We start from the raw sequence: 72089 nt of genomic DNA, 5'->3' as shown, positions 1-72089 counted from the left end.
TTGTTGAAGGTTTGGTACTCCACAACTATATTGAAGACTACTTTTGGTGAAGTTTGATGCATGCATGTTTTGTCTGAGCCAAGTTTCACTGAAACGTTTACGAGGCTTTCCAATTATTTTAATGGACATTTGGAAACCACTTTGTATGTAGTATAACAAAAGACCTATTGACAGGTATTTAACAGTTAGGAGCACAAGCTCTGAGAAGCAATTTTCCATCCAGCACATCATCTCAGTGTTGTCATAGGGATTCTAGAACAACATTAAACTGAAACCAGTACACTTGCTGTGTTCTGAAATTCTCTTGGAAAAGGTTAATGGGTAGTAGTAACTCCACCTGACCAAGCTTTCCCCCATCTATCTTTCTGTTCACATTTATGCTAAGCTCATCACTGCCACAGAAAGGGCATAATGAAAAAGTTCAGATTTCTGAATCTCAGTGACTCAGCTATTGATCAAACCACCTGGCAACTGAATTAAGTGTCATAAATGTACACAGACATTCAAGTTTATAGAAAACTCCAGGAGTTTCCAATCTACTTTAAGGGAGTAGTTAAGTTAAAGGCTTTTGCAATACAGTGTTTATCAAAGATACTTTTGGCAGCAGCAGCTTAAAGTAATTTTTCAACAGTTTATGTGTACGTCAAAACTATCCAGTCTACCGTTTTCCCTGAAGACTTTAGGCTTTAGGTTAGTTCTACAAGGTAGCTTAATCAATCAACTTCTCCTCCCCACAATGGTATGCTTGAGTTCAATTGTTCCCTTCTGCAAAGAGGATGTCCTGCACTTTCTTATTTCTCAGACTATATGTAGGTCAAAACAGGTTTGATACCAAAGATCTAACCAGCTTGATTAATTTGGGATAGGGCACAATAGAAAATAGGATATTCATATTTTTGACTGAAGTAACACATTTCTTATAGTTATAAACTCTTCTTAAAGCTAATCACATTTTCAAGATCACCTTTAGCTTGATTGAGGCCCCACTATACCCACTTTTGGGAATGTTTTTCATTCTTAATGACCAGAGAAATATCCTCCCATTCTTTTTTATCCACTCCTTTGTAAATGATCACTTATAAAACTTGTATTTTTTTTCTGATAAAAAAATCCCTTGAAAACCACTAATTAATTTCAATAACAATATGTACACATAGATAACACAGAATTGTTATAATAATATTTTCTACTGTTGATAACAATAGAATCATTGACTGGTTCGGGTTGGAAGGAACATTAAAGATCATCTAACTTCAACCCCGCTTCCATGGACAAGGAAACCTCACATTAGACCAGGCTGCTCAAAACACCATCCAGCTTGGCCTTGAACATTTCCAGGGATAGGACATCCACAACGTCTCTGGGCAACCTCACCACCCTCGTAGTAAATAATTTCTATCTTATATGTAATTGAAATCTACCCTCTTTAGTTTAAAGCCACTTCTCCTTGTCTTAACACTATGCTCCCTGACAAAGAGTCCCTCCCCAGCTTTCCTGTAGGCCCCCTTTAGGTACTGAAAGGTCACTCTAAGGTCTCCCCAGAGCCTTCTCTTCTCCAGACTGAACAACCCCAACCCTCTCAGCCTGTCTTCATAGGAGAGATACTCCAGCCCTGTGATCCTCTTTGTGGCCTTCCTCTGGACTCATTCTAATACTTCCATGTCCTTCTTGTGCTGGGGGCCCCAGAGCTGAACACAGTACTACAGTACAAAATAAAGCTTTATTACCTTGTATACAATACAACTTTATTAACTGTAAATTTACAATCTCTCTGGTTGATGGACCATGATGTTTTCTTTCAGAAACCCAATTAACTGGAAAAAATATATATGATTATTCATTTCTCCATAGCTTTGTATGAGGCCTTTAAAAACTATTACTATTCATATACCACTATAAATGACATTTATAATATGTTGTAAAAGACAGACATATAGGTAAATGGTCAGACCTAGTCAGTCATATTATACTTTTATATCTTTTTTCATGCTTTCCATTTAATCCAATAATTTTTGCCTCAGAGACTTCATAGAAAATAGGAAATAGGTTTTCAATTGCATGTTATCACAATTGTATATCATACAACAATTATTTTAATAATTGCTTCTTGAGGTATTGTCAGAACTCTTTTGTAAATTATTGGAAAAGAATGAATCAAATATAGTATTGTTAAGGTTGATATCTCAGGCTAGAGATCAGCACTAGGCTAATTCTTAAAGAACCCTAAACTCCAAATCTACTCCTAAGTTCCTGTTTAATATTACCGTTTCTTAAAAAGACTTAAGTCATAGTAAAATAACAGAGAAAGGACATGCAACTGTCAACACCTCCACTCATACTCTGGTTACACTGATTAAGCCCTACTAACACAATTGTAATTCATTGCTACAAACTCTAGTTAACTATTCCAGGTAACACATGAATGAAACCCAGGACTAAATTTAAGTGAAGCTGAGTTTCTATAGGAAGAAATGAGAAGAGGTGAGACAATAAAAGATTGAATATTTTATTTTTCCCCTAGTATTACTATTATTATCATCATCATCATCATCATCATCATCATCATCATCATCATCATCATCATCATCATCATTATGACATTTTTGTAGGCTTTCCTTGTGAAAAAGGACCAAAAGAGCCAACTCAATTTTCTTCTTTCAGGCACATACAGACATCCAGGCCAGAAACAGGACACAAGACCTCGTTGTGGTACAATCTAATACTACAACTCCTTAATCATCAGTGGGAGATTAATCTCAATGTATTTCATAGAATCATAGAGTGTTTTGGATTGGAAGGGACCTTAAAAATCATCTAATTTCAACCTCCTGTCCCCCTGCCATTTGCAGGGATGCCACTCACTAGATCAGTTTGCTCAGGGTCTCATCCAACCTGGTCTTGAACACCTTCAGGGACTGGGACATCCACAACTTCTCTGGAAAACCTGTTCCAGTGCCTCACTACCCTTACAATGAAGAATTTCCTCCTAACCTCTGATCTAAAACTCCCCTCTTAGTTTAAAACCATTCCCCCTTCTCCTGACTGAGCAAAACGTTGCTCTCCATCTTTTTTATAAGTCCCCTTTAAGTACTGAAAGGTTGCAGTGAGGTCTCCCTGGAGCCTTCTCTTTAGGCTGTACACTCCCACCCTTCTGACCATTTTTGTGGCCCTCCTCTGGACCTGTTCTAACAGATCCAGATCTTTCTTGTGCTGGGGGCCCCAAACCTGGAAACAATACTCCAAGTGGGGCCTCATAAGGGCAGAGTAGAGGGGGACAATCATCTCCCTTGACCTGTTCGTCAAACCTCTGTTGATGCAGCCCAGGATGCAGTTGGCCTTCTGGGCTTCAAGCACACAATGCTGACTCATGTTGAACTTTTTGTCTACCAGAACCCCCAAGTACCTCTCCGCAGGGCTGCTCTCAATGAGTTCCTCTCCCAGTCTGTATTCCAGTCCGGGATTGCCCTGACCCAGTCAGTGCTTCAGGACAGATTCCAACACAAGAAAAATTCAGATGCTCTACAAAGTCAGCATCTGCAAACATACGTAAGGTTTCCATAGGGAAGACACAGTCCCTTGCACTCTACAGACAATTAACATAATTTAGAGCTACTCTGAACTGTTCTAATACACAATATTAAAGAACTATTACAGTTTTATTTTTTTCCTTCTTTGTGGATTAATGGTGTTGTCTTTGATAGGGATAGTGATCATCTGTATGAGAGGCACTCTTTGAAATGCAAAAAAATTCCTATTATTCACCTTCTTATTTCTGCTCTCCTTGGAAGTCCTACAGTCAGTCCTCTCCCACAGAACTGATAGAAAATGGAAAGAAGATTATGGATTAAGATAACAATAAGGAAAGCAAAAAAATGCCTTGCAAGAAAGGCAAAAAGAGGAAGTCATTCATTACTTCACATGGCCAGGCAGATTTCCAGCCGCTAGAACACAGACCAGAAGAAATAGTTATGAAATCTGAATCTTTCATAAGGCAAGCAGGGGAATAACTTCCACAATGTCTCATCACAGCACAAGACAAGACATGTTGTATCTTTATCTCCACAATGTTTTCTTCTACAAAAGCTATAATATTCATGCCAATGATGATCTTTACATTATCATGGCGAAATTAAAATACTATGACCATAATTTGATCATATTGCGTGCTATTGTAAGATTTAACTAGATCTTCAATATGTAATTTGGAAAGCACAAACCCAGGGCAGTAATCTTAGTAATCTTACCATGTATATTTTCACTTACCTGTGTGATATTTTTGTGGTATGTTTGTTATTGACATTTATACATCTGATGCATTTCTTCAAGTTTTTATGATATGATATACAATCATGCACAAAAAATACTAATCAATTTCTGTTGCTTTATACAGGCATAAATCTATTGATGCACTTACTATATTTGTTGCTATTTAAAAAATAATAACTATTTATGCAGTGCTAAAACTTGGGGTACTTGGAGTTTAAATAGAAATAAGCCTATAATACTTAAGAAATAATCACAACAGGGGCAAATGGGGAAAAGAAGGACAAATGTTAAGTAAGTTAACTAATACTACCAAATGAAAATTCTATCTTTGAAAAAGATAATAGTCTGGGCCAGAAGGGGCCCTATAAACATACATACTTATATAGAACATATATACATATATAGAACTTGTGAGAAGACAGTAAAATAATTGCAACTGGAATAGTGCTAGGGAATAAGCTACCCATTCAGCCAACCATGGTTACCTCTCAGTGAATTTCTCTTTCAAATGAACCTTTGTATTGGCTTTATGAGGCAAGGTTTTGGTAGTGAGTGGCCTCTGTGGGAAAAGTCTAGAAGCTGCCCCATGTTAGAGAAGAGCCATTTTCAGACAGCTCCAAAAGGGACCTACAATTGGCCAGAGCTGAGGCAATAAAAACATTGGTTGGGCCTCTGTGAGAGCAGATTCAAGAAAAGGAAAAAAAAAAAAACAAAAAAAAAAACCCTGCTGCACAATAGCAGCTTGGAGAGAGGAATGAGAAACAGCCCTGCAAATTCCAAGGTCTGGAAAAAGGAGGGCAAAAGGTTCTCCAGGCCCCAAAGCTGCCTGTGGAGAAACCCCTAGTGGAGCAGGCTGTCCCCCATGGGTCCCACATGGAGCTAATCTCCATGCTGCAGCCTGTGGAGTAGGTGGATGTGGCCTGGAGGAGGCTGCTGCCCATGGAGAGCCCCCAGGCCGGAGCTGCAGCCCATGGAGAGGAGCCCACACAGGAGCAGGTGGTCTGGGGGGAGCTGCCACCCGTGGGGGACCCGTGCTGGAGCAGTTTGCTCCTGGGGGATGGACCCTGTGCTACGGACCCATGTTGGAGCAGTTCTTGAAGAGCTGCTGTATGTGGGAAGCCCACAGAGGATCAGTTTGGGAAGGACAGCCTCCCGTGGGAGGAACCCGAGGTGGAGCAGGGGCAGGGAGTGGCCGTGAAGTAGCGGCGGAGATGGAGCATTGGGGTCTAACCACAGCCCCCATTCCTTGTTCCTCTGCACTGCTCTGGGGGAGGAGGTGGAAGAGGATTGATGGAGGGAAGGTGTCATTAGTTGTTTTGTTGTTGTTGTTGTTGTTGTTGTTGTTTCTTACTTGTCTAGCTTTTTAGCAATATGTAATAAATTACATAAATCTCTCTATGCTGTGTCTGTTTTGCTCATTATGATAATTGGCGAGTGATCTCCCTGTCCGTATCTTGGCCCTTGAGCACTCTTCCTTGTATCTTGTCCCCCTTTTCCATTGAGGAGGTGGAGTGAGAGTGCAGTTGTGGTGGAGCTCAACTGCCCAGATGAGCACAAACCCCCACAACCTTACAGGTCACTATATTCTCTGGTTTTGGAAGCCCTCCCAAATTTCAGATACTGTGCCAAATGCCAGAAAAGTGGTCGTATTTCCTGAGATTTCCATGGTGTTTGTGAAAATGAGAATGTTTGCTTTAAGTGCTTAAAATAAAATTCAACACTTACTAGCAAAAAGGACACATATTCTGAAAATATAAAGCATTACCAATGAATAAATGGACTATAGAACCATGCACCCAGTACGTGATTATTGACAAAATCTAGCAGCTTAACTTACTTTCTTTCAGGAAAGCCACCAAATCCAATAAATAAACCATAGACAACCAAGACCAAACAACTATAGCTGGTATCAGTTTTTCTCAGAAGAAGATAAGAAAATAGGATTCAGATAAAAAATCTTTCACTATCTTGAATGTTTATTTCTAACAGTAGACTTCAATAATATTTTTTGACTCTGTTCCAAATAACTTATAGAAAATGTTAAAGGAAAACCAGCCACATGATTAACCTTTATATTCATGCAAGAGGATGTATATCATATACTAGCAATGAGACACTAGTAGCATTCCAGGCACTGCCAGAATAAACAATGCATCTGGCATCTTATTCATAGGGTACAGTTTATGAATAAAACAGTTAGTCATTATTAATAATTTGACTAAAATAATTACTCAGTTTAATAAACTCAGATAAAGAAGAAAAAAAGGAATACTTTTCTGGGCATTTGAAGAACTTGAACGACTCTTTCAGAAAACCTTTACCTAATAATCACATATCACTGTGCTTTCAAGAGGACTGAGGCAGGTTCATTGCTTTGTCTTTTAAGTGCGTGAAAGCTTCTGAACAATAACAAAAAAAAAGAATATGAAAAAGGACCATGGTTAAGAAACAGAGAACTATTCTGTACACCATTTTCTATCTTTTGTATGATTTAATTAAAACAAAACAAAAACCAAACAAAACAACAACAAAAACACCACCCTGCACTTGTAATACCACTTCTTGGATGGTCATATATATCTTTGTACAAACCAGTTCCACCTTGGGCTTATCTCTTCCTATGGTGTCTGAGGTCCACACCCAGTGGTGTTCTGTTCTCAGCATGATACTGGGCAATTGTCTTCTCTGTTTATTGCATTGTAAACTAGATCATCAGCGCAACTTGCTAATGGCCTTGTTAATCATGTAGCCCAAGGCCATTGTCTTTGACTTTGTCTATATCTGACACCAGTTAGCAGTTGTCACCATTTCAACGAGGCTTTCTCTCACTCATTGCTCTGCAGACTCAAATATGTCATGAAGGTGTGAAGTCAGCAGAAATCACTTAGAACAAATTTTGTCTGTTACTTTTTTTTGTTTTGTTTTGTTTTCCAGTGCACACTGAACTGATCTAGTTAGACTTGGTAGGATAGTCAAGGCCTCATTTGTTTGTGCAGTACCTTAGGTTTCACAATATGACAACATTTAAAATTAAACTTGCTACAGCCTTTTTAACTGAAAACAAGCCATCTAATTATGACATCAAGCTTTCTGATGTTCCCTAAAAATAAGCATAATAAAATAAGAGGCTGGTACTTTTGCATCATCATGAACATTGTGTATTCAGGTAGTTTAACATTCCAATACATCTAAATAGCTATATTTTCATAAGACTCCTTTATAGCCTAGGCTATAGCCTAGAGCTTAGTCCAATTACACCACCATAAAGTCATGCAGAATGATTCACTCTATCTAGTTGTAAAAATGTTAACTATGAGGCAAAATAAGAAAATACATGTACAAACAAAATCAAAGTAGATCAAGATAGCCTTTGGCTCTTTGTGATCAATTTTTTTTGGGGTTGGAGCCTTCATCGCATCACTTGGTAACCTGCTTTCACCGTGGGCTCTTCCGTCCAGCTATCTTAGTGATGTACATGTAAGTGTGCCATACTACATTCCTAAACTGCCTAAGTTTGACTGTTTTCCAGCAGCAACTACTTTAATGTTTAAGGCCATTAAAAAAAAATATATATATATATATATATATATATATATATATATACATATATATATGGTTGGCATCCAGAAGCTCCATGTCTCTCTTTTGTACTGGAGAGCCCAGAACTGAATGCAGCACTCAAGGTGAGGCTTCACCAGGGCTGAATAGAGGAGGAAGACCACCTCTTTTGACCTGCTGGCAATATTCTTCCTAATACAGCCCAGGATACCATTGGCCTTCTTGGCCACAAAGGCACATGCTCACAGTCAACTTGTTGTCCATCAGGACCCTCAGGTCCTGATGGACTACAGAGCTATGTTCCATCAGGACAGCCCCCAGCCTGTACTGGTGCATTGGGTTATTCCTCATCAGATGCAGGACCCTGAACTTTGTTTAATTTTCAAGAGTTTCCTCTCTGCCCATCTCTCCAGCCTGTCAAGATCCTTCTGAATGGTAGCACAGCCCTCTGGTGTATCAGCCACTCCTTCCAGTTTTGTGACATCAGAAAAATTGCTGAGGAGGCACTCTATCCCTTCATCCAAGTCATTGATGAGTAAGGTAAACAATACTGGACTGAGTATCAACCCTTGGGTAACATCACTAGCTACAAAGCCCTGCAACAGCAAACAGATCTCTAATTCTTCCTGTTTATGCGCATGCTACGTGCATTGTTGTACAGGCACTTCAGAGAAGTATTCAGTCTCCCAGGAAGGGTGCAAGAGGATACCCCATAGTCATGCCTTATAGGCTTTTCCTTGGATGCATGCACTTGCTGGAGGTATGCCCAGTTGAGCCTTATTTTTCTGTCTGCATGAAACTTTCTAACTCTCCCCTTCCCCATCTTTCCTAGTTTAAAGCTCTCATTAACAGGTTGGCTAGTCTGTAGGCAAAGGTCCTTGTGCTCCATTTAGACAGGTGGATCCCATCAATCCCCATCAGTTGTGGATCTTCAAATAAGGTCCTGTGGTTGTAGAAACCAAAACCCTGTTGCCAACACAAGTGACACAACTGGTTGTTTACTTGGGGAATCCATCTACTCCTCCTCTCATCCTTTACCTTAACTGGTAGGATCAAGGAAAAAATGACCTGGACCCCCAGGCACTCGACCACCATCCCCAAAGCTCTGAAATCCTGTTTGATAGATAACACAGAAAAGAGCTTCAGAGAAATAAAAAGATAGCTTTAAAAGAGCAAAAGAGGAAGCCTAATTGGAAAAAACATATTGGCAAGAAGCATAAAAAAATGATTTTAAAATATACAACATTTGAAATATGCTAGCAGTGGGCACAAGATATTTCTTATTACTCCATTAGATGATAGAGTAGTATGAGTGTCTTATACTGTTCATCTACCTACTAATACCATTTTACAAATTCAAGGAATCTTAATTTTCCAATAAATTATTTCAAAGTTCCATAGATCATAAGTTACACAAGTGCTGACCTAAGTTAAATTCTGCAGCAACTTTACATGTAACTGTTAAAGTTTTATCTGCCAGAAAAATAAATCAGATGATAGTTAACTACACCTAAAATTAAAAGTTTCAACCATATTTATGACACATCTATTTTAAGTTTCTGCCTACAGAATAGGTCTTTGACACATCAGTTTTACTTATTTCATAAATTTGCAGAGCTTTCTCATAACTTGCATTTTGCTAAACTAAACATGTAGTTTGATTTCAATACTAAAAGTATGTTCTATTATATATGTTCTATTCTATTCTATTCTATTCTATTCTATTCTATTCTATTCTATTCTATTCTATTCTATTCTATTCTATATATTCTATTATATGTTATATTATATGTTCTATTTCCATATGTATTTGAATCTCCATTCAGTTTAGTTACATCCTTCTATAATCTACATAAGAACAATTGCAACAACTATTTTTTTAAGCCTTAGTTTTCCAAATGTATTTAAGTTCTGTCACAGGTCTTTGTTTAACAGTTATATTTAGCAATGTTATCCACTCTCCCTGCCTTTCTCTTCCCCCAAAAAAGAACCCTCTTCAAAAGTCTGTTTCCATTATTAATTTGACTATAATAGTTGTAAATTTCTAAGGAATCTATAACAATATTATTTTTTATTAATAGAATTATAAGTGGAATTTAGTTCTGTTATAAATACCTTCTCACCTATTCAACTTTTAATAAATTACTATTCTTAATAAGTAAAAAGCCATTTAAAATAAGTTTTGGGAATCCTTAATATTAGCGTAAGTACATTTTACCCACGTGATGAAATTTGCCTGTTTTCTCTCTGAGGGAAATTTTTCTCCAATACCCAGTAACACAAGAGAGATCCAGTTACCATCTTATAGATGGTAACTCTTCTAGAAAGTAACTCTTCTAGAAAGTAACTTAGACTTTCTACTGTTCCTCTAAGGATATTGGTCTAGAAATGGGTTAAACATCATTTGCCTCCAATATTATTAAGCACCTAGACTGTCAGAAATTCAAAAACAGCCAACAACAATATCAAAAACCCAGAAAATCCTACCTTTATCAGGATGCTGTTCCAGCTCCTGTTGAACCTTTGCAGGCTCCCTAAATAAGACAGGAAAGTAATTTTAACATCTTAAGTATGCAAAATCTTCCCAACAGTTTTCCAGTTCTCAGCTTGTTTTATAATCCACACTTCTGGCACTGTGTAGATTTTAAATGACTTTGTGATATTGCTTTTATACTCTGTAATAACTCTTTACATCCACTTTAGGTATTATGGGATTTCAGCACTTATTTAGGTGTGACTGCTTACAAAAAAAAATAATAATAAAAAAAAATAGAGCCATTAGAAATTTTGTTACCTTGGAGTTCTCTCCCTGCTGGCTTTGAGTATTATCTGCTGCCATGAAAGCATGTTAAAGCCATCCACTGTTAGCTGCAGTCTCAAAAGACCAAAATCTTTTACCAAATATCTTGAGACTTCTTCATGTATGATTCCAAATTGTGTGGAGCTGTTGACTGTTGAGGGTGGGTCTTGCAGAGAGATCTAGACATATCATTGAGCTGGGCAATCACCAACGGTATGAAGCTTAACAAGAACAAGTGCCAGATTCTGCACCTGGGAAGGGGCAACACTGGCAATATATAAACTGGGGAATGAGATGCTGGAGATCAGCCAGCAACTGAACATGAACCATCAGTGTTCCTTGGCAGCCAGGAATGCCAACTGTATCTTGGGGTGCATCAAGCACGGCATTCCTAACTGCTTAAGGGAAGTGACTGTCCCGCTCTACTCTGTGCTGGTGTGGCCTCACTTTGAGTACTGTGTGCAGTTCTGGGCACTACAATATAAGAAAGAAAACTGCTAAAGAGTGTTCAAAGAAGGGCTACAAAGATGGTGAAGGGTGTAGAAGGCAAGATGTATGAGGAGTGGCTGAAGTCACTCGGATTGTTCGGCCTGCAGAATTGGGAAGAACTCATTGCAGTTTACGACTTCCTCACTAGGGGGAGTGGAGAGGCAGGCGCTGATCTCTGGTGACCAACAATAAGACCTGGGGAAATGGTTTGAAGCTGCAACAGGGGCAGTTCAGGTTAGATATCAGGAAAAGTCTCTTCAGTGAGAGGGTGGTTGGATACTGGAACAGGCTCCCCAGGGCAGTGATTATGGCACCAAGTCTGCCAGAATTCAATAAGCTTTTGGACAATGCTCTCAGGCACATGGTCTTATTTTTTCGGTGGTCCTTTGGGGACTCAGGAGTTGGACTTGATGCTTGTGGGTCCCTTCCAACTTGGGATATTCTATGATTCGATGATTATAACATGAAAGTCACTGCCTGGTAGTTTCTTTGAAACAGACTGAACCCAATTAGTCCAACTGATACTAGGTTTCCTTAAAGGGCTATCACAATCATTGGTAAGTGGTCTACTACGTCTTTCATTTGCAAGAGCAAATACATAGCTTGAAAATTTATGAAAAATGGATCTGGATACTTAACTACTCTGATTATTAAGTTATTGCTTAAGCTATTATGAATAAAGTCTTCTATAATTAGAAATCACCACCTAGAAGCTGCAAACATGAAAGACAATGAACAAAATGTCACCTTTATTGAGAGATAAGTATTTGCTTCATCTGCATCAGAGGTGCCCCTGAGGTAAATATCAGGAGCAGAATGGTTTGTACTTCTTTTATTTTATTTTGTTAGCATGTATACAATCCATCAAGGAACAGGTAAGATATGATAGTCTTCTATGACAGTATTGATTTATTTGGACTACAATCTTAAACAAATCACTGATGAGATTAGTGAAATAAATAAAATAATAAATGCTGTCTTTCCTTATTTTTGTGCGTATAGTGTTCTCAGTCAAATACATTATATTATACACCAATGAATGGAGAAACATTTTTAGTGTTCAGTGAATGCACATAGTATGGAAAATGGACAGCTGCACAGAGAAGGCAGAGAGCTGCTTAATTACTAGAAGCAAGTGTTGCATCCCTATCAAGGAGTCTTGAAAGCAGAATAATATGCTTTTAAGTTCAAGGACAAGTAGTAACAAATTATGTCAATCCAAATACTGATCTACTTCAGCCCCTTGGCATCTTCTGTTTTACTTTGGTTTCTAAATGAAGACACAAACACCTGTTCTTGCAGCAGGTGTTATTTGTTTATTATAGTTCTTCCTGCTGGGTTTTAATCAGTCTGCAGCTGCAGGATCCAGGAGTAATAACAGCCTATAGTACCAGATTTTCATATACCAGCAGTATTAATTCAGAAAAAAAAAAAAAAAAGAAATCATATTTCATTTCCATCATATGTTACCAATCATGTAATTTTTTTCTTTCTCACACTCCAAGTTGCTAATTAGAGAATGAATTCATTTATAATGCTAGTAAATGAAGTTTTGTATATTATGCCCTGAGGATGATATTTGATTATGTTCTCCTAAAATATTTCTACTACAAATTCTCTAATTTTTGGAAGAAGATTCCCAAACCTCTGCCAGTTTGTACTCTTTCCATTCTTTACTTTGAGAAGTATTGTTCAGGGAGAATCAAGAAGCTTAAAAAAATCAAACAACAAATTAACAATATGTAAATCCCTCCATTCAGATGCAATTGAAAGAAGAAAAAGGTACTCAAGGGACTCTGGGAGAAGTAGGGTAAAAACTTTCTGTACAGATCTGTACGGTAAGAACATTGAAGCGATTATATAGAGACATCTGCCCATTAGGAAAGTGTTTCTGTATATTTAGATGTGTTTAAAATTTCTGATCCTAACTACTGTCTTCTATTCATGATCAGCATGCAATATTAACAGTTCTATTTATTGTCTGTAATTAAAAGAATGAAGTCATGGATTGAAGACTGCTAGATGCTGTGAAAAAATGTTATATACATTTTGCTTAGTAGTAAAGCAGTTATTAAGTAAAGCTTACAAAATACAATAATTTGTTTAAGTTACAAGAAGATAAGGATTGAGAAAGTGAGATTTTACTGTGTGGAATGATGGATAGTTGCATCAGATCAAGAGCATAGGTTTCATGCTTCTGTGTTTTTAATTGCAGTGGAAGATTTGAAGGATTTGAGATGAAAGAAAAAAAATAAAAAATAATAATAATAAAAAAAAAGATTAGTCAGAGGATTGGAGAACTTCCATTAAGAGGAGAAAAGGAAGAAATACAATTCAAAACTGAATAGAAAGAATACAAGAAAACTCATGCATATAAAATTGCATTCATAATCTAATATGTACGCTTATGTAAAGCTAAGAAAGCTTTATTGTCTTCTATCAAAGTGAGATATTATTAAGATATTATTATGCCGTCAGATGTTTCTACTTTTGTAGAAGCTATTTTAAAGCTATAAAAATTCACACCTTCAAACAGATGACATAATTTCACTGTAAATGAAATCACACTGACCACAGAACAGATGTTAAATATAACGTGAAAAACATGTAAACTTAACATTGTTAGGTTTATGTGCCATGTCTATGGATCTGTTTCTAGCAGTAAGCTCAGGCCTTGTAAGATTGCCCAGGTGAATCAGAGGTGAAATATCATATACTCCTTGTGATATTTCATAGACAATGATGTTTTGAGATCATCTCACAAACTAACCCATGATATGCTTGAAAGACAAAGAGTACCGTATTTGATATAACAGAAATATGAGACATGAAACACACTGGAAAACAAACTATAAACTTAGACTCACTCTCCGTCAAGATGTATCTATACAAGTTTCTGATTTAGACCAGCAAGTTTTTAAGCAGGTTTCCTCATCACAGAATCATGGAAACATATAATCACAGAATGGTTAAGGTTGGAAGGGACCTCTGGACTAAGAGGTCCAACCTCCCTCCTCAAGCAGGAATACCTAGAACTTTTTTGCCTAGGACCATATCTGGGCAGCTTTTGAGGATCCCCAAGGAAGGAGACTCCACAATCTCTCTGAGCAATTTGTTCCAGTGCTCCATCACTCACACAGTAAAGAAACGCTTCCTGATTATGTTTAGACAGAACCTCCTTTGTTCCAGTTTGTGCTCATTGCCTCTTGTCCTTACACTGGGCAGCCCTAAAAATAGTATGGCACTATCTTCTTTGCACCCTCCCTTCAAGCACATTGTTGAAATCCTCCCTGAGCTTCCTCTTTTCCAAGCTAAACAGTCCCAGCTCTCTTAGCCTTTCCTCACAGGAGAGATGCTTCGGTCCCTTGATCAACTTGGTGGCCCTCTGCTGGATGCTTTCCATGTCTCTCTTGTACTGGGGGACCTGGAACTGGACACACTATTCCAGGTGCAGCCTCATCACTTCTGAGTAGAGGGGAAAGATCACCTCTCGTGACCTGCTGGTGATACTTTGCCTAATACAGCCAAGAATACCATTAGCCTTCTTAGCAGTAATAACATATTGGTGATTCATGTTCAAGTTAATGTCCATTGGGACTCTTAGGTCCTGTTCTGCAGAACTGCTTTCCAGCTGGGTGACCCCCAGCATGTCCTGGTGCCTGAAGTTTTTCCTCCACAGGTGCAGGATTCTGCATTTCTCTTTGTTGAATTTTATGAGAATCTTGTCATCCCACCTCTCCAGCCTGTCAAGATCCCTCTGGATGGCTGCATAGCCCTCTGGTGAGTCAGCCACTCCCCCCAGTCATCTTCCACAGATTTACTGAGTGCACTCTACTCTACCATCCAGATCATTAATGAAGATATTAAATGGGACTAGACCCATTATTGACCCCTGGGGTGTTCTGCATGTTATTGGCCTCCAACTAGACTTTGCACCGCTGACCACTACTGTCTGGGCCTGATCACGCAACCAGTTTTCAGTCTACCTTACTGTCTGCTCATCTAGTCCATATTTCAGCAACTTCTGTATGACGATCTTATGGAGGAAAATGTCAAAGGCAATGTCATAGAATCACAGAATCATAGAATGGCTCGGGTTGGAAGGGACCTCAAAGATCATCTAACTCCAACCCCTCTGCCATAGACAGGGATGTCACCCACTAGATCAGGTTGGCCAAGGCCCCATCCAGCCTGGCCTTGAACAACTAGGGGTGGGGTATCCACACCCTCTCTGGAAAACCTGTTCCAGTGCCTCACTACCCTTACAAAGAAGAATTTCCTCCTAATGTCTATCTATATCATCTTTTAGTTTAAAACCATTCACCCTCGTCCTATCATTATCTACCTGAGTAAAGAGTCCTTCTCCATCTTTTTTATAAGTACCCTTTAAGTATTGAAAGGTTGCAATGAGGGCACCCTGAAGCCTTCTCCTCTCCAGGCTGAACATGCCCAGCTCTTTCAGCCTTTCTTCATAGGAGAGGTGTTCCAGCCCTGTGATCATCTTCATGCCTCTCCTCTGGACTTGCTCTAACAGGCTCACATCCTTCTTGTGTTGGGGGTCCCAAATCTAGATGCAGTACAGGATGCAGATCAGGCCTCACAAGGGCAGAGTAGAGGGGGACAATCACCTCCCTCGACCTGATGGCCACACCTCTTTTGATGCAGCCCAGGATGCAGCTGTCTTTCTTGGCTGCAAGTACGCACTGCTGGCTCATGTCAAGCCTTTCATCCAGCATAACCCCCAAGTCTTTCTCTACAGGGCTGCTCTCAATGAGTTCTTCTCCCAGACTATATTCTTGTGTGGGATTGCCCCAGCCCAGGTGCAGCACCTTGCACTTGGACTTGTTAAACCTCATTAGATTCTCATGGGCCCACTTCTCCAGCCTGTCCAGGTCCCTTTGAATGGGGACCTCTCTTACTTCCTTGGTAGCAACCTCACCACTCAGCTTGGTGTCATATGCAAACTTGCTGAGGGTGCACTCAATCCCATCATCTATGTCATTGATGAAGATATAGAAAAGGACTGATCCCAAGACAGACCCCTGAGGGACACCGCTCATCACTGGTCTCCACCTGGTCATAGAACCATCAACCACTACTCTCTGGGTACAGCCATCAAACTAATATCTTATTCACCAGATGGTCCACCCTTCAAATCAATTTCTTTCCAATTTAGAGATGAGGATGTCATGTGTCATCATTCCTACTTATCATGTTTAGTGTTTCCCTGGTTTCAGTTAGGACAGAGTTAATTTTCTTCCTAGTAACTGGTAGAATGCTATGTTTTGGCTTAGGATGAGAAGAGTGCTGATAACACCCCAATGTTTTAATTGCTGCAGAGCAGTGCTTATACTAAGCCAAGGACGCCTCAGCTTCTTGCTCTGTCCTGCCAACGGGCAGGCTGGGGGTGCAGCAAGAGCTGGGAGGGGACAGACCCAGGACAGGTGACCCAAACTAGCCAAAGGGGTATTCCATACCATCTGACGTCATGCTAAACAATATATAGGGGTGGCTAGCCGGGGGAGGGGGGCCGGACTGCTTGGGGTTAGGCTGGGCATTGGTCAGCGGGTGGTGAGCAATTGCATTGTGCATGACTTGTTTGTACACATTAATATTAGTAGTACTATTATCATCATTGTATTATTATTATTATTATTATTATTATTATTATTATTATTATTATTATTATTGTTGTTGTTGTTGTTATTGTTGTTGTTGTTGTTGTTGTTGTTGTTGTTGTTGTTATTGTTATTGTTATTATTTTCCTGTCTTATTAAACTGCCTTTATATCAACTCATGGGCTTCACTTTCCATTTCTATCCCCCGTCCCAGAGAGGGAGGGGGAGGCTGTGTGGTGTTTAGCTGCCAGCCGGGTTAAACCACGACAAGTGTTCAGTTTTACAATAAATGAAATAGATTCCTTCCAGATAGATATGCTCCAGAAGCACATCTACTGATCACAAGTATTCAGCTACTTAAACGAGACTTAAAATTCTTTGAAATACACATATTACACGTGCTGGCTTTCAGCAGTAACAAAATCTCTTCTACTGCTTGCAGTAATTGAGATGAGCCCAGCTGAACACTCTTGTTGGTCACTGAATGTGACAGTGATGGTAAAAAACTGTAAGACCTGCTATGTCACACCAACAATTCATTATAACTATTAAGAACTGAGGCACTTTCTTAATTTGGGCCTTACATGGCAAGGACTTGGTAGCAGGGGGGATACAGGGGAGGCCTCCATGAGAAAAGTCCAGCAGCTGCCCCATGTCAGACTAGAGCCAGGTCTAGCTAGCTCCAAAAGGGGCCTGTGACTGACCAGCGCTGAGCTAGTGAGCAACACTGGTTGGGCCTCTGGGAGAGACAACTGAAGAAAGGGAAAAACTGCTGTGCAACAGCAGCTTGGAGAGAGGAGTGAGAAACACCCCTGCAGACCCCAAGATCAGTGCAAAAGGAGGGCAGGAGGTGTTCCAGTTCAAGAACTGTTTACTCCAGTGTAGGTCCATTCCATAAGGTACAGACTTTCAGGAACAGAGTGCTCCAGTCCTATGGACTACAGCCCTATGGAGTGGAGCTCCTGCAGCTCCTGCTTGGGCTCCTCTCCACAAGCCGCAGTTCCTGCCAGGAGCCTGTTCCTCCATGGGCTGTAATATGCTGCAAACTCCTTTAAACCATACTGTGTGGGGTCCTCCACAAGCTGCAGTGTAGTATCTGCTCTGTCATAGTCCCCCATAAGGGACAACCTGCTTCACCATGGTTCTCTCCATGGGTTGCAGGGTGCCTGTGGTGCCTGGAGGACCTCCTCTTGCTCCTTCTTCACTGATCTTGGTGTCTACATGGTTGTTTCTCTATACGTTTTTCTCAATACTTGCTCTCACAGCTGCTGCACAACATTTTTTCCCCTTTCTTAACTGTGCTATCACAGAGGTGCCTCCAGTGTTATTAAGGGGCTCAACTTTGACCAGCAATAGGTCTGTTTTGAAGCCAACTGGAACCAGCTGTATCCAACATGGGAACAATTTCTGCAGACCCTCTGGTACCTAAACCTTGCCGCATGACTCCAATACAAGGGATGTGGCAGTGTGTGCCATTTTTTGATCTGAAAAAACTCTGTATAGCCATCTTTTAATGGAAGTGCTTATTTATAGTTCCTGTTAATGCAGCATCATGGGGAGAGTAATGTGTTATATAACAATTTAACCAACTTGATTTAGTCTGAAGTTCTGCTGTTTGCAGATATTTTCACTCTTACTTTTGTCAGTGTTGTTACTCTGGGGGCAAGTGTTGATTTTTTGATGTTGTTGTTTGCTTGTTTTGCTTTTGAAAAAAGCTTCATTATTCTTTTTTTCATTATCTTTCTGAGATAAGAAGAACTTTAATATCCTGAGCCCTGACCACTAAAAGTATCATAAAGGGGAGAGAGTAAAGAATAGATATGTGGCTCTTAATTAGACTTTAAATTAGGAGAAGTGCTATCAAGGGCACAGCCATTTCAAGCATCTCTTGAGAGAAGAATGTCAATGATCAATACAATTTTTCCTTTATGAAGAGAAGCAGCAGAGGTAGAAAAGAAAGAATTGAAGTCTTTTAGTTTTTCTTTTGTTTAGTCAATCTTTCATACTTCCTGGTGGAAAATATCATAATTGTTCCAGTTTCACATATTAAAAATAGACATTTGTAAAGTATTGTCAGTAATTATGATATGCTAATAGCCTTTCTTTAAAATCATGCAGTTAGGTATTTATTTTTATAAAGAATCACATTCTCATCCAATGTATCACCAGACTGAAAGGTTAGATCTGTACTAAGAATACTCCATAGAAACACAGAAAGCACTGCAAATGAATTCATCATTATTTAGCTTTTGTCCTTGCTTTTCATCATAGATGAAGCAGACACAGTGAACATTTTTATATTTTCTACTATTTTTAAGGCATAACAAGAGCCTCATGCAATAAAGGGTTACATGAATGGACATTGACAGAAACAATATTTGTCCTGGGAGTCCTTGCTTTCATATGTTGAAATTTATAGTTCATTTTGCTATTGAACTGGTGATATCTAATATTAACCTCTAATATTAGATACTGTATATCCCCCTTAAAAGTTAACACTAGAGATGGTCCAAAAGGCCAAGTCAAAAATTGTTAAAAATCAGGAAAACATCATGGAATTTGTTCCATTAGGATCTTTCCTAGATAACTTCTGTTGATTGTTACTGAAAACATGGGCCACAGGCATTTTAGCCAGTCTTAGACCTGGTGCCTCAGTTTCTCCAAGAAATACAATAGCTTAAAAACTTCCAGTTTTGGATGGAAAATCCAAAGACCTAGTTGAATGTGAAGATAACTGGCTGTTATAAATGACTGAGTCCCAAATAGGGTTACAATCAAAGTTTACAATTTATTAAATGAATAAATTTAATATTTTTTTTTTGTTGTAAGCAAACAGCGCTGGGTGCGCCGGGAGTCTGCTCCACCAAGACGCACACCACTTACATCAGGCGGCTGGTTTTTATGCTCCTAAGCTAATTAGCTTATGCTCCTAAGCTAATTAGCTTATTCATCACCACTTTTGGAAAAGGCAGGGTTATTATAATTAGTTTCCCGGGACCCAAAACATCCCACAGATGCATACAAATCAGTCTCCAGTGGTCCCTCTGGGAGTCGCTCATACTGAAGGCTCATAGTCTTCCTCCCAGGCTTTGTCCTTTGGTCGTTCTTCAGCTTCCCCGCCCCCCCCCCCCCCCCCTCCCCTCTTTATTTAGTAGTCTCTGGGCCAGATGTCAGAAAGTTGTGTCTCGTGCAATAGTCAGCAGTTATCTCAAAAAACTCCCCCCTATTCTCTTATCTCCCAGACCCGAGTCTCAAGGTTTACCCTTCAAGTTCATCAACATGAACTACTAGACCATTCTTTTGCAAGATACAAGAACTATATACACTAACCACTCTGTTTCTCTTGGACTTGTGGTTATTTATACAAGGGGATGTAAGACAGAAGGTCACATTTAATTATGAGGCCCTAGCATTGTTCCATATTGACACAAATCAGATGAACATTTTTCACATGGCCATCTGTTAAACTCAATAATTGGGAAGTGTACTATAAGATTTGGAGTTGTAGCCTTAAGAGCACCTGAGAGAATTCATTGTTTTTGAGGAAAAGGTTGGATCAAGGTCCTCAGTCAACTGTTTTTTGGCAATTACAATGCTTCCCAAGCACATAGAAAGTGTGTGGCATGCACAAGACTAAGTTTCCAAGCTATTAGTTATCTAGCAGGCAGCAGCAGAGATGCCTATTAGCAAAATCCTAGTGTACTGCTCTGTGGAAGTCTTGCTTCAGAAAATTAATTGAAATACAAACTTGTGTGTGCATGTGAATGTGTATATATGCAATACACATACAAAGATAAATATGTAAATAGTATACATAAATAAAATACATATTATGTATTTAAAGCACTACAAATGTATTATTGCAATAAATAAATCTCCAGTACTTGTATGAGTCACCTTGACCAGATTTCCAACAACTTTTAAGAGAAGGTCTTGAAGTCAGTGGTGACGTATTCTACACAGCATGCACCATCAAAACATGTCCTTCCCAGCAACCCAGTTCTTGTAACACACTGCTTACAAAGCCTCCAGACTTGAACCAAAGCCAGGTCATGATACATTGTCTTTGCTATATTAATTAGCATCAGTTCAATTTCTAAGTTATCACAGGAAATAATGAATTCTTTAAAGAATAGTATGAAACTCTTATGATTAAACAAATCTTCAGGAAGTTGAGATAGTTTTGAAAGGGTTAGAGACAGTCTGAGCCCTAGTTGTGCAAAAATATAAAATACCTGACTACCATCAGGAGTCAGAATTTTCTTGAAAAACAACTCTTGAATAAGATTTAAGTGATAGATTTATAATTAAACTATTTTTGACTACATTGACTACAAATTGTATGCTTTCACATTTTGTTTGAAATCCAAAGGGAAGTGTTAAATATTTCAGCCTCTTTTAAACTTTCATTTTCTTACTTTCACTCTTCATTATCATTTTCTACATGCAAGGGAACTTGCTAGGTTTTCTATGCACACCCCAAAAATTAGCTTCCTAGGTGCATTCTGCATATAGATGACAAATAACTAGATAGTAACCTGAGAATGGATCACAAAATATTAACACTGCGTAAAGCTCTGTAAATCTAAATCAATAATTATGCCATACCTCATCTTAATGAGAAAGTGGGCTAAAGGCTTTCATACTTCTTGAGTTTCTACTTTTTTTTTCCACACCACACAAAGTTTAGAAACTTCCAGAAGAAAAGCTCAGATGATTTATCTATTTAACACCAACCAAAAGAATTTTCTACAAAGATAGGAAGAGATCCCTTGTGGGATGTGAATTGGCACACGACAGTTGATCTTTCCATTATTTTTTAGATATTTACAAAAGATGAGATTGATGCAAAATCTTTGGGGTGCCTTATGGCACTTTGAGACTAACCTCACACATACATGCTTGAAAATGTGTCTACATTCACGCAGCATGAATGAGCAAAAGGTTTGGATTTAGGCACAGACCTGACTTTAATCCATGCTCAAAGTAAAATAGATGTGCATGGAGTGTGCTGGAAGGTACATGTACATAGGTTCCATGAATCTTCAAGTTCTACAGGACAAGGAAAGAAAGGAGTCTTAAAACTAAGAAATCAAAAAGTCACAGGTTTATTTTAAGTTGAGAAAAAGCCCCACATGGGCTCTGGGCCATCAATTTTGGAGCGCATCTGCATTTAACAAGCTGTTAATTTCAATTATAGCAATGGAGAGGGACACTGTGCCTCCCCATCCTTACTACATTCAACCTGTAAAAGATCCCACCGCATTTAACAGAAGAAAAAACAATCTCCATTTTAAGTCATTGTTTCTTATTCCCAAGCAGTATGTTGTAATCCATAGTCTACAGACACTTCAAACATTAACATATTTTAAGATTTAAAGAATATTAAAGTTTATAACAGCACAACGCTGAAAATAGACTTTATTAACCTAAGTGGTTTTAGTTGTTTCTTGTTTTTTGAAGGAACGAAATACATCTATGTCTGTTAAGAAGTGGGGCACAAGGCTATAAAGTATTTTCTAAAGTAATTTGATCTTTTAAGTGCTAAGAAAGATGCTTAAGTGAGGTAAAAAGTGCAGTTGCAACCTGAAGCCCAGGCCCCTTCTGCCTGGGGCACAGCCAGTGCCCTGGGGACCCAGGGTCTCTGCCCAGGCGGGAGCAGCTGCTGCTTTCCCCTTTGCAGACTCAACCAGTGGTGAAGCTGAGCATGTCCCAGAGACACATACAGGACACTGGCATAGCTGGTCACGCAGACTGCCCCAGCCAAGGATTGCCTTCAACAGCACTTACACCCGGGACTCTGTAAAACACAGACATGGACAGCAGAGATCCCTTCCTCCTCTCAAGCTGGCAGAGAAACAGGCCACCCACTGGCACAGGCACACAGCACCTTACTGCTTCACAAACATATTTCTGGATCCCTTGGATAACAGCACAGGCCCTCTGTCCACCTGGCACCCCTGGGCACTCTTATGTACTTCACAGGTCCTCTGTTTACCCGTTGGTCTGGCTTGAAGTTCACTGCAAACATGCAACACTTACACACTTGTCCCTCATTTAAAACACATTTACAAGCCCCCGTGGGTGTACCAGCATGGATGTACCACCTGCCTGATGTCCCAACCCAAATTCAAGGCCCCTACTACTCACCAGCTGGTCCTGCTTAATATTTGCTAGCAAATACGCATGCACACACTATGCACAACAGGTTTGGGGAAGATACAGACACTCAGTCCCCCCAGTAGCTGTTTTTTAATCCTTTCAAGTCATACACATACACATACAAGCCCACAGTCATACCAGTCTCTTCCCCCACCCCCCACCCACCCCCCCCAGTAGCTGGTTTTGGAGCAGATACCATTGCTGTTCCAATGCCTGGAACTAGAAAATCCTGCTCGCTCTAGCAGCTGGCATCGAGACCTCTACCTTACTCCAGTAGCTGGCGCCACAGTCTGCGGGTCTACGTCCCAGTCCGACTCAGTAGCTGGCACCCAGTCCACACATGCCAGTCACCCCAGTAGCTGGCACTCTGGGCACAAAGTCTGTAGGAGCTCTCAGATTCAGAGTTATGCCCCCACACACACCCACAGGTGCTGATACTAGGACCCTCAATCACTCAGTAGTTGGCACAGCAGTCTGTGTCCCTACACACCTGGACTGACTCCAGTAGTTGCCGACAATTTCACTCACACACATACAGACAGGTCTTGCCAGTAGCTGGTATGTAGTAGAATTCACAAATTCCGTCTCTTTCCTTACCAGTTAGTACAACTGCCCAGACTTGGTTCCTATCACTGACTCCCTTTCTTATTATCCCTCGTTGCATTGGAAAAGGCCCTTGACCAGATACACTTAAAGAACAGACACTTGCCTTCTTCATACACTTCTAGAGATAATTGTGGTGAAGATCTAAAACATACTATGAATGACATTGCACCAGAGAGGAACATAGCATAATGATTTAGTTAACAAGTGATTTTCTAACAGTAGCTATGTGCAGTGAAGAAATATATGATGATTTCTCCTTATTCAATTGACACTTCACTGAAAAGGCTGGGGTCAAATCTATCCACTGAAAAGATAAAACAAAACATTTAAGTGTCTCTAAAAAGAAAAACAGCTGCAAAGTATTTTTATTTATTTATTTATTTATTTAATGTTACTGTGTTTTATACATACTAGCTTATGTCATACTGGTTATCTTTCTGTATTTTGTCCATGCTTGGCATATAGAAATGCATAGTGTGTGTTTAAGCCCTGAATAAATTGCAATGATTCTCCCCATTATTATATCACGTTAAAGAGTAAAGAAGTCTTACCTTTTATTATTATTATTATTAAAGTTTAGACAATACTCTCAGATAAATGGTCTGCTTTTTGGTCCTGGGTGGAGCCAGGAGCTTCACTATGATCCTTGTGGGTTCATTCCAACTTGGAATATTCTATGATTATATAAACTATGGTAGTTTTCTGTAGCCACAACAGACACTCATATTAAGTTGCTTAAGTATTGTTAATAAGTCTCAGTATTTCTATATGAGAATAAAAATACCACTTGACTTTTCTAGAGCACCTTCTGGTTGTGGATTTCAGGGTGATCCAGCAACACCAAATTTCATTAGAATTTCAAGTTCCACAGTTGATTAGTACAACAGGTGATTTTTTCCTAGATATCATGCTGAAACTCAGCGTAGAAACACACCAGGGAAATTAGTAGCAGTTTTATCTTAAGAGCTCACTAACTATGAGCCAACACCAGTCCAAAAGTAGCTTGACCCCAATGAAGCACTAAGCTGAACACTAGACATAGGATGCATCCGATCACCTGTGTATTCCTTAATACATTTAAAGTATCTTCCAGACAAGAGCTGGTTTACATGGTTTTCATTTTAACCAACTGAAAGTGTTCCTGATACAAAATAAATAAAATAAAATAAAATAAAATAAAATAAAATAAAATAAAATAAAATAAAATAAAATAAAATAAAATAAAATAAAGAATAAAAAAACAATTGTTTGAAACTTTTCACATATTTTATACCTTGTCAGACAGCAGGAAACTCAAATGCATGCCAAAAGAGCCTGCTGTCTGCCCTGCTCTGATGTCACTTTAGAGTTATATTTTCCATCTCTATTTCCAAGGAAAGGGAAACAAGAGCCTGAGCTTGTTTACAGCCCATTTATTTATTTATTTATTTATTTATTTATTTATATTTTAATCACATTCTTCCTGGACAGCAGTTGTTTCTAATTGACTGACAGGTCATATGTGAGTATGACACTGAGATCTTTTTATTAACTCCTTCTGATTACTGTGTTTGAGAGATGATGTGATTTAATTACAGAATTTTGTTATATATTTAAATGTTTTTTGAGGTTTCAGGATGGAGTGGTGTTGGTAAAAAAAATGTGAAAACTGTTTCATTGTCTTCCAAATGGATACTTATAATGACTTCAGTCAATAAAGGAAATCAAATCAATGCTATGTCATGTCCCAGAGCTTTCACCATGCTTTCACCATGACAAAGGTGAAAGTATACTTTTGGTATGCATCCAAACTGTCATTAAAGACCAGTAAATTGTGATTACATAGCATGTTTTCTGTGAGTATAAAGAACTCAATAAGCATTGAGAGATACACTGCAGTTAATGGGGAAAATACAAAATGAGGCTAGCAAATGATGACTCAAAGGAGTTCTGAATAAATCCTATGTGAACCACTCTGTGAACATATTAAGTGTGATATGAAGTGCAAGTCAAAGAATACTGTTATGGGGTTTTGTAGTTATCTACTTTTATTCTTTTCAAACATACCAGAAAAAAAATACAGTGTTGTGGTACTGGAAAACTCAAAAACTGCAAAATAATCAAATCTTTGTATAGTGCATTGAAATTTTATAAGGCAAAGTCCATCAAAGTACATGGATAATTAATGTTTTCACATAGTTAGAAATTCCAAGGGTGTAATAGTCACTGAATGGTGACCTGAATAATGTAGACTGTTGACCCATGTCTAGTAATTTTGGTGTCATGCCCTTCTAATATCTGTCTCAGTCCATCCTCATCTAAAGTCTTCAAATAAGTTATATTTTACTGCTTCCGTGATAAGCTGTTTCAGCGATTAATTACAATATTTTGTCTTATTTAGCAGATGTTATTAAAATTTGTTTAACTTCTAGAGTTGGATTGTCATGTTCTTTTCTTCTACATTAAAAGCCAGCATGCTGTCAGCAGTCCTTGGTTCTTGTGGGTTCTTATAATCATTGATAAAGTCATCTCAACATAAATTAAATGTCTTAGTTTCTTGCTATAAAACATGTTTTCCTTAACTTCAAATTATTGCTGTAATTCTTGTATCCAAACCTCTCCAGTTCCTCAAGATTTCAAATTCCATACTGGTTTCATTATTTTAATGTACAGAGGTAATAGAATTTCAGAATGCTTACTTTCCATTTTCATGTAAGGGGCTTAGAAATATAATTCAGAAATTGCATTGGCCTTCAGTGCTACAGCATGAGACAAAGATCACATGTTCAGCTGTTATCAACCATGACCTTAAGTTATTTTCCATACTTTATCTTTGGTAATTGTCACCTTGAAAATATTCTTAAGTAAAAACTATGCTTAAAAACTAGCATATGCCATCTACTGAGTTTAATTCCAAGTGGTGTGAAACTGCATGATTCTGTGAGATGATGAAGAACATTCAACATGTGTAATGCAAGTGTTCTGATTATTCTAAGGGACAAGAAATCACCATATTTCAAAAAAAATAAATTAAAAAGTTGAACTGTTAAACATACTTAACAAAAATGATAAAACTTTACTAATTTGTCAGTTACAATTTAGTCTTTTTACTGCTTACAGATAAAAAAAAAAAAAAAAAAAAAAAAGAAGACCCAATCCTACCCATCTTAATGTCTTAATGGAAGTACTCACTGTTATGGGAATTATCAATAATTTTGAAAATCTCAGTTTTGAAACTAAACTATTTAAACTTAACTATTGAAAAATATTCTTGCTTGGTTTTAACATTTTTAAAAATATCTCATAATGGCTGACTTATTTTATGATTCTAGAAATATGTATCAACTTCCTTATCACATTTCATTTTTAAATAATGTTCTAAATATTATTCTTGTGGATGGAATATTGTCTCTGTGTATGCAGAATATCATTGCACCTTTAGTGTTGGACCTTATTGTTCATTATACTGAATATGGCTGGAATTAATTTATAAGGTTAGTTATATGTACTGAATCTGGCTGGGATGAAGTTATAAGGTTAGTTGAAGTTATAAGGCTTTTCTTCATAATAGCCTATATGCTGCTGTGATTCACATTTGTGGCTAAAATAGTATCAGTAACATGCCAGTGTTTAGACTATTGCTGCACTTGCACAGTGCTTGCACTGGATCATGACTTACTCTTTATCTCTTCCCCCTCAAAGCAAGTAGACTAGGGATGATCAAGAAGTTGGGAGAGAACATAGCCAAGACATCTGACCTAAACCGACCAAATTTCAATGGTATACCATGTGGTATTGTATACCATATGATATCATTCTCAGCAATAAAAGCTCTGGGAAAGAAGGAGGAAAAGGAGATGTTTATGGTTTTGGTATTTGTCTTCCCAAGTAACCATTGCACGTGCTTTCCGGAAAATGATTTTGCTTCTGTTATTAAACATTCATTATCTCAAAGCATAGGTCTTTTTGCCTTCCTTCAGTTTCTTTGACTCTTGCCAAAAATGACTGAGTCAAAGAAAAGGTGGGTGTTTGGTTGCTGGCTAGTGTCAACCCAGCATATTCATTAAAGAAAGGAAGTGGATATCACAGAATTTGTTATTTGGAGTTATATCAGGACACAATGCTGAGAGAATTTGAGAGGAAAGTGACATGAGACCTTAAGGCAACACAGCTTTGTAAGTACAGAAAGTTTTGCTTTGGAAGGTAGAGAGTTGCATAGAGAATGTAGCAAGTATATAAAAGCCAACAACAAACAAACACATCCAGTTGTTAAAATCACATAGAAAGATATCACATAAAAATCTGTCACAGCATCTTGATTAGTCAAGTCATCTACATAAGAACTTTATCAAATTGTATCTATGCTACCTTTTCCTGGATGGATAGTTTGCCATGCCCAAGAGAAATTTTCCTGAATCACACACGGCAAACATAACCAATGGGTATAACAAGTGATTTGTGTGACTGGCAGTCTGAAGAATAAAGACAGGAATGAGACCATCAGGAAGCATAATCCTTGCTCTGACAATGAGTTTGCAAAAGGTTTTGTCAGTTTCTGTATCTGTAGTAAGTATTTTACCTCACAGGGAGGATATAGCAAAAAATCATATGGCATAATACTAAAGGAGAACTTCATGAATAAAATAATAATTCTGCACTCAGGGCAGACCTTTGACACCATGCAGAAATACATTAGAATTATGCATTGAATAGTGAAGATAATGAGAAACACTATTCAGCTGCCTTGCTTTCTCAGTATTTATTATATTCATTATTATATTCAAACAGAAACCATGTTTCCCTCACTTTATGTGTCTATGCACATAGGAAAGTACCTATATATATTTATATATGTATCTACAGATCTTACATAAATGCAGATATGTGTAGTACCCAGATACGCTCCCTTTCTTTTTTGGCACACATAGGATACATTCCAGAGAAAAAGATCTTTTTTCCACACCAAATGCCAAATAAACAATAAAAAAGTTCCTATCACAAACTGAGATAATCAAAACAATCAACAAACAAACAAACAAACAAACAAACATGGAAATGTTGGAAAAAAAAATACGTAAACCTTAAAGAAGCAGAAATTTCTGAAAAGATTTTATTCTTTCAGCTTGGTTCCTGGATTTCCCAGAGCATCCTGGTCCAAATCTTGTAATCATCCATCTACTCCAGTTCTGCAAATATTACAAAGAGTGGCTATCATTACTGTAAATGCCAACCCAGGTAATATGGACTTTAATCCTTAAAAATGAACTAACAGTTTAAGACCAAACTCACTGAGTTAAATCTAAGCATCTGGAATATCTACCTATAATCTGTTTAAGACTCTCCCTGAGTAGAGAATTGCTCTCCATCAAGACTTTATCTTGTGCTTTATCTTTATCTCATACCTCTGATGATATCATGTAAATTAAGAAGAAGAAGAAGAAGAAAAAAAAGAGAGAGAGAGAGAAAGTCAATATCGACTTTGGAATAATACTTGTTATAATTAATACTTGCTAACTTCTGTAAAGGGAACTAGTTTGATTTTTATTTATTATTATTATTATTATTATTATTATTATTATTATTATTATTATTATTATTATTATTATTATTATTTAGTACTGAAATATCTGGGGGCAAGAAAAAAACAGAAAGTATATAAAGAAGAAGGCATATATTTTTATTATTTTTATGTGACTAACTACTTCTCCTTAACCTTACTAGTAACAGTACATTTCCCCTCCACATTGTCAAATACATTATGATCTGTAGAGTAAGGTTGTGATCGGTACTACATTTTTTTTTAAACAATAGTAATAAAGCATATCTGTCTTTTGTCTTATTTTATCAAGATATCCAGCTATGTAGGATTTTTCACTTAAAGAAAACAGAGTAACCTGCCAAGATATATCCCTTGATATATTCTAACTGAATATTTAGCTGGTCTTGTGAAATTTTAATCTGAAAACTCTTTTGTGCTGACATATCTGTAACTATATTAAGGACCTACTTTTCAAACAAAGACCTAAATTAACAGACATTAACACTGTTTCAGATTTTCCCCAAATGTATTTTTAACCTAGCACGTAGTACCTATCACTGTGGTGAGCAGTTCTGCTGTGATTTTATTATTTCTGTCCTAATTAAAAGTCTGTCTTTTCTATTACAAATAATAGGAATAAACCACAAAAATCAGCAACCTGCAATATACCATGCCTAGGCTGGCATATTTTCATTGTCTGTCATCAAGATTTTTTGACATATTTATATAATGCAAATATTTGCACGCACTTTCTGTTTTGGGAAGAAGAGGTTATATATACTTAGAAATATTCCAGATATGGCCTATCTCTCATAAGTACATTATGAGCATTCTTGTGCAATTATTTTGCTAATTATATATTCTACCAAGTTGCATTCTAGAAACAACTTTTGATATTGTTTCTACAAGCAACCCCAAAGCCTGGAATAACTGTCATTGTCAGAGTTAATTGGAACTCACATTTATTGCAAGAGAACAGAATGTGGCTGAAAGAAATATATCATAGAATCATAGAATGGCTAGGGTTGGAAAGGAATTTAAAGATCCATCCATCCCCCCCCCCCCACCATAGACACTGTTTAGTATCAGATTAGACACATTTGACATAATATTTAGATTCTATATAATAGTTTAAGGGAATAATCTCTGATGCTTGCCCTACTAACTAGAAATAATAAAAAGAAAACATTAACTTTGTATGTAAAGATAAGATAGACAACTCTTTTGAAAGGCACAAAACCTTAAGAGAGGCAAAAGGGAAAGACTGGGACATGAAAGTGGCACAAAATGGTGTTTGCTAAGAAAATAATTCTCAGGAAAGCTGTCAAGCATCTAGGAAAGGCCAATCAGACAGAACAGAATCACAGAATTTCTAGGTTGGAAGAGACCTCAAGATCATCGAGTCCAACCTCTGACCTAATGCTAACAGTCCCCACTAAACCATATCCCTAAGCTCTACATCTAAACGTCTTTTAAAGACTTCCAGGGATGGTGACTCCACCACTTCCCTGGGCAGCCTGTTCCAATGTCTAACAACCCTTCCGGTAAAGAAGTTCTTCCTAAGATCCAACCTAAAACTCCCCTGGCGCAACTTTAGCCCCTTCCCCCTCATCCTGTCACCAGGCACGTGGGAGAATAGACCAACCCCACCTCGCTACAGCCTCCTTTAAGGTATCTGTAAAGAGCAATATGGTCACCCCTGAGCCTCCTTTTCTCCAGGCTGAACAAGCCCAGCTCCCTCAGCTGCTCCTTGTAGGACTTGTTCTCCAGGCCCCTCACCAGCTTCGTTGCCCTTCTCTGGACCCACTCAAGCACCTCGATGTACACATATTTCTAAAAAATTATGAAAGATTTACACAGTTCTTACTGTTTGTTGTTGTTTGTTTATTTTTAATCAGATGTCACTTTAAAATAAATGGTGGGCCTGCACTTTCTTAAATTTAACTTGACTCCTTCATGTTCTTAGAAAAAGAATTTACCAAGGACTATATTAGACTGATAAGTTGTATTCCAGAATATGTGGGACCATGCCATGATCAATCCTGAAAAGACCTAGACCATCTGAAAGGAGGTTAGAGTTGAATATTTTGAAATCACAAAGTCACAATTCTTCACATATAATTGATTCTAAGTTCTAGTCAAAGTCTTTATGTGTAATTCTTTGTTTTCATTGAAAAGGTTTAATTTTTTTTTCCTTTTCATTATTTTATTTTATTTTATTTTATTTTATTTTATTTTATTTTATTTTATTTTATTTTATTTTATTTTATTTTATTTTCATAGAATCGTAGAATCACAGAATCATTTAGGTTGGAAAAGACCTTCAAGACCATCAAATCCAACCATTAACCTAGCACTGCCAAGTCTACTCCTAAACCAGGTTCCTAAGCACCACATTTACACATCTTTTGAATACTTATTGCAGTGGTAACTCAAATACTTTTTGTTACAATTTTATTTTATTTTATTTTATTTTATTTTATTTTATTTTATTTTATTTTATTTTATTTTATTTTATTTTATTTTATTTTATTTTATTTTATTTTATAGATAGTTTTGAAATAATAGGTTTTCTTATTTTGTTCCTGCCTTAGAAATATCTTTTTTGTATCCCAGAAACACATTCTGCTTTCACTGTAATTTTGAAAACATGGAAGGAACTTCTATTAGCTCTATGCTATTGCAATGTTCTTTGCAAAAAATATGTATCATATGCTACTGCATATATATCATATTTATGCAGCACAGAAAGTGGGGATTTTTGATTGTCTTTCTGCCAGTAAAATAAGAAGGAAAAAAGTGTAATACAGAGAAGGCTGCTTCAGAATGATCAGGATGAAAAAATAATGTGTCATAGATTTACTGAGAAAGAGAATCGATTGAAAAATTATCCCAAATGTGGAAAAACACATCTATCTTAGATTGTGTAACATGATGTTCATTTGTTAATTACGAATAATACAAAAGGAAGCCTTTATGCCAGTGAGTCAAGTTTCCAGTGCCAGTAGCTATACCACTAAATACTTGCATAAATGAATTCCAGGACTCTAAACTAGGAGTCAAGAAATGTCAAAACAATAAATGCTACACCCAGAACGTTAAAAGAAAAACATAACATCATTGATTTGTAATAATATGCTAAAATTTTCTATACAGATAACACATATAATTTGTCTTTTCAAGCTTGGCAAGCTACAATCTCCAGCTTCTGACAAGACTGCAAACAAACTTAGTTGGTAATAACTTCAAGATATTTTAAACAAACATGAGAAAAAATAACACATTCTGCTCTTTTGCAGGAAAATCAAAGCAACGCCAAACCAGACCAAAAACTGTTGGAGGAAGTTCTGAGGAAGACATTTTTTAAAATTATTATTATTATTTATATGGATATGAGGTTTGGATACAGTCCAGTAAGTCTGCAAACAAAGCTGAAATATGGGGATATGGGTATGTGGATAAGTGTGTTACAGGAGAAAAAGACAGACTCACCTTTATAACAGCACTGTTATCTACCTTCAGGTTTTAGACTATGAATCATTTCTGTATTCCTAAGTATGTGCCTCTTCTGTACACATTTCTCTTTTTCCTTTCTCTCCTAAATTTCCACTGTCTCCTTCCTACTTCTCCAAAGTCTATATTCCTTATACCTTCCTCCACTAACATGTTCCTACAGTCTTCCATCAGACTAAATACTTATTTTTCTCCTTCTCTATTTCATCCTCTCTTTCTCATTTATTTATGTATTTAGTTTGCCTTGAGCTCCTTTCTTCATTTCTTGCAGACCAAGCATAGGTGCTGACTGAGTGAGTGATGATTAATTCTTTCTGCAATTAACTTAGTTCCTCACTTTTCTATGATAGACTGACAGACTGAAAGAGGCAGTTAATCTGTTTTATAAACATATATATACATGTATATAATAAAAATATATAAAATATATAAATATATATATATTAAAAAAAAGGAGGGGAGGAGGGCTCTTATGATACTGGTTAACTGAGAAGCAGAGAGATTCATTTGTGGCTCTATCATTGAATACTCTAAATTAGCTTGTAGAGAGCTATGGATCTATACTGATGTATCACATCTACAGAGCACTTGATCTGGTTTGGGTATACCAGTTCTGTGCTTCATTATAAGGATATTTACTGAGCAGCTGCAGGGCTCAGACAAACATTGTTGAGCTCATTGTTTGTCTGGGCTCAGCCCTGCTGAGCCCAGACAAAGCCATCCGAGTCACTTGAGCTAATTAATTGTCCATATTCTGTGTTCATCTCTGACAAATGTGAAATGAAATGACATCTCAATGAAAGAAGTTAAGACATGTTTTCTCAGTTTGGTACAGCCAGATACCAGATTTTTGAAGTCAGCTGAGTTTATCAGCTGAGATAAACCAGACATTAGTACAAGACATTAGTACAAGAGTAGCCTTAAGGCTACTCTTCATGTAGGTAGAGACCTACGTGTTGGGTGTAGTGACAATGGTACAAATGCCACTGCTCTTCTGCATGGGCTCCAATAGTCCTATGAAATCTGTATGGGTTTGTATTTGAAAAATATAATTTTAAGATTTTTTTTTTCATTGTTGTTGCAGAGAAAAGCTAGAAGTGCAGAAGCCTGAAAATTCTAAAAACCACAGCAAGTAAGCCCAAGTAACATTTCCAAATTTCAAAGTTCTTAAAGCACTTCCACAACTTTTCCATGCAGTCTTACAGTTCTAATGACACTGACATGACTTTCTGATTTCTGGAAACTTTTTTTGCATCGAGTTTTAGCTGTTATTACCTAGGTAACTAATGCATTCATTCATAAAATATCTCATTCTGCTACACCAGAGACTTCCCTAGCACAAAGGACTTTTACAGAATGGAAAACTTCCTAGGGTGCATTGATTTTTTTTAGGGTGCTGGCAGACACAAACAATACCTGTCATATTAAGTATCATTGGAGAAGTCTTTCTGTCCAACCTTCAGTATCTTCACATGAGCAAACAAATATAGCTTGGGCAAAATTTCTGCACAACTTCCAGAATAAAAACAAAAAAAAAAAACAAAAAAAAAAAAAAAAAAAGAAAAAAAAATGCTTACCCCTAATTTCTTCAGCTTTCCTAGGTAAATGTTTTGAAAAACACAAAAGAACTATGTTCAGGTAATTGATGAGCAGGTCTAGATGAATAGTTTCATCAAGCAATTGACAATCCTCTTCAATCAATAGGGGATAATTGAAGAGCTGCATATGTAAGGAAAGCTCTCTTCACACATGGTCCTGTGAGGCATTCTGTGTCCTGAGATAGTAACTAAAAATAGAAAAGAAATTGCATATGAAAATAATATTAATTTTTGTCAATATTCCTTATAAGGCAGGAAATGCACTTGAAAGCATCTTTGTCATTTTGCAGCCTTGTCATAATAGTTTATTTGTGCATAAATAATGCATTTATTTGAGTACTTTAGTCCTTCAGGTGAAAGAAAAAATAAAAGCATACTGAATCTGAGACCATAGCATAAGAAGATAATTTCAAACCCAACCCTTTATGCACTAGTAAAGAGATGTTGACTAAAAAAAAAAAAAAAAAAAAAAAGGACTTAAGGACTTTATCAAAGAGCAGGGGGCAATGAAACATAAATATGAAACATAAATCAAAATAAAACAGGTTCTTTACAAACGAGATGAAACACATAAAATAGAATATTACTACCTGAACATTCTGTTTGCTTTAGTGAATGCTTTATGAGCAGATAAAAATACAATGGAGATTTTTTGGAGAAGAGAAAGATCTTTTCATGTAACCTACTAAAGTGTATGACCAGCTGTATATATAGTGTGTGATATGTATGTAGCTCAATAAATATGCTACGTAAAAATCTTTCAAAGTTTTTAAGTGGCTACCAGTTTCAGGTCTGTAAACATCTTCTAGTATCTGTAAGCTAAATGATATGAAAGTTCTATGGAAATAAGATTCTGCTGAAAACAGAAGTTTGGTTTCCTCTAAAAAAAGTATGTTATAATAACTTATCACTCTTTCATTGCAGCATATGTTTAGTGTATGTAATTACATTTTTTGTCATTCTTCTTATTTATACAAAACAGTGTAGTACTTAGACATTTGGGAGCCTTACTTATTATCAAAAGTGCTAACTAGTTTCAAATTTAAATGCAATTATCCATATATGCTGCAACTCATTTTCACAGCCCATATTTCAAAGATAAAATGTGTATTTGTACATTTTGTCATTCAAATTAACTATTACCACTTCCTTAGCTTACTAAGACATTGAGTGTATAGCATATACTTTTGTGTCATATAGTGGCTTGTGTGTGTAATGTATGGTAGACCTTAGGTTTGTAATATCAGGCCTTTAAAAGACTTTACTGATGTTATACATATGCTGTCTGTCTGCTCAAATGCTGGAAAACCTTTATAGTAGGAGGAAGGGATCCATTTACACATAAGAGTGTTAAAGCATCCCCACAAAGAAAATAGAAATTATAATGTCAGTCATTGTGCCCATTTTAGCAGTTGTCTTCCAAGAGAAACATTTACTGGAAGTGAAATCCATTGAAATGCTTGAGAGCCAAAACTGACCACTACCAAATACCAAAGAGAGGTAGGAGATGATCTGTGCTATATAAAGTTTCATAGATTGCAAATGCTTTCTGCTAGACTTAGCACTTCATTTGTAACAGACTTTTCTGCCTGTTAAGTACCAGGAAGGAGAAAGCTTGCCCCAGCCCCTAGGCATAATATTGAAAACATCCAGTTCCCTGTAAAACTCCTTTATTATTCAATCTGTTAAGCCAGTAAAATTCCCCAATTCATGGGCTAGGTTTTTCAGTGAGCTCGACCAAAATTTCTCATATGTCCAAATGGAATCTCCCCCAGTGCAGCTTGTACCCATAGCCCATTGTCTTTTCCATGTGACTACCTGTCAAAATCTCAGTCTTCTTAGTAGACACACTTTAAAGAGTGGAACATAGGGATAAGATCTCCTCTGTCTTTTTTTTTTCTTTTTTCTCCAGACTGAAGAAACTCAGTTCCCTTAGCATTTCCTCATATGACAGGCACTCCAGTCCTTTGATCATCTTATGGGTTTTTTTTTGGACCTTCTTCGGCCTGTCCACATACTTGATTTTGCTAATGTCTTCTGAAAAACAAGTAGAATGTTTAGCACTGGTAATAATAATAACAACAACAAAAGAATAACTAGAAGTTATCTACAGATATTGTTGTGTATCATTGCATAAATATATTTTTTTAAGCTGTTATACGAATAGCTTGTACAAAATAGGAATAAATATACAGATGACAACACTGTATTCTGACAGGCTACATGCTTTTGATCATCAGTTATATGACCACATACATATAATATCTTTGCATTTAGGTTGCATTGTGTTGTTTTGTTTTCTTAAAGAACTACCTACCTCTGTCCTTGTCAGGTGGGAATCACTCAGGAGATACAGGATTGAAAAAGTACAAATTTGCCATCTTGCAAGTGCTTAATTTTGCAATTTAATTAAAAATATTAAATTTATTTTAAAGTATCAATCAAAAATATTTTTTCACAGATTTTGTAATATTTAATGCAGTTATGATGTTAATGTTTCAATATCTATGTTTATTACCCTAGAAAAAAGATTTACATATATATTCTTTGTTATCTGAAAGGAAGTTATCTAAAGATTTTAACACTGTGAGGCAGTGAATAATAAGTCAAAACAATTGCAGGTTATGCTGCCACTATTATAACAGAAAGAATTATATTTATTTTCAATGAATTTTGATGGTTTCCTATCCTAAACAAAGATTCCTATCCTAAGACAGGATTTTCTAAGTCTTGTTTTAGGATTCCTATCAGTTTTCTAGGACAAGGCTTAGAAAACTGATCATCTCTGTGATGCTAAAATTTCGTATGTCTAATTATTTTAGTAATAAAAAAGATAATGTCTAAGAATATACTTTGCAAAGTATAAATAATGTCATAAATATTGAAAGGAAAGGAACTGCATGTTACACAACATAAAAGTTTAAGAAGGAACTAGAGTAATGACTGTTTCTGGATAAGTACCATGCTGCAGTCGAAAGATGCTATCAGAGAGAGTCCTTCTCTACAGTAATATGTACTTACATGTTTATGAGGATATATCTGTTATAGCCGATAGTAGACTAACTTTTACCATGTTCTACATAAAGCAGATATGCTTCTAAGTAGTGTCTGTGATATGTCACAAACATTTTATGTTACATTTTGTATTCTACTGCAAAGCTCTAGTGTTGTCATATCACATATTTAGCTTCTAAAATTGATTGATAGCTTTAGAGAAAAGAGTATATGGTATTCCACTTCTTATCTGAGTCAACATTTTTCTCAGTACTGTGAAGTAAATTAAAATAAAGTGTTTAAATCTACTGCTTATGATAAAGAAGACCGAATCTCATTCTAATAAATGTGAAATACAACTTGTCATGTTCCTTTCACTTTATAGAAATGCTACCACAAGGCTTAGCCAGTTAAGTCTAATATGTTGACATTTATTTTTGCTGCAATAAATGTTAGGATTATATTTTTGCATTAAATTCTGGCATTTTTTAAAGATCACGATGACAAGTAATTTATTCTTCAAATCACTCTGGTTTGTTTTTACTTTTCGAATATAGATTTGGCCACGTGTCTCCAAGGCACAGTACAAAGCATATTTCATGTGTTTTGCAACCTATTAGTTTGATTTAAATCCACTTTTTCTGTCAGGATTTATGCAAGCCTTTCTTGATGTTATTTGCTCTGAATTATTGCCCAGAAATAATCACACTGAATCCAATTTCACACAGGCTGTGTGGCCTATGAGGTCTGTCACTGTAAAGCTCTAAAGCTTTTAATTTTAATTTTTATTTTTTCCAATGGAGATGATTCTTCAAATTTATTTCAATATACAACACTGTCCTGTTTTATTTTCACATGTACTCCTTCTCCTCAAAGTGTGATGAATTTGATTGTGTGCAGTAAGTATGTAGCAATCTGTAAAGAAAGAGGAAATTAGAATTTTTGAAAAAGAAATGCAAAATAAACATTTCTAAATGCAAAATAAACAAAGAGCCAATATAGCATTAAAACCTTTTCAAATGTATTTACTCTTTCTATACATGTGCAATCTTTCTATGTATTTTTATATATCTGTATGTCATTGTTTAGTGGTTTGAAATTAAAAAGTGCTATTTGGAAGGAAATGGAAAAAAACAAATGGTACTTAAGTTTTGGATGTTCGCTTTTTTTTTTTTTTTTCTCTCAGATGTTTCATTCACAACTGACCCTTACCAAACGGCCCACAAGCTTCTATTTTCCAAAACACTTAACAAAAGACATTGTAATATTCTATTAGTTAATTTGCATAGACAAGCATGTGGTGTATTTCTAACCCAGAAACACACTTAATTTACATCCTGACTATTTCTGATTACTTCCTTCTACTTCATCTTCATTTAGTGCAGGTACATATGTTGGTATTACCTGCACTGCAGAAGAGGCTTATTTACCCTTAACATTAAACAAATAAATTAACAACCCCCTGATAGAGTCAATGCTAACAAGGGAATTCTTTTTAGGTTTTTCTTTAATATTTTTTTTTCTTTTTTTTTTCCCTTTTTTTTTTCCTTTTTTTTTTTTTTATTTATTAAGAAATCATTTCATTTTTTAACTAAATACCTACAGTTTGTTTGATTATATTTATTGCAAATCAATGAAGCCATTAATCAACCTTTAAAATGGACAAACTAGCAACTAAAAATGCAAACTCAGGTATGATTTATACCCTTCACAGTGTTAGATAGGTTAGGGAAAGAAAGACAAGAGAACACCAAAGATTTAGGAAATAGAATACAAGCATTAAGAGTTCCAGAGTTAAACTAGTTTTCTAAGACTGTGTCTGCATATGTAATCTGGATGCATGCAGTAATTAATTAGCTTTTGAAGAAATCTCTTGATTGTCTCCACTTATTACATGTTGGGTTACTTCTCAATCAGCTTCAGGACACCCACACTGGAATTATTCCAGAGGAAATGAAACCAAGAGATGCCTCATCTCATCGATCTGTACAACATCAAATTACTTCACACCTATCATGCACAGGTACTTGAAACATCAAAATCTTCTCTGACACTGCAGAGTACTTTTCTATAGAGGGACAAATGGCTTTTTCTTTGCTGTCATCTACCGGACCTCAACTATCTGAGTTACCACTAATCCCTCCTGATTTATCTATCCTTATCAGACCTTATCTTTAGCCATCCCTCACAGAAACTGATGCAGGCAGAAACAGTCTATGACCCCCTACTCCACAGAAATGGTGTCCTTCAGAATCTGTGATCTATGGGAAGGATGATGTTGAGCAAAAAGTTGTTTTGCATCCTCCTAGATACTCAAGGACTGACAAGCTTGTTTTTCTACCCTCCTCTGATGAAGAGGTTTTGCAGCATCCATGTGCTTCCTGCTGATTTATCCCCATGGTATTGCAGGAAGGAGGTAGTTTGCACCATTAAAGCCATCCTGAAGTGCCCCTGTGCCAAACTCACAGGGAAGTTGGAGCAGGCAGCAGGACATGGTGCCACTTGAAAACTGCACAGGAATACAAATAAAGTTTCTATACATGGTTCTTTATATAGGTGGTGGGGGCAACCAACAGCTCATCTGCTGCTGTCATCTTCATGAGATAGGTAACAAAATAGAGTGATACATCTGGAGGATTCCCCAGAGGGCCTACACTCAAAAAAGCAGAAGTTTGATAGTTCTTCTACAGAATGCTTCCAACTGTATGTGACTTTCCACTCAGGAGAGAAGATTAAGCCTAATCTGAATTAAAATCTTCCAGACAGCACAGAATGGAAATAAAATAAGCCTTAGAATTAACTTTGATTTAACTTTGGTACAAAAGGAGTCTATTTACCAATAGTATTTGTTAAAGCAAATATAGCCTATACTAGTCGTGTTTTAATTCCACTAATTCATTTTGCATAATGATTGCAATGATTTTATTAGTACTTCAAATGACTCAATCTTCAGTTCTGTGCTTTTTCTTTTCTGCAAACATCTTAGTTTCTCACACCATTCATGCTTGTTAACTAGATATATTCCACAGTGTTCACTGACAGCAGATAAATAGATTATGTAATTACTGTACGGCCAACCAGTATTAACCCTTTTGATCAATGTCCCCTTGGGAATTTACTCTTCAGTTAACTTCTCCCTGTGACTACCAAGTTCTTTTGAGAAACAATGAATGGAGTTTCCCATCATGAATTACATTTTATACATTGCTCGATACATGACTGAGGTTTAGTCATACTAGAAAACAATTTGCTTGCTTTCACCATCCAATCCAGTGATACAGATGAGTGTACATCAATCACTAGCCCTCTTCATCTCTTCAGAAGAATATCCTCGATCACTCAGCTAAAAGTGTAAAACGCATTCAGATCATAAACCCAGAAGAAATACTTTAATTAAAGGTCATGCATTTGTTATTTTACTTTGAAGATATCACGTGGATGGAATTTGATTATTTTGATTTTGTATCATGGTTCATGGTTCCTCAGTCAGTTTCTGAACATGCTCCCACCTTTGCATATGAATGTATACAAATACATCTTACCGATGTATTTGTACTACTACAGATTTACTGACCAGTCTAGCATATAAATAATGAACTGACACTAACATTGAATATAATTCACTCCAGTTCCTGTACACTGCTTTCAGTGGTCTTTGAAGCAGGGTGCTAGTGTTAGAGATTTACCGCAAGAATTTATATTTTAATAACAATTCTGTGAAATTCCCCCAAGCTGAGATTAAGCCAGTATCTCTTCTAACAAGTGAAGGTAGGCAATGAAGAAGAGCCATCACTTGTGAGATCATATATATTCCCAACTCTGTTGAAGCAAAAGAGGCGTCAAAAGCTTCAGGATACTGTTGATGCACTTTGCCTGGAGCTAGTTCTGCTGCAGTAAGCTCCCCACCATTTTTTCCAGGAGGATTACACAAAGATTAAACTGCTGGCTGACATAATCTCTAAACTTCAAGGAACTGGAGACAGGCACATGATAAGAGGGAATCATAACTATATGCATGGTGTACTGCTATTTAGCCAGCTGGTTTTCTAACCTGTACTGATGCATAGTAATAGTTTTGTCCAAAGTTTGACATCCGACTTGCTAAAATTCAACAGATTTCTGTTTTCTCAGTTGTCATATTTCTTCAGGTCCCTCTGACCTACAGTTATGACATCTAAAATATCAACCACTCCCCTTGCACATTAATATCTACACATTTATTCAGGGTGAAATCCATGTCATCATCCATTGTTTAAGATACTGAATGCTATTGGTCTCAGCACTGACACTTGAGGTATTTCTTCATTAAAGGTCACTGATGATGTCAAACCACTGATCACTATCTTTTGATTCTGGTGGTTCAGTCAATTTTCACATGATCGTTTATCTTTACTTGTTAAATTCGTTTGTCTCAGTTTATGAATATATATTGTAGTTTATATACATGCTAGGGTTAAAACAGATTGGTACCATGACAGCTCCTCACACCCACTGCCTTCTTGTCCTCAGTTACTTTGGAAGCCCACAGGGGGTTTCATGGTCAAAAGTTCTAGTGGAGAGATATTTCGGAGAGTGGGGTAGGATACATACAAGCAAGAGGAGAGACATATTTCCTTTTAAATGGATTGTGCATTGTCCATGTTAAATATACAAAAAATGGACAATATCATGATACCCTGAGGAAAACTTACAGATTGAAGTATGCATCCTTGATTGGAGTATAGATGCCTCCCCACAAACACCCTCCACCAGCAAATCAGCAGAGAATGTGAGTTAGATGAGGTTGAAAAATAATCCATCCTCCTGTCAAATGATGAAAGTGTGCACCTTCCTTCATGTGATTGTAATTCTCTCAATCTGCATTCTTTCTTATCTCTGTACAGCTTTTCTTCACTTCTTGTATTAAACACATTCTTGTCATTGTCAACACACCATCCACCCTAAGGCACTTATGATTATCATATACCCAACAAGAAGAATCTTCACTAATTACCAGTATATATGACTTTCTCACTGTTTATCAAGGGTAAATTGTGATACTATCCTTGAATGTTTATAAGCCATATAATACACACTTTCTGTTGAGGTATTTGTTGGAACACTAAGTTTCCACTCCAGTTATGTGAAAAAGGAGGCAGAGAAAAAAAAGAAATGATATAATTTGAATGGTATATAAAAGGTATAATTGTTGTGGGAAATACATTTTTAATGAAACAGGAAAGCATTTGATTTTTGGAAGTTTTCAACAATTTTTCATTTTAAAATGGCATACTATAAGCATGGGGTCACACATCTTTCCAGTTTTCGTCCACTCCTATTTCCTTTCACTTTGAGACCCTAAAAACTAAGCTTGCCCCAGCTTTATCCTCAATCCCTCAAAAGGGTAATGTAATCTAAAAGCCAAATCTCTGTCTGACACCAGCCATACAACCAGTATAACCTGCAGGATCTGTCTGCTGCTAACCAAGCCTTTTGCTTTCACCATCAGGATTGAGAAGACACTACCTGGGCTGCCATGGCCTTCACCCTCACCCTCAGACCTGTGTACTCGTTCTTATTCACATATCAAGGTCACATCTTGATCTTGATAACATCTCTCCTTGCAGTAGCACTGGTATGTACATGGATGTGCAGCAGCAAGACATAGCCCAAGACTGCAAGACAAGTCCAGCAAGACTACTGGACAAACCTCAGCAGACTCTCCACATCTAGAATCAGAGCACCTGGCTAGCAACAAGCCTCCATAGACAGCAAATGGGACTGGCAGATGGGGACTTCCATTCCCATGGTAAGGAGTCTCCATCTACCAGGTGCTTGCTCTCGATGTTGACTTGTCTTTCAGGCTTGGTTGGCTCTGATGCTACCCTATAGCATCATAGATATATAGACAGATAGATAGATAGATAGATAGATAGATAGATAGATAAGATAGATAGATAGATAGATAGATAGATAGATAGATAGATCTATATATAGAGTCTTTTTCCCTTATCTTCTACCAGGGCAATGAACCTGTTCTGAAGTTGCAGATCTGTGCCTTTCTCTTCCTACTCCTTCTCAAGGACAGAAGTACACCCATTCACTCTTTGTCCTTTTCTGCTTGTTTTGCTAAAAAGCAACAAAAACAAACAAACAAACAAACAAACAAACCAAAAAAATGGGACCATGAGTGGATCTTCCTGCAGTTTATCTCCCTGCTAAGTAAAACATACGTATATTTAAGCCTTATGTCATTAAAGCTAGAGATAAAGCTAAGCAAATCATATTTTGATGGAAAGATTGGTTCATGTAGTTTAGGAAAATTAATGCTTGGCGTAAATATGATTGTTCTCTGAAGGCAAAGACTAGAGAGGCAGAAGAACTATTTAAGAAAAAGAACTGCACCAGCACAAGGAACAAGTTGACATATATTGTCCATCATTAAATTTAGTTTAGATTGAAGATGGTTATTTACCCATCAGTATAATCATGCTCTGGAAATGTTGAATGGCAGGGCATAAAGGTAGCTATTTTGAGGATGGATTTTATTTTATTTTTTTTTTCCCCCAAAGGAATTATATCACATGGTTTCTTGCAATAGCTGGAGCTACATGATAGCAATACCCAGTATGCCTGTCTCAGTCCTATTGTCCTGGTTTCAGTTGGGATAGAGTAAATTTTCTTCATAGTTGTTGGTACATGCTGTGCTTTGGATTTATGAGAAAAATAATGCTGATAGCACACCAATGTTTTAGTTGTTGCATAGCAGTGATTACATAGAGCCAAGGACTTTTCATCTTCTCATGCTGCCCTGCCAGTGAGAAGGCTGAGGGTGCACAGCTTTCTGAAAGGGGACATGGCCAGGAGAGCTGACCCAAACTGGCCAAAGGGCATACTTAGGGTACGTCATACTTAGTATATGACACGCTGAACAATAAAAACTAGAAGGGTTGACCAGTGCAGGGGGACTGCTGCTTGGGTATGGGGTGGGCATCAGTCAGTGGGTGGTGAGCTAATGCATTGTGCACTACTTGTTTTATTTTATAATATTATTATTATTACTAATAATAATAATAATTATTACGAATAATAATATTATTATTATTACTATTGCAATTATTTTCCATTCCTTTTTTGTTCCTTTTCTATCCTATTAAACTGACCTTATCTCAACACATGAGTTTTTTACTTACTTTTTTTTTTTTTTCTTTTTGATTCTTTCCCCCATTCCACTGCAAGGGTAGGGGGGAGTGAATGCATGACTGTGTGGTAACCTGCTGGGTTAAACCCTGCTGGGTTAAACCAGAACACATACGTTTTTATATCTTCAAAAATAAAATATAATGAAGTGGGCTATGATGTACTGTTAAAGAAAAAGAAATAGGATAAAATCTGAAAATATGGGTTTTGAGTATGGTTAATTTGGGGTAGTTTGCCTTTAAACTGATAAAATTATGGAGTCATTTTGAATGTTTTGAACTCATAGTCAGAAAACAAAGTAGAGGAGTTCTTTGCAGAAATCCTGGGTAAAATTAGGTTGGAGGTTGGACTCGATGACCTTGAGGTCTCTTCCAACCTAGAAAATTCTGTGATTCTGTGATTCTGTGAAAATGTCAGGGACAGGAAATACCTTTGTTCTCCGGTACTAATTTCCTTCCTGTAATACCAATACTGGGAAGAAATCTTTTACTCCTTTATAATTACTGTTCTTATACGTTATCTTATGGTGTATTACATCATGTCATGTCTCATACTGATGTCCTGGACAAAAAAGATATAGATAATAAATTATGAATTTGGTAGGTTAATTTTTATTCACCCTTCTTCAATGTCTGTAGAACACTACAGTCTTTTCAAAAAGTTTTTTTTTTTTTTTTTTTTTTTTTTTTTTTTCCTCTCAGAACATGTCTGGTACTTTGGATTAAAGATTAATAAAAGAAAACTAAATTTCTTCTACAATTTGACCTTTTTTCTGAAGTAAAATGCTTTCCTTCATTTTGAATTTAGTAATTCCATTTTCATTTGAACTCACAGTGATTTATTAATACTTAAGAATGGTTCTGAAGTTTGTGCACTGGTGAACCCAGAATTAACTTTACCTAGTCCTTCATCTGTATTCTACCATCTTGGCATCAGCAAAAAGACAGAATATAAAAAGATTAATGATGAAAAGATTGTTGATGGTTGTGTTTGGTCTTAAGGGTCTTTTCCAACCTAAATGATTCTATGATTCTTTGAAAGATATATCCAAACCTTATGTTCTTCATGTTCCTTACTTGAGAAGTATATTAAGTGCTAATGGAACTTTTACCATATATTTGATTTCTTAGGAACTATAAGTCCTACAGAAAGACTGTTTTTTGCAATAGCTTGATAACAAACTAAGGAAAGAAAGTGTTGTTGTTTGTTTGTTTGTTTGTTTGTTTGTTTGTTTCCAAGTTAAAAGAAATGAAATCAACTCAACTTTGAGACTTCCATAAAAGATATTATTACCACTAATATAATGCCTCAAATAAACCAAAATTACTATTCATATTTTTAAGTACTATTTATCATTAAACAGGCAGGGAAGTTTAAAATTTAAAACTGTCAGTTTCATCCTACTTCCTCCATCTCTTTAATATATGTTGATTAGTATTTGCAAACACACAGTGCTTCATAAACACATAAGTTTTTACAAGATCAGGAATCAAGGACAGGGTGAGGTGGGTGAGGAGACATCTTTTTCTCAAGCACATAAAAGACCTGTAATTCTCAACTGAAAAGACTTCAATAACATTGAAAAATATAATGACTGGCCTGTGAAACTAGACTTAAAAATAGGTTTTGTGAAGGTTAATGAATTTAAATTCCTATATCCAAAACAGTTCTGGCAATTTGCACCATTATTGGTATGATATTTCTAAGTGTTCACCTCAGCACAAAATGCTGCATTATATATTTCCAAAAAATATATATATATTTTTTTTCTGTGATATGTAATATACAAAGAACAGTCTCCTCTGCAGCAGCCTGCAGGAAAACTTTCAAGGTTTAAAAAGCAGCCTCTAGAGAAGCTTGAAAAGACGACAAAGTCAATTAAGTTGTAAGAAATTCTTTATTTTTTTGAAGAGGGAACATATTAGGAATTTTATTATCAGTCAGTGCTACAGTGCACATGTTTCTCCTTTGCAATTTAGAAATCATAACTTCTGCTGCAAATTAACCAGTGCAGTTCAAACAGCTGAGTTGCTCCTTAGAGGAACACCATGCAAGATTTTCAGTCTCTCTTGAAAAAAGGTATGTATCTTAATTTAGAGGCTGAGGCCTACTCCAAACTGTTTTACTTCTTAGACCTTAATGAATAACTTAAAATAAATAAATAAATAATTCATTATTACCATGAAGCAAGATATTTCAAACAATGCATAAAATTACCTGCTGAACTCAAAGTAGGCTGCATCTTTGAAACAATCAATTCAAAATGCAGTACCAAGTGTTACAGTGATAAATGAAGCAGTCAGAGACTGTTGCTAGGGCCTTTTACTGAATTATAAAGCACAAAAAAGCTTCCACAGATGTTGAAATTATGAGAGCAAAGCAGGTGCTTAAATTCTATTTACTAAAAATAACAATAATCATCAAGTTACAAAAGGAGACTACATTTCATATGTCAAGCTCAACCTGTGGTGTGCTCTTTCACAATTCACTTTTATGATAAGGCTAATATTTCATATTGTGGTCCTTAGTAACATATCTGCTCTAGATTTCATAGGTAAAGTAAAGATTCAGGCTACATTAAATAAGTCTTGCTAAAGTCCTGTTGAAAATCTAAGCATTATATTTAGGTATATTTAGTATTCATACCACAATGTATGGTTTGCCATCCTATTCACTAATGTTCCCATTAATTTTCCTCTGCTATTGAGGTAAACATTGAGTATCGAGGGGTTAATTTTTTTTTTTTTTTTTTCTGATTTTTTTTAAAGGTAAAATCAGCGTTTAAATATAAGCTAGGGAGAAATGATAGTCACATGACGTTACTAATGAAATTGTTGCACTTATCTGTTAGTGGTATAACAAATTTGATTTCATCAATGTGCTATGGGCTCCCTCAGGAATCCTCTGCGTCTTTTATGAAAAGTTCTTTTTTTCTCTCACTCTCATTTAAAATCACACTAATAACACTTCAAAAACATTCAAAAAGACTTTTTCTCAGAGCCTCTATCCATATAAACAGAAGAGTATGTATTAGGTTTATGTGGTGAGGTTTGGCTAGCAGGGGGCTAAAGGGGTTGCCTCTGTGAAGAGAATCCAGAAGCTGCCCCATGTCAGATCAGAGCCAGTTTCAGCCAGCACCAAAAGGACCTGCCACTGGCCAGAGTCGAGCTAGTGAGTGATGTTAGTTGGGCCTCTGGGAGAGCAGACTGGAGAAAGGGAAAAAACTGCTGTGCCACAGCAGCTGGGAGAGTGAGTATTGAGAAAATGTGAGAGAAACAGCCCTGCAGACACAAAGGTGAAAATGAAAAGGAGGGCAGGAGGTGCTCCAGGCTCTGGAGCTGAAGGTCCCCTATGGCTGGTGGAGAGGCCCCTGGTGCAGAAGGCTGTCCCCCCACAGCCCATGGGTCCCACATGGAGCAGATCTCCATGCTGGAGCCTGTGGAGGAGCCCCCAGTGGAGCAGGTGGATGTGGCCTGGAGGAGGCTGTGGCCCATGGAGAGCCCCTGAAAGAGCAGGCCCTGGACTGGAGCTACAGTCTGTGGAGAGGAGCCCATGTAGGAGCAGAGGGTCTGGGGGGAGCTGCTGCCCATGGGGGACTCATGCTGGAGCAGTTTGCTCCTGACAGATGTACCCCATGTACCCCGTGGTATGGACCCATGTTGGAACAGTTCTTGAAGAGCTGATGGCTGTGGGTCCCCCACACAGGATCAGTTCAGTAAGGATGGCGTCCCATGGGAGGATCCCACATGGAGCAGGGGCAGGGAGTGACAGCAACGGTGGAGTTGAAGCGCTAGGGACTGACCGCAGCTCCCCTGTGCTGCGTGGCGGGAGGACGTAGAAGAGGGTGGATGAGAGGAAGGTGTTTTTAATGTGTTTGTTTGTTTGTTTCTCACTTTTCTACCCTGTTAGTAATAGGTAATAAATTTTACTAATCTCCCTATGCTGATTCCATTTTGCTCATGAAGATAACTGATGAGTGATCTCCCTGCCCTTATCTCAACCCTTGAGCCCTTTTCATCGTATATTCTCCCCTTTTTCTTTGAGGAAGGGGAGTGAGAGAGCGGGTGTGGCAGAGCTCAGCTGCTCAGGAAGGTAAAATCACTACAGAGTACCATGTGTCCTATGACATCCCTGGAGATAAAGATCAGGACCATAATTTTGTGAGATGTTTGGGTTGCTAACACACCATGGTTTGTCACTTACCCAGTCTTGCCTATCCACACTACCAATACATATATAAACAAGAGCTACGATCATGTTTTCATCTTGATTTAATTTATTAATCATGTAATAATATATCAAAATATCATATGATTTATGATAATAAATTCCTTATGAAAAATATTAATCATAATTTTTATATAAATACAATTTATATATATATACATACAATTCCTAAATACATTTTTTTTTGTTGTTGTTCAGTGTTAATCTGTTTTCTGAATCATACCCTTTTTAGCGCCTTTTGTCCTGCTCATATGCAGCAGTAGCAATAACATCATAGGAAGGTATAAACATTGGAAGTTCCATTAAATGGTTATGAGCTTTCTTATTCAACAGATGGATATTAGCCCTGGGAATATACTAGTTGATTTTTCACTTAATCAAAATCATTTCTGTGGGACTTCTGTCACTTTTAGTTCCTCCGCACTTTTGGAAGTCTGGATCAAGAAAGAACTGTTTATAACTTACCTGCCATATCAAATGTCCTTCCTAATTTTACAGCTTTGTATAAAACATTTGCTGCACTTGATAAATACTTGGACTAGGGACAAATATTTTGGCAGAGACTGTTATTGCCTTTGGAAAACAAAACCCCTGAGAACCAAGTGATAAGGAGGAAACTGTTTTGCAGGAATTTATCTTTATGTGGACTTTTAGTTCACTGGCTTATAGAATGATTCATGTTTAAATAACTGAAAAGACAAATAACTTCAAACCTGGAGAGAGAAAAAGAAAACCTATTAAGAGAGTAAGATTTAAATCTGGCTAATGCTCTTGATACAGTTAAAAGAATAAAGAAGCCATTAAAGACACAAAATCAGTACTTACTGTACAATCCAATGGGGTTTCACAAACAATATCAACTATATGCCAAACAAAGAGAAGGAGAATAATAATTTGTTTTACTGTTAGTTTTTTTGTTTGTTTATTTTTTTCCCATCTATTCTTTTCCTGAACTCATATTTTCTATCATAAGTGCTTGCAATTGCTTTAACACTAAATTACAATGCCATAAAAGCAATATAAAATTATTTGAATATTTAAATAATATTGAATATTTTATGATGGAAAATAATTTGTAAATCATTTACATACTGAGAGTAATGTATGATACACGTAGCATGCATAAAACAGAATGTGAAGATTTATTTTTGAATTAGATTGACAAGTACTATTGAATATAAGAACATGAAACTGTTGCTGTGCTTTAATAATTAAAGTATATACACACTTTTCTTACTTTTAGATTTAAAATTTGACTTTTTAATAAAAATTAAATCTACCAAACCAAAACAGAAGTTAATTAGACTTGTCTAGGAAATATACTGAACTCAATAAATAGCTTCAGCTGACCCTTCCCCCCCCCCAAAAAAAAATAAAAAATGAACAAACAAGAAAACAAACAAACAAACAAACAAACAAACAAAAACAAGCATAGCACTTCAAATATATCAAAACATTTTACTTTCTCAATAAAACAACTCTATTTGGAAATGCTGGTATGCTTTCTTTTCATGTCCTGAAAATGCATCTTATTTATTTATTTATTTATTTTGAAAATGTCTTTGTTCTTTACAGAAATAAGCATAAAACAAACAAGAACACAGGAAAAAAATGGGCTAAAATTAAGCTTTTTGAGTTTATAGAATACAAAATTCTTGTCAAAAATAAAGGCTTTCAGACTAAAATGCAGAAGAACATGGTTTGCATTAAATTGAAGCTACTAAGAGAAGTATTAAAATATATTATTTGTTTAAGGTTTCTTAGAATTATCTTGACTTGAACAACGCTCAATAAACCACATTCTACTTTTCATAACAGCTGATCTTAGGATTGGAAAGGTTTATTATGGTCATAAAGCAATTATTACTTATGGAAACAGAACAAACAAACAAACAACAACAAAAAAAAAAAACACCACAGACTTCTTAAAAGACCTTAGTTTCCTTGTTATTTCATTAGTAAGCATTTAAAAACAAACAACAAAAAAAATGGGAGAGGGGAGGAGATAATTTAACTTTAATCAAGTCTCAGCAGGTATTATGCAGTCAATTGATATCCTTTATTATCTTTTCCCAATGTAGTAAATCCTTCCTAAATTCTTCACTGTTACCTTCCCCATAAAGGAGACCTCTCTCCCACCCCTAGACTGGAGGCAGTCTTGCTTTGCCTTGCTCTCCTTTTCTGAAAAAAAAAAAGTTCGACCAAAACACTCAACAAAACTGCTGGACAGGCTTCAGAAAGCTCCATTGGTCTTCATGCTTTTCATTGGTCTTCAAGCAAGGGCAGCGTCTGAAAAAGCTCTGAAATTGTCTAGGTCTCTTTCCCTAGATTTATGTGTCAGGAACATCCAGTGATTGAGGACTTGGGATTCGTTCCCAGGAAGCTTAATGAAATGATGACTAAACTAAAAGGATACTGACACCTCTATTGAATGATCCTCATAAGATCATTCACTGCTGATGAAAGATTATCAGAGATGTCTATGCTTTATAACAAACATACATACTTGCACCTCAGCATATTTTACATCCCAGATGTAAAAATGGAATGTACTTTAGCATGTACATCCCATACTAAAGAAGTGTGCAAGTTCTTAGTTTCTTCTTAAACGGGGACCACATCTTGCAACATCAACACTATGGTACCTATGTGTTAATCCTCATTAGTTTCTATATTTCCACATGGTCAAAATATGATAGACGTTATTAGAACACACAGTTACAGCAAAACAATAAAGTCTTCCTGGTATCAGATTACCCTGTGCTAATTCCATATTAAAACACTGATTCATTTCAATGAGCTAGTAAAAATCCCCCAAAAATACAGTCTAAAAAAAAAATAATAATAAAAATAATTTAAAAAAAAGTATGGTTTTAGCTACGATAAGTGCATGTATTTTTCAGAAAAAAATAAACCTTGGATTTTATGTTTTCACTGGTAAACTCATGCCTTCTGTTATTTCCTTTTCTAGCTTCTTTTCAACTTCTCCTTTTGCTAAAATAGATCTGACCTAGAAATATATTGATTCTTCACATCCCAGCAAAGAGGAATGTAGAACCAATCAGCTTTGGTAGTGATCTCAGTGCTACAAATTTTCTCATGGGAAGTTCCACAGCTTCCAGCCATTATAAAGTTTCTTTTTTATATTACTTATTTTACTGGTTCCCGTTCACCAGAAATATCAAGCTGTCAAGTAATGCAACTTTCTTTCACTAAAACACTTGCATGTAAAGAAAATACTTTCTCATAATGAAGCTGTATTTCAAATATCTGTGTGAGTACCAAAAAATAAAAAATGAAACCTAGTGTAACAGTAGGAAATTGGTCTGAGTTATTCTACAAGGCACTTTCCTTATTTTAAGTTGAATATAATTGCCTAATTGAAACATAATTTGAAAAATTAGATATTTAATTATTTATTCACCTTGGTTATTTTCTTTTAAAGATAAAAAAAAAAAACATCTTGGTACTTTAGCTTTAGTAATGATGATGTTAGTGTTTTCTTAAAAATACACCCTTTATGCCACTGACATTTTTTGTCCCTTGTCATTCTTTCCCTTCTCCTGTATTTTCAATGATACTAAATTCTGAGATTTGATATGTAAACAGCAAATAAAACACATTAAGACAGTAAAGAGATTACCCTTATGTACAGCTGGCAATGATGATCAAATAAAAATGCTTCTTTTTTCTGATCTTCCTCTGTCTGTAGCTGCTGCATCACTGTGACTGGTTCCTTATCTTTTAATATATATATATGTATATATATTTTTATTTTTAATTTGCCCTCCCATCCCCCAATCCCTTCCCTCTCCCCTCGATAAATACCAGGGAGCTTCACAAGAACTAGAATAATGATGTAAATCAAAAAATATAAATATTGTGATTCCAAGTAATGGCTCAGGTATGAACAGTAGGGGGGTCAAAATTAATATGATATTTATTTATCCTTATTTCCAGTGAGATAAACTGGAATTGTTAAGATAGGACAATACAATTAAAATTGCTGTTCAAGAACTACATAATCTATGTGAGAAAACTCTCGGGGAAACAAAACAACAACAGTTTTCCTTTTCATTATTTTCACAGCTATAATTTAAGCATATAATGTTTTAACTGTTTCAGGAAAGTTCCATTAAATAATGTGGTTTGAAAGTTTAACTTCTGCAAATAATCAGGTCATTTGACTGTACAATGTCTACAATCCTATGCCCAATTCATCTAAAAAAGCTATATGAGATATTTTGTTTTCCTTTTTATAATGTATGTTATGCAGGACAATGAATGCAGAGCACGCAAACAGGAGTGGACATCTTCACTCCTACAGGACCATTTTTTGTTTGAGAAAAGGACACATTACCACAAAGATGGCTTAAAAGTTGTTTTGGACTGTTTTGGACTTGTGGCACATGACCAGAATCCTCTAATGCTGTATTCTGGAATAGCCAGTGCATTTTTAAAAGACATGTTTGCTGTTGCAAAAGCTCATTAAATGAACAAAGAGATTCCTTATTATTTTGGTATGTTTTAGATCAGTCTCATCAGAAGTCATATCTGTATGTATTGTTGCTCCCCCATTCCTTCTGTGGTTTACTTTTAGTAGTAGTCATCCAAACAGAGTTAAACATTTACGTAAAATCTGTTAAAAATTAGGGCAATCTATTTTTGCTGGAAGACAAAAGAGGGGCTTTAAGATCCATTTATTCCATATTAAGAGTTTTCTTAAACTGCATTGGTAAAAAGTCTGTTATTTCAATTTTCTGCAACACAGTCTGCTTTCCCTTTCCTCTCACCAAGATCAGACTGGCCTACATCAATATAACACCCATGTACTTTGCATGCCAAGTAACACTGCAGCTGAACAGGTCAAAGTGCCACAGAAACACCACCTGTCTCTTTGTTAAAAACCTGCTCAGTACAGAAGGTCACAGCTACTTTTCAGGTGAATTGAACCCTAAGGGGCTCAGTAAGAATTTCTACCTTAACCTCTCCTTGAAAGGAAGCAATTTTGATCTGTGTAGGACTATTAAAAAAAATAAAAAAAAAAAAAAATGAGAGAGAGAGACCCTTAGAGATGATTATTTATATAGCATTACTTACCTAAATTGAAGCCTATTTTACACTTCTAACTAAAAACTTTAAGCAAAGATTTAAATTTTTATTTCAAAAACTTCTCTGAACTTAGCCTGATTCAGGCATTCCATTCCTATGGTTTAACAGCCCTTCCTGAACTACAAACACCTTGCAAAAGAGACAATTAAAATACATGTATATTTAGAGACCTTGATATCTCTATCTACAATAAGTTCCATGTTTTTATAGTTTCTTCACCTGCCAGTTTTATACAATTTTAAGATGTGAATTGCAATGAAATATGTTTTTTAATAAAGTTAAAATTAGAAACAAATTACAGTAAACTACAATCTGTCAATGGTGAGAAAAAATGTTTTGCTACGTTTATCAATGCATAAAAATTGTCTAAACATAGCATTCTTCACCTCATTTTAACCTGTTTGCTACCTGTCTCATCTGTTTGGAAATGCTTAGAACACAATTTACAATAAAATGAACATATAAACAGCAAATCGCTGTTTGCCCTGGAGGTCTCTGAATCTTCATGGACTATATACACGTATATAAATATATAGTGGACCATATATACAAATACAATATGTAAGAAGTGTTAGGAAGAGAAGATCTTCAGGAAGGAAGCATATCAGAATAGCTTAGCCAGATATTTAATTTTTACACAGTTATATCTTGCAGAGGAGTCAAGGAGTGACTTGCACAAACAACACTGACAAGGCTCACCTACTCGCCTGTTTATGTAGACATGTCAAGAAGGGACCAGGAAGCCTCAAATTTTATAACTTCTGGTATGCAAGAGCATCCCTCTAAAATGGATGTGACATGGAAGTTTAAAACTCATATGTGTCCCTAAAACAGTCATCATAGTCACTGGTATACTAGAAAGCCTTAAAAGCATTTGGTACATCTTTTATAATCAAGCTTTTACATATAAAGAGTAATTTAGCTGTCTCCACATCAGCTCTCCCTGCAAAAACCATGACAGGAAGAACAGATTATATATACTTTTGCAATATTCTTCCTTAACAGAAATCATTGGGAGGTGCAGCTGCTTAACATCTCTAAAGATAGCTTCTTAAAGTATACAGAGTATACTTAGATAAATGAAACATAATGTAAGGATTGAAAAGTGCTCGAAGATGTGAAAAAATAAAGAGGTTTCCTGGATTTAAAAGGGAATAAAGGAAGAAAAAAAAAAAAATCATAGAAAAAAAATGGTAAAGAGTGAAAAACCTTTCAGTTTTAAAAACAGCAGTAGAATATATAATGTAGACTGAAAACTGAGAGGTTCTTTTTAGACCAACGACTTTGAAGAAAGAACTGCCAGATTTCACACTTTAATTTCCTATATGAAATTCATTCAGTGGTCTGAAGCCCAGTAAACTTTCCAAGAACAGAGAAAAAGAAATTCTCTATATTCCTTTCCCTCTTCCTGTAACTATCTATGCAACCAAACATATCTATCAAAAGAGTCTTCGTTTCTTTCTGTTCCCCTTACTGGACAGGCAGGATGATTAAACATAAGATTTGGAAAATATATGAATTAGGCTTTCAAAAGCTCACTAAAAAGAGTAAGATAATTTAAAAAAAAAAAAAAAAAAAAAAAAAAACTTTAGACAGATTAACTTCCCTTTGCTTTTTGGTAATGTGAAACTTTTATTTACTTTTCTAGGCTTCCTTGAGGGATTTCTTCAAGAAATTACCTGAGCAGCTGCAACTTCAAAACAGTAAATAACTGAAGACTTCCGACAGAACTATGTAACTATGAAATCACAGAATATGTATATGTATATGTATATGTATATGTATATGTATATGTATATGTATATGTATATGTATATGTATATGTATATGTATATGTATATGTATATGAATTGCCCCTAAATTTTCATGGCTTATGAATTAGTAGATGACCAATTGTGCTTCGAGCTACATTCAGTTTAACCCATTGCAACACACAAACACGCATACAAGCACACAACACCCTACACCATTTAAAAGCCTATGAAATCAGCTCTCACATTATTACAGGAAATTAGCTGGTATTATAATCCAGTAAGAGCATACTGGATCTGTCTGGGATGGAGTCAACTTTCCCTGCAGCAGCCTATACAGTGCTATGCTCTGCACTTGTAGCTAGAACAGCATTGGTATCACACCAGTGTTTTGTCTATTGCTGAGCAGTGCTGGCGCAGCACCAAGACTCCCTCTAGACCCTTAGAGCCAGCAGACTGGGGGTGGGCAAGACACAGAGAGGGGACATCACCAGGGCAGCTGACCTAAACCGAACAAAGGGATATTCCAAACCATGTGGTGTCACACTCAACAATAAAAGGTGGGAAAGGGGAAGAAGTGGGAGCTCTTGTTATGAAGACATCTGTCCTCCCAAACAACCGTTATGCATATTGAGGCCCTGCTCCCCAGGATGTGGCCAAACATCGCTCGTTAATAGGAAGTTGAGAGTAATTTTCTCTCTCTTTTCTCTCTCTCTGTGCTTCTGCATGGCCTTTGCTTTTCTTCCCTCCCCCTCTGCTTCCATTTCCCTTTAATTAATTTATTCTTATCTCAATGTCTGAGTTTTTTGGGTTTTTTTGTTTGTTTGTTTGTTTGTTTCAGCACACTTTCTTCCCCCCGCCTCTTCTTCTAAGAAGGGTGAATGAGAGAGCTGTTGTGCTGGAGTTCAGCTGCCCAGCAAGGTAAAACCACCACAAAAAGGCATTAACATGCATGCTCAAACTTTATTTTCTTTGCAATATGTATGTTTTAAAAAGTTTGTCTTGTTTAGATTGTAAAATTGTGATGGTGTGCTTCCCCCCTCCCCACAGGCACATCTCTTGCCTTCCGTCTGGTCCCTGCCTTGCTCAAACACCGGCCATTGCATGCAAGGCCCTGCTTGTGCAGATGGTGACCAGTGTCCTGGCTGCAACCGAGGATACTGGCTGACCCAAAAGATACTGGCTCAGCCCAGGTGCTGGAAAAACTGAGAGACAGCAGCTGAAGGCTGATGGAGCATGTACCAAACAAATAAACAAACAAACAAAACAACAACAACAACAACAAAAAAGAACAATATGACTATGAGTCCATCATCTTGCCCCATAAATAGTTAGAAGGCCAAGAGCCCTTAAAGCTCTTCTGCACTTCAGCAGGCCACAGGACAGGACCTTCCCTTGGGCAGGGACACCTCTCAAGGTCATGCCTGTTGCAGACATCCCTTACTCCTCACCAGAGATTCCCTGCTGCAACAGATCCTTGGTAAGTGACTGGTAACTTGCTAAACTCTGTAAGCTTCGCTAAGATTGTATCTTAGTTTGATTGTGCATGTATAATCCTCAAACCTTTAGACATAAACCATTGATCAATCTTGGGACTAGAAGTAGATTCAGCTGTACCTAGGCTCCTTACCTCTTCAGTTCAAGGAGTTTAGGAAGTAAGTGGATGCACTCTGACTTGATGGGAGGGTCTCCCTGACTTGTCTGACTTACTATATCTCCTATACACTAAATAAGTGTGCGTTGCCAACTCAAAACTTAAGTCAACATCTTATTTATGATCAAACTTTGGTAGATTACTACACTAATAAAGCAATATTATTAAATCACACCAATTATTAGATCAATAAATACATTGCTGCTTCTCCCTTATGAGCAAAATATATAATTTCATCTGCAGCAAAAGCCCATGTAGAATTAACCTAGTGTGCTGCATATGTAGGTGTTATACAGCAGAAGCCAATGACCTATTGTCCTTTCTCTATTTATTTATTTTTTATATACATTTTTTTTATGCTGGCTTTGATTTTTATTTTATTTTTATATTTTAACTTTGACTTATTCTCAGTGTTGACATGCCAGGTGTCCTAAAAGGCCTTCCTTCTACAGTATGTAATATGAATCTGCCTTGTTTGATTTGTGATTATTTGCTGGTAAAATAAAAAATAATAATAATAATTAAAAAAAATGAAATAAATAATAATAATAATAAACAACAGCAGCAACAAGAACAACAACATTGTGCTTTCTGTAAATATTTATAAGTTTTCTATTTCTTTCAGTATTATTTATTAGGAGTACTGCCCAATAATATAAATATAGTTCTGAGATTATAATAGTTTTACTGGTAAAAATCCTATCATAATCCTATTGAGCTTTATATTCATAGCATTCTCATTTTACAATGATTTTTCTGATGTCAGTAAATCCTTTCTCATGCAGACTGGAAAACCAAAAATCAGTATGATGAGTTGGACAGATTTCTTCTTACTGTATGACTCTCTAATGCAAAGTTGTAAAGGTGCAAACTGTAAAATGTACAAATATAAACCCTGAAATATATCGGGAGAGGTATTTCAGAACATTAATATGAAGCCATATTCATAATACATCCTTCAAAGTACAACGTACCATATGGTCACCCATTTTCCTGAAAGATTCACTTGAAATTCTTGTTGTCTTACAAGAACTAACACAGAAAAGGGTTCTGAGGATTGCCAAGAGAATGGAGCAGAGATTGACTGTCTTGGTTTATATGACCACAGTAAAGGCCTAAAGAGCATCTTCTATTATTATTAATTTTTATATAAATTCCCCCCAAAATAATATAAAAACTCTGGAGAGCTAAAAAACAATAGACTGAAAGGTGCTGGCAGAAGAACCAATGCATGCAAAAAGGCATAGATAATACAATATTTTTTTTAGAAGACAGATAGAAAGAAATCATTAATATCTGATGCAGTAAAGCCAAGCAGTTTTACTTCACATGTATAGTGAAAGATAGAAAAGATCATCCCTCTCCTTAATAAGTTCATTCTACTTTATTATTCTTAACAATGTAGAGAGGATTGGGAGTGCTTTTTTATACATAATGTTCTGTGTGTCACCATTACACATTTTTTCTTACTTATGTATCAACAGCAATTAAAAGGAGTCTAATGATAAGCTTCTTAACTGCCTCCAAAGCAAGGAGAGTCCATAGACTCTCCTGAAAGAAAATTAATATTAAATATTCAGCTTATACTTGGACACTCACAGTATAATAATGAGCGCTTGTATTTTTAAAGATATAAAATAAACTTTTCCAACTGTAAAAATTATGAAAGTCTCATCAGTGGGATATTACAAAAGTAGTTACTAAAATAAATTCAATTATTTAATTTTAATACAATGTTAGCATGCCTTTTCCTGTTTATGCCAAATTCTTCTGTGGAAAATGGTACTTTATCACTACTATTATACCAACAAGTGAATTCTGCTCACAGTTTATTAAAACAGCATTCATTACTCATATTTCCATAACCAGAACCTTCCCCCTAACCATACCAGAATATTTATCCAGTGCACCTCTGGAAAGGAACACCATATTCTTTGTTAACTCTGAAGTCTCTTTCTTTCACTGTGATCTAACTTAAGGTCATTTTGATTCCATGTGTATCTGTGAACAGATTCACGATTCAGAATCTAAAGTGTTATAACTTCAGACCGTTAGTACATGAAAATAAATAAATAAATAAATAAAAATAATCTTATTTATCTTATTTCTTGGAAAGCTGTGTTACCATTTTATCATAGTGGTCAGTTTAAGTGAGTTTAAAATTGAATCTAATGGAAAAATAAAGTAATGAAGAATTCAGGAATAAAAGGGTATCAAAGAATGAATTTCTTTCTTTGAATGATCGACTATCTTTTAGGAAGAAATAGCTAAATTTAGAAAAGACTGAGGATACATTTTTTATGTTAAAAAACAGCTTTCTAAAGCTTGCTAAGCTTTATTAAATCTGTAAAGAAGCTTTGAAAAAAGGAAAGCACTTTGAAAATACAGCTTCCTCTCCTTACTTTTATTGTTAGTAGGGGGTCTGAGGTATTACTCAATATATATATGTATATATATTTGTTCTAGTATGAGGTTTATGAAGAAAATTGCAGCAGATTCAAGCTTTAATGAACATGATCTCATACCAAAGGACTCTTGGCCATCCTATCTTTCTTCCTTCAAAGTAACAAAGGTCTTATCACTTACCAGCCCTGAACACATCATCTACCTAGTGAAACAACAGAGGATTAAATATATTTTTACTAGAGAATGGTATCTTATGTGATTGCTGTCTAGAGGAAATATAGAAACCAAGACCAGTGCAGAAAGTACTGAAAAATTAATGGGTCAAATTAACACTGTTTTTGATACAAAGAATATCAGAAACGCCTAGTGTAGTAGGTCAAAGAGGATTTGAAAGTTTACCTGGTGAAGATGAACACAAGACTCAGAAGAACAAGTGTTAGTCTTGTAGATCACTATGGAGTATATTTTGGCAACTTGTGTTGGAAATTGAATTAGATAGTTTCAAATAAATACTATCAAATTAATAATTCACTGCATAACTTTATTACAGTCCTTACTCAAGACAAGAGAATCTAAAATGGAGTGTTAGATTAACTAAATGAATAAACACACTTAAAGATCCTAAGAAAATTTGTATATTTTTGACTCTGTGGAACTCCACACTGTGCTGGGCTTTCTTATACCGTATAGGAAGCATGAAGACTAAAGCCTTTCAAACCTATTTCTGCCATATGAGGAACATATAAATCATCTAGAATCCTCGTGCCTCTGATCTGACATAGATCCACATTTTATTTTCACTTTTGAACTACTTATACAATCTATATAGTTGTTTTTACAGTCTCTGATTTTAAACGTCAGAGTTAAATAATAAAATGAGAAATACATTACTTCTGATAGTCCAGGAATATTTGAAGCCAAAATCTTCCCATCCTTTATTGGAGTTGTGGGTAGCTGAATGTCTGTAATTTATTTGTTAAAGGAATTAAATGTTATAAATGACTCATGTCCTCGGTGCTATGAGCATTTAAGTTTCATTGGCACAGGCTGTGATCACAAAACAAATATTGAAGTAAATGAGGCCTCCTTATTGATGCTGCAATTCTTCCCTGGAGTTCTTAAAGGGCATTTGTCCCTACACATTGTCTCAATATACAAAATTTCATGAAGAACACAATCAAGTTATTTACAAAACAAACACACATCATGTATATCCAGTACATCCTGTAACAATGTAATAATAGTAATACTAATATAATAATGAAATAACAGAGCTGGCAACTCTTTAGGGACACTTTTCTTAGAGCACAAGAGCTCTCCATCCCTATGTGTAATCAAGCAGGGAAGGTGGGAAACTGGGATGGCTAAGCAAAGAACTGCTGGTCAAACTGAGGTGTAAGAAGGAAATGCACAGGCAGTGGAAGCTGGGACACACGGCCTGGGAAGAGTACACAGATGCTGTGTAGGGATGGGATCAAGTGAAGTGAAGGCATGGATGGAACTGAACTTGGAAAGGAAAGCGTACTCCCTGTGATAAATGAGAAGGGAGAACTGGTAACAAGAAAGAAGGAGAAGCCTGAAGTACTCAATAACTTTTTGCCCTTAGTCTTCACTGCCAGTCAAGCTTCCCATGTCTCTTGAGTCCCTAAGCCTCTAGCTGGGACCAGGGGAGCAAAATCCTTCCCACTGTAAACTAAGGACAGGTTTGAGACAAGCTGATGAAACTGAACAAGTACAAATCTATGGAGCCTGATGACATGCCTCCCAGGGTTCTGAAGGAACTGGCTGATATAGTTGCCAAGCCTCTCCATCATATTTGAAAAGTCCTGGCAGTCAGGTGAAATCTCTGGTGACTGGAAAAAGGGCATAATCACTCTTGTTTTTACAAAGGGTAGAAAGACACAGGAAACTACAGACTGGTAGGCCTCACCTCTATGCTTGGGAAGATCATGGAACAGATCCTCCAGGAAGCAACATTAAGGCACATGCAAGACAAAGAGGTGATCCAAGACAGCCAGCACAGTTTCATCAAGGGTATATCATGCCTGACCTAATGGTGGCCTTCTATAATGGAATGACTGCATCAGCTGACAAGAGAAAACCAACTGATGTCACCTACCTGGACTTCTGTAAGACCTTTGACATGGCCCCACATGACATCCTGATCTCTAAATTGGAGAAATATGGATTTGAAAGGTGGATAAGGAATTGGCTGGATGGCCACACACACTTGTGGTCAATAGCTCTATGTCCAGGTGGGGGACAGTGATGAATGGTATCCCTCAGGGGTCCATCTTGGCACTGGTGGTATTTAATATCTTTATCAACAACATAGACAGTGTGATTGACTGCAACCTTAGCAAGTTTGAAGATGACACCAAGCTGTGTGGTGAAGTCAATACATCAGAAGAAAGCAATGCCATCCAGAGGGATGGAGACAAGCTAGAAAACTGGGTCCACAGGAACCCAATGAGATTCAATAAGTCCAAGTGCAAGGTGCTGCATGTGGTTGAGGTCAATCCCCGATAAGTGCAGACTGGGAAAAGAACTTATTGAGAGCAGCCCTGTGGAGAAGAACTTGGGGTGAATGAAAAGCTTGACATAAGCCAGCAGTAGGCACTTGCAGACAAGAAGGTGAACTGATGCCCCACCTGGAGTACTGCATCCAGGTCTGGGGCACCCAGAACAAGAAGGATGTGGACCTATTTAGAGCAGTTCCAGAGGAAGGCCTTGAAGATGATCAGAGGGTGGAAGCACCTCTACTATGAAAAAAGACTGAGAGAGGTGGGGATGTTCAGCCTGAAGAAAAGGGCTCCGGAGTGACCTCATTGCATTTTTTCAGTACTTAAAAGGGGCTTATAAAAAGATGGAAAGCAACTTTTTATTTGGGCAGATGATAGGACATAAGAGAACGGTTTTGTATTAAAAGAGGGGAGATTCAGACTAAACATTAGGAGGAAATTCTTCACTGAAAGGGCATTGAGGCACTGGAACAGTTGCCCAGAGTAGTTTTGGATGTCCCATCCCTGGAGGTGTTCAAGGCCAGGTTGGATGAGTCCATGGGCAGTCTGACTTTGTGGGTGGCATCCCAGCCAATTCGGGGTGGTTGCAACTAGATGATCTTCAAGGTCTCTTCCAACCCAACCCCCTATTCTATGAATGTTAAATTCATCTAACAATAGGGAAGGGAACAAAATCAGAAACAAATAACTAATTATAAATAGCCAAGTTATTTTTCTGAAAGTATTTATGTCTATTTTTGGATTTTCTTGGCTTGAAATGTATTCAATATCCAAAGTTCACCCACTTGTAGGTAATATAAATTGTACAATATTGTCCATAAAACTGTCAAGCACTTCTTGTCAATGGGGATGGGGGAGAGGGAGGGGGACAGGGTGGACAGATACAATAATTTTGTGGGTCACCTAGTCTTTTACTTTGATCAGAAATGGAAAATCTAGAGAGCTCTGTAGAATTATTTTGATTGTTACTTTGCCTGAGAGAAGTGTGATAACTACACTACTTTAATGAAAGCTTTTTTATAATTCCAGATGGACTATGAAATTGTTCTTTATTTCATGTTGTCCTTCTTTCCAAAATCATGTTGCTTAAATTGATCCATTTGAAATTACACATTCTTCCACTGAAGACTGAGACTTACCTTAGAAAAACTGTCAATGGTAGCTAGAAAGTACAATGGGTGAAGTACTGTGAAAATTTATTGTACTAGCAGATTATTAGCTTAATCAAAAAAGATATTTTATTATGTTGATGATTTTATGATATACTTTTGTTACAGTTGGACAGTTCTATATAATTTTCCAAAGAACTAATAAGAATTCCCACCTCCTAACTGAACTGCTATGCCCTCATAAAAATAATAAGAATTTATTGTAGCACAGCGTATTGATGATTAAATGATTTTTAAAGTGATAATGAAAAATTGGAGATATGCATATGAGGCAAGATATTTTACCTCATTAAAGGTATGTAATTGAGCCAACAAATATTAAGGAAAGTGTTCAGAGTAGCAGCTTGGACATTGCATCATATTTAGGCATCTTTCTAAAAGAACAGATTTGTGTGTGTGTGTGTGTTTATTTTTTTTTTCAAATCCACTTTTAGTTTTGAATACTTATGACTAAAATGAACTCTCCCTCCCACCCCCAGATTTTCTATCCCCCCATTTTTCTATCAGAAAGTGCCAGAAAAAAAGCTTGACAAAATTGTTAAATTTTGTAGGAAGGTGTTGATTTTCTTGAATCTTCTGACAGAAACCAGGCAGATTCCCAAGATAAAGTTTCTTGCCAGAAAGCCTATCTGTTTGGCAATCTGAAAATGTCGGCTATCTCCATAAAACTGGATACCTCACTACCTAGTATGTTTATCTTTAGCCGGGATACTCCATGAAGAGAGGGTTTCTTGTCAGGATATTCATGGCACCTAAATTCTTCAGCTGAGCTGGCAGAGAGCTCTGCATTTCTGATGTTCTGGCAGCATCTGCTTGAGTAAGGTTTCTTTGGGCATAGACTCATTCAGTTTTGCAGTTCCTGCAGTTTTGCAGGAAGCTGGGACTTCAGCTCTACAGGAGGCCAAATAATTCATTTTCTTTCCCAAACAACAACAACAACACAATTGTTTTAAATGAACTTTTTAGAATTGTTGCTTACAGTGTGAAAGGGACAACACAAATAATAAAAATAAATGAAGTCATCATAATAAAATTGTATTTCCTTAAAAATTTTAAATTTACCTCTCCCCTTTACTATCTGCATGCATATCTGTGTTTTTCAACATATTGTAAGACAAAATAATTCCTGTTTGTGTTAGCAAGTTCAGAAAGCAGATTTCAGCTGGTTAGTTATACATGGTTGTAAGAGCTCCTCATTATCCAAAAAAAAAAGAAAAGAACTCTGGGTTGAATTTTTGATCCTTTCTTGCATTATAATTAGAGATTATATCAAGATTCACTTTTGATATATTTTCCTGAAGAAAGTGATGTTTTTCAAAAAATTTCAGATCTAGGCTTTTTTGAATTAAAAAAAAAAAAAAAAGAAAAAAAATAGTACAGTAACATTTTTTGTATATTTTTCTAAAATATATTTTTTAATAGAAATGACTATGAAATGCCAGTTTGAGACAGAAAAATATTCGTTTTCTAAACAAACAAACAAACAAACAAACAAAAAACTATTACACAATATTTGACTGTTTCATTTCCCCTCCCCCCCCCCCCCCAGGAGAGATTTTTTTGAGGTTGGGTTTTTTGTTGATGTTTGGTATGATTTTTTGTTTGTTTGTTTGTTTGTATTTGGTTAGTAAATTCAACATTGCTTCAAAATTAATAGTAGAATAAAGCTTCAGAAACAAAACTTTTTAAGCTACCATCTTACCAATAAGCAATACTTTTCACATTCTTTGCCACATTTATTTCCTGCTTATGATGATCAGCCTGGAAGCAAAATATTCAGGTTTCTAAGTTTGATATCTTCCTAACATTAGGATCTCCCTAGGAGGTTTTAAAATTTATAAAAAAAAAAAAAAAAAAGACATTTGAGGTGTGAATTCAGGTATCTCCCTTTCTGCTTCCCTGTCACTATACATTTATTTTGGTTATACAAAAGTGCTGTGAAGCTTCAGCCTGACAAGCATAGCTGTTAGTGGACTCAGGAAGAGGAAGAGAAGAAGGATTCAGGTGAAATACTCTTCCAGCTCAGCTGATCTTTCCTCCCCACACTCCAGTTCACCCCAGGCTTGTAGCTGGACAGAGCTGAGAATGGAGGATGAGGAACCAGTAGGAATTTAGTTTTTTCCAAGTCATTTTTAAGGCATTGGTGTGCAATACAAGTATCATCAAAGACTTCCCAAGGATTCTAGATTCCCAAGAGTTCTAGAACTTTGTAACTGCATAAATAGCATGGTGCTATTCTGCAGCTCCTGTTCTTCTGTGACCAAGCTAGTTTCCCTGTGTAGCATTTGACTCTTCTGCATAGAGATACCAATTTATTTCTGCACAGGATTACACTAGAAATCTGGTTACTGGATTCCCACTGGACTCAAGAAAGTCATGTATGCAGTGCCTACGCATAAACAACAGCATAAACAGTAAGAATGAAACGGTAAATAATTCTAAAGTAAAGAATTCAGTGAAGCATAGGTAGCTGAAACTTTTTGAGTTCAGCTTGGTTTGAGTTTGCATAAGTTTCACTTCCACTGTTTTTAATTTAATAAGTAATTAAACTTCAAAGAAATATCTTGTTTATGACATCTATTTGCAGTCTGTTCATATTTTGAGGCACAAATGCCTCAAGTTAGGCTTAGTTAAGCAAAAGGTGGGAGAGAGGTAACGTGTTCTTTCACTGGTGCTTATCCTTTATTTTTGCCTAGAAAAGAGTGTGAATTTTTAAATGACATTTTAGAATAATCTGTTTTCTTTTATCATACAAAAATACTTTTCTCCCTGTTTGAAATTAAAAACTGTCTGTTCACAATCCTGGAATTTATCTGTTTTATATAAAAAAAAAAAAAAAAAAAAAAAAAAAAAAAGCATCTGTATGGAGTTATATTATCTTACAAATTATGTAAGAACTGTACTTTCATGACCCTTCATGGAACTTCATCAAATTATTCTGATGTACATGCATCAAAAAAACATATTGTCATGTATTTTAAGAAAAGCAAAGACATGCCACTGAAACTGTTGTGCGTAGTATTCTAGCAACCTGAGAGGGAGGGGGAGAAAAGTGGAAATAAATATACAAAGGAACAGTCTGAAATGCTAATCGAGTCATTTGTAAAACATTTCCAATCTGGGGTCAAATGCAGTGCAAGCACTTGGCAGTTGGGAAATAAAATAATCTGTAAAACATTTGACATTTTAATCTATTTGAATCTATAGGGTACACTTTATAAGAGCAGACACATAGTTCTTTATTTTAAAGAAGTTGTTGCCATAGTTGAAAAGTAATTAATATCGGTGCTCAGGATATTTTTGCTCTGTATCACATCCTGGACTGGAATCTACTGTTTTGGTCAACAATATAAATCAAGTCCTAAGGGGAATGTAACCTTCCAATAGCATAATGTGTAAATTGTGCAGTTCATCTATTTCCATTCTTCCCACCTTCATATCTGTGAAAGTGCAGAGAGATAAAGCCAGTGAAGGTGGTTTCTCTTTTCTCAATCCATAGCAAATTTTGCAGTGGTTCTAATGGAGAAGCTGATTACTTTCTGAGCTGCTAAAGAAATATAAGCTGGTATTTCTAGCTCTTTGGTAATCACTTCACCTACTAGACTGAAAAATCATACTTCTTCATGGATGACTGAGAGGAGAGGCAAAAGAAAAAAGTCTCCACTAAAATTTTGAAAGAATAAAATATACTCTTGATACCTTTTTCTTTACTTTTTCAAAGTACAGATATTTTGTCAGACTTCGCATCTCACAAACAATTTTTTTAGGTCCTGTGTTTGCAGTAGGCCAACATTTAGGATTGAATAGCTCTGTTCTGTCCTGAACCTCACCTACTTCATACAATGGAATTATTTTCTCATTTTTATCTTTTTCTCTTTTTAAACACAAAATATTGCACACATACACAGAAACCCAGAAAACAGAAGCATAATGTATGCTTATGAAGTTATAAATTTGTAATTACAAAGAGAAGGAAAATGCATCTTTCTATTTTTCAGGCCTTTTGTGTTTTAGTTATTTATTTTTGTTTGTTTATTTTATTTTTTTTTATTATTTATTTATTGATTTACAGCCCTTCACAATACAGTATTTTCTTCCCTGAAGGAAAAAGAGATAAATGGAACAAAGGAGGTGCTTAGGAATGCTGAGAATAAGTTAAAGAAAAAATGTGATCTGACCAGTGAAAAACAGTTAAGAGTATTCAAAAACATGTTTCAGCACTACGAAAGAGTAATGAATTTTAATATATTTTGTATGTGTGTTAAACACCCACAACAACTGTGCTTTCAATTGGCATAATCTTTTAAATAAAATCAACAATTATTACAGGCAAGCATACACCAGTTCTCACAGGAATTCTGTAAATTATTTTACAGAATTATTTTACAGATAGATTATAGGTTATTATAGGTTAACCTTTTGAGTACAATGATAAAATACAGATATTATGAAACAAAAATACAATCTAAAAAAATATTTCAAATTAAGGTTATTACACTAAACATACAATTAAGATGCTAAATTCCTAATCTCAATATGGAAATTTTGTTCTGAAATCCTCTAATTTATATGACAAGAAATTGCATTCCTGTGTTGCAGTTATATCAACACATATTTCTCTGAAGGTTTATACATTTATTACCTGAAAAATTATTTTGCAATAGAGTTACATTTTTTCTTTTTTTTTTTTTTTTTTTTTTTTTTTTTTTTTTTTTTGTGTGTGTGTGCCTCTACTTAACAAGCCTCTAGAGAAGTACATACAAATTGCAGCATTGGTAACTACTCTTTTGCTTTTTTTTCTCCTGAAGCTGTCTATCACATAAAAAAAAGAAAAATGGGTTCAGTTATCATTTGTAATATATTTTTCTTGCTTACTTAAATTTCCTTTCTAAATATATCAACATACTTTAAAGTATTTAGAAGAGAATCTACTGATAGTGTCCTGAAAATATTGACTAAACACAATTTTATTATTTTAGTCCACACTTGTTATAAGGAATATAATTCCAAATTATTTCACTGTTCAGTATTTTGTAAAGGTAAGAGGAACAACAGTCCCTAAATTATAAGTAGCAAACTATCAACCCTTTTAAAGCCTTACCTAACTACTGATGAACTTTGAAGTATGAAAAAAATGTATTCTGCAGATGAATGTTAGTATGGATATTATTACTGCTATTATATCTATCATGTAGTTTCAGTTACACAGACTTTGGTCCTCTTTTGGGACATTCAGATATATATCTAAAAGGACACACGTTCCTGTTTGAACCCATATTTTTTCTCCTAAAGTTTGTTTTTTCATAAAAGAAGTGACTTCATAACTAAACATTATTATTTCATATATCCTGTACTCACATATTTCTAAGATATATTGCAAGAAGAGCAAGATTCAAATAGTATAATATGTTTATGTTCCTCAAACTTCCATCTTAATATTTCTTTACAACAAAATTTGTCTTCATCAACTTGCCTAATTCCTCTCTCTTGAGAGTATCTTCTTTCTGTAAGTATCTGCAGGCTTACATGCAATCATATAAACTTTCAGTAACATTTTGGGAACAGTTGTTGCATCTGGCTCTCTTGCAATCAGCCTCTTCTAAACATCACAGTGGTGTGATTTGGTATCTGATTTCCACCTTGGTTATTATTAGCCAGAATAAAATGATGATTTTGGCTGTGATTTCATATTTTTACCATTTTCCCTTATGAATAACTCATACACTGCCATTGACCCTTCATCCCTTCAACAGAACTTCAGTTTAGATTAAATAGGAAAAGATCACATCAGCAATATAATTTAGGCATGATATTTATTGATGATACTGTACAAAATGTGGTATTTCTTTGAGAACTGAGACGAAGGTAAGATTCTGCTGCACAGAATGGGCAACAGAATATCTCTATCACAAGAACTTTAAAATTAATAAATGCTTACAACCCAAATAATCATAAACAAACAAATTTAAATTGATCTGTCTAGGCAGTCTAATCTAAGGCCTGGATTTTCTCAACCTGAATTGCTATAAACAGTTTCTGGTTACGCATAAAACTGCACTGAAGCCAGTAGTAAGTAAGGAATGGATAACATGAAATAATGAGATAATAAGATTATTTTATTTTCTTATTCTTCCTGATAGTCACCAAAGTGAAAAGCTTCAAGTCTTCAAAAAAATCTGATAAAGCTTTTAAACTGCCCACATAACATCACACTCTCTGCCCACTGCCTTCAACATCTGACCACTTATACAATATAAACTTATTATATTCTAATTCACGAAAACAATTCATTTTTACAGAATGTCAAAAAGAATAATAAAACTTAATGTTGAAGAAGCATGAAGAAAAGCAAGTACCAAAGAAGGTATTATAAAAGATAATTTGCTCTGTCACTTGCCAAATATTGCTAGGATCATTGATATTCCATGGGAGTAACAGAAGAAAAAAAAATGCTTAAAAAAATAATAATAAAGCAGTTGTACTGATTATTTTTATTTCCAGTGTTCCTAGTATTAGAAAAATTGCAGTATATTTAGCACTGAAGAAAAAAAAAAAAAAAAAAAAGAGTCATATGAAAAATACAAGAAATAGTAAAAAAAATGGGGAAAAAGTTAAAAAAAAAGGTCAAATCTGTGAAATACTGCTAAGATTTTGCAACAAATTTTGTTTCTGTCACAGTACTTAACAGTGAGGTTAAGCAAATAAACACATATCTGAATGAGTATGATAAGACATGCTCATCTTGATAAACTTTTTTTTTTTCTGATTGAAAAAATATCTGAATTAAAAGACACTACAGTTAGTATCAAGTTAGTATATATAAAGTTGGAGTAGTAATTTGCCATGAAAGTCTGGTGTAAAGTTGTTGGTGCTGGGAAACTAATCCTCTAAAAGGTAGAGAAAAATATAGGATCCAGAAAAATACATCCAGGCATAAAGAGTGGGACAAGACAAAACACTGAGTTAAATGTTCAGAATTCATGATCTGGTTGACTCAGATCTTTGCATATCCCTTTGAAACACTAGCAAGGGAGACAGTCTTCAGATGGTTTGTAAAATTTACCTGAACTTAAGGATTCTGTTAAGATATTTCACAGTGAGCTATCACTGTGACTATTTAACTCTGAAAACAAAAGACACGTTTTTAACTGTCTGCCATAGACACAGTCATGTATTATATTAATCACAATCCATTTGTCTTTTCTCAGCTAAGAGTTGTTGAACTAAGGATAAAGTTTTAGTGTTAGCAATTTGGTAAAAGTAGAAAAACCTCAACACTAAGAACTTGAGGCAAGCATATATAGTAGAAGAGAAAAAGAACATCATTAAAATATCGGTATCTCATTATATTACAAAGGCTTTACTTCTGATATTATTAATAAAATCTCTAAAATATCCTATTCTAGGAGGTTATATAAGAGAAAACATAACAGATATAAGCATAGAACTATCAAACTAACAGATCTGAAACAAAATTTATGCAATGACTCAATAATGAATTGTCCCTAACTTAAGCAGTCTTTTATTGTCCAAATCAATGTAGCAGAAGTGTGCCTTAGAACTGTGTTGAACCTGTGTGGGGAAAAAAAAAAAAAAAAAAAAAAAAAAAAAGCCTGATCGTTTACAATAATCAAAACATATTTCCTCAAGAATGAAATCATTCAGATTCTGAGAAAAAAGATCGCCTTTCAGAAGACAGGCTTTGGAAGCTCAGAGATGCTGTTTAATGGAATAACATTTTTCCCACCAACTGCTCATTGCCGTAATCACATGTAAAGAAAGGATGTTTGAATTTAAGATGATACTGAGCTCTGCAGCCTTTTAAATTCACAATAAGTCATTGAACTAACACCAAATTTGTCAATGTAGACAATTTATTCTGATATAAAACTGGTTGGAGAGTTAAACCTTAAACAAAATGGGAAGTATCTAAGTCTAAGGGAAAGGATCACAAGAGGATTAAGGTCTATGATATCCTCAATACCTGACTCATTTTATTTAGAAGCAGACTGACTCCATTAACAACATTTAGTTTCAGAACCCTGTTCAGTCTTTTCTGCTTTTTCTAGATTTTACAGATGTAGGCACAGAGATGTACTAAGTGAAGACAAATCACTTGTTTTGTGAAGACCCCAACTGAAATAGTGATGAAGTAAAAAAGAGAATGGAGACTCCTGCATTTCTTATCATCTTTATCATTATCTAATCAATAAAAAGTTTTTTCTCTTACTTTGCAGCTTCTACCAGATTATATTTTCTGTCTTTTCTTTGAAAGTCTTTATATACACTGAAAGTTATAAACACAATACAAACTCATCAAAAAGGACATGTAAAAACAACCTTTTTCTTGTCCTTCTGCTTCTTCCTTGTTCTTCCTAAATGCAAATGTGTAACCCTCTCATATAAAAAATAAATACATAAAATAACAAAGGTCTTGTTTAAATCACTATAACTTACATCTGAATTATACCAATTAATGATCCTATCCTCTTATTAAACGTTTTATTATTATTTCCAGAATATCTATTGTATAGTATCTATACAGTAGCTTATACGTACTTAATAGCAATGTAGTTTTGTTGCTTTGGAAATTCAGAATTACCATTACTTCAGTCTGCTAAGGCCAAACAAATAAAATAAATAAGGTCAATGATGTTTATTTTACTTGGATAAACTAATTCAAAAAATAACTCCCGTGACTCTCTAAAATTAAATCCACAAGCTGTATCCTTATAAAGCACTAATTCAATTGCAAAAATCCCTTTATTAGTCCAAATTTGAAGCACATCCGGTAAAAGTCAATAGTACTGAGTAAAAAAAAAAAAAAAAAAATATCACAACACTTATTTTCTGACCTTTGCAACAAGGCAGGGGACTCATGCTTGTAATTCCTTCTGTTTTATAATAAATAGCCCCAAATGATGAAATATTGTGTATAAAGAAAGCT

The sequence above is a fragment of the Aythya fuligula genome, chromosome 4, assembly GCF_009819795.1.
Source record: "Aythya fuligula isolate bAytFul2 chromosome 4, bAytFul2.pri, whole genome shotgun sequence".
Classification (NCBI taxonomy): Eukaryota; Metazoa; Chordata; class Aves; order Anseriformes; family Anatidae; genus Aythya; species Aythya fuligula.
The sequence above is the reverse complement of the archived record's forward strand: the minus strand, read 5'-3'. Positions refer to the sequence as shown.